The sequence below is a fragment of the Coregonus lavaretus genome, assembly GCF_964263955.1.
Source record: "Coregonus lavaretus genome assembly, chromosome: 38".
Taxonomy (NCBI): Eukaryota; Metazoa; Chordata; class Actinopteri; order Salmoniformes; family Salmonidae; genus Coregonus; species Coregonus lavaretus.
The window spans coordinates 55,751-127,839 of record NC_140025.1 but is presented as its reverse complement, the minus strand read 5'-3'; the positions used below and the strand labels follow the sequence as shown (position 1 = coordinate 127,839).

The following is a 72,089-nucleotide window of genomic DNA, read 5'->3' as shown; positions in this document are numbered from 1 at the left end:
GACTCGTTTTTTAAATCATATGCGCAAAAAATATTTCATTTTATTTGGAATGCTAAGCCAGACAAAATTAAATGTGCCTATTTATATCATGAATATGAGTTTGGGTGGCTAAAATTATTAAATATTAAAGCTTTAAACCTCTCACTAAAAGCTTCATACATAAGTTATACTTGAACCCAAAATGGTTCTCCAGTAGATTATTAAGAAAGACTCATCCTTTGTTCAGAAATTGCCTTTTTGCCTTTATACAGATTACAACATCTAATTTCCGACTAATTGAAAATGAAATGTTGTTTAAAGTATCGCCCTTTCGTAAACAAGCCATACAAAGCTGGTTACAATTTCAATTTTATCCTCCAGAAAATATAGAACAAATATTACAACAAATGTTATGGTTAAACTCAAATATACACTACCGGTCAAAAGTTTTAGAACACCAAATCATTCAATGGTTTTTCTTTATTTTTTACTATTTTCTACATTGTAGAATAATAGTGAAGACATCAAAACTATGATATAACACATATGAAATCATGTAGTAACCAAAAAAGTGTTAAACAAATCAAAATATATTTTATATTTGAAATTCTTCAAATAGCCGCCCTTTGCTTTAATGACAGCTTTGCACACTCTTGGCATTCTCTCAACCAGCTTCATGAGGTAGTCACCTGGAATGCATTTCAATTAACAGGTGTGCCTTCTTTAAAGTTAATTTGTGGAATTTTTTTCCTTTTTAATGCGTTTGAGCTAATCAGTTGTGTTGTGACAAGGTAGGGGGGGTATACAGAAGATAGCCCTATTTGGTAAAAGACCAAGTCCATATTAGGGCAAGAATAGCTCAAATACAGTGAGGGAAAAAAGTATTTGATCCCCTGCTGATTTTGTACGTTTGCCCACTGACAAAGACATGATCAGTCTATAATTTTAATGGTATGTTTATTTGAACAGTGGGAGACAGAATAAATAAAAAAATCCAGAAAAACGCATGTCAAAAATGTTATAAATTGATTTGCATTTTAATGAGGGAAATAAGTATTTGACCCCTCTGCAAAACGTTACTTAGTACTTGGTGGCAAAACCCTTGTTGGCAATCACAGAGGTCAGACGTTTCTTGTAGTTGGCCACCAGGTTTGCACACATCTCCGGAGGGATTTTGTCCCACTCCTCTTTGCAGATCTTCTCCAAGTCATTAAGGTTTCGAGGCTGACGTTTGGCAACTCGAACCTTCAGCTCCCTCCACAGATTTTCTATGGGATTAAGGTCTGGAGACTGGCTAGGCCACTCCAGGACCTTAATGTGCTTCTTCTTGAGCCACTCCTTTGTTGCCTTGGCCGTGTGTTTTGGGTCATTGTCATGCTGGAATACCCATCCACGACCCATTTTCAATGCCCTGGCTGAGGGAAGGAGGTTCTCACCCAAGAATTGACGGTACATGGCCCTGTCCATCGTCCCTTTGATGCGGTGAAGTTGTCCTGTCCCCTTAGCAGAAAAACACCCCCAAAGCATAATGTTTCCACCTCCATGTTTGACGGTGGGGATGGTGTTCTTGGGGTCATAGGCAGCATTCCTCCTCCTCCAAACACGGCGAGTTGAGTTGATGCCAAAGAGCTCAATTTTGGTCTCATCTGACCACACTTTCACCCAGTTCTCCTCTGAATCATTCAGATGTTCATTGGCAAACTTCAGACGGGCATGTATATGTGCTTTCTTGAGCAGGGGGACCTTGCGGGCGCTGCAGGATTTCAGTCCTTCACGGCGTAGTGTGTTACCAATTGTTTTCTTGGTGACTATGGTCCCAGCTGCCTTGAGATCATTGACTAGATCCTCCCATGCAGTTCTGGGCTGATTCCTCACTGTTCTCATGATCATTTGTGACGACCCTCCCACTCTGTCTACCGTATTCTCTCTCTTTACTCTTGTTTCCTTATTAGGATGCCGGTGGGCGGAGTTGGGAGGGTTGTCAGCTACATGGGAAACACCTGGGCCCGGGTGTGTCCCAGGATAAATGGACCTCTTCTACATTCATTGGGGAGACTCTCTCCATGCAGACACCTTGATTGATTTTTGTTGTGGTAGTTTTGTGGTTTTTGGTTGTTTGCTTTGGCACCTTTCAACACCTTGCATTATTACATTTATGCATGCATAACACTCACTTACACTGCTGATTACTGATTACACACACCATTGTTAAGTTTATTTAGTTTACTTTAGTTAATAAATATATATTTTGGTATTCCTTGTCTCCACGGTGTCTCCCTTTTTTTACGAACTTGAGCCGGTTCGTGACACATTGCAACTCCACAAGGTGAGATCTTGCATGGAGCCCCAGGCCGAGGGAGATTGACAGTTCTTTTGTGTTTCTTCCATTTGCGAATAATCGCACCAACTGTTGTCACCTTCTCACCAAGCTGCTTGGTGATGGTCTTGTAGCCCATTCCAGCCTTGTGTAGGTCTACTATCTTGTCCCTGACATCCTTGGAGAGCTCTTTGGTCTTGGCCATGGTGGAGAGTTTGAAATCTGATTGATTGCTTCTGTGGACAGGTGTCTTATATACAGGTAACAAGCTGAGATTAGGAGCACTCCCTTTAAGAATGTGCTCCTAATCTCAGCTCGTTACCTGTATAAAAGACATCTGGGAGCCAGAAATCTTTCTGATTGAGAGGGGGTCAAATACTTATTTCCCTCATTAAAATGCAAATCAATTATAAAATTTTTGACAGGCATCTTTCTGGATTTTTTTGTTGTTATTCTGTCTCTCACTGTTCAAATAAACATACCATTAAAATTATAGACTGATAATTTCTTTGTCAGTGGACAAACGTACAAAATCAGCAGGGGATCAAATACTTTTTTCCCCTCACTGTATGTAGCAGAAAAGCTGTAAAAAAAATAAATAAAAAGATGTGTCCTCCGAAGTGGATGGGTTAATAAAAATAAAATAATAATAATAAAGTATACTGGAGGACAATTTATTTTTAACTAAGACAAAATAATTTATAACAAATGTTCCAGTACAATATAGGTTCAGCAAATCCCCTTATTGTTTGGGATACCTTTAAATGTACCTTCAGAGGTCATTCAATTCAACATTCATCAATAATAAAAAAGCAGTTTCTGTCTAAAGAGACAAGACTAACAAGGGAAATACATGAACTAATAGTATAGATAGCAATAAAAACGATACTACAGAGATACTAAATAAGTTAGAGGAAAAACAAAAAGAACTGGACGAACTTATTCAAGAACGATCTAATGTATTCTATTACAAAAATAAAGCAAACTGGATGGAATATGGAGAAAAATGCACCAAATTCTTCTTGAATCTCCTCACCCTCTGTATGACGATTACTGTAAGGAATTCTTTCCAAATAATACAAAAAATGGAAAATTAACAAATGTACAAAAAGATCAGTGTGAAGGCCAAATTACAGAGGAATACCTTTTTGAGGATATTAAATCCTTTCAGTCTGAAGAAACCCCAGGGCTTGATGGCCTTTTTTTGATATACTCAAAGCTCCATTATTAGCTTGTTTTACCAACTCTTATAGAAATGGTAGTCTGTCAGGTACTCAGCAGGAAGATCTGATTTCACTATTATTAAAACAAGACCAAGATGGCAAATATAAAGATCCAGTCTATCTAAAGAACTGGAGGCCTCTTACACTTCAATGTTGTGATGCAAAAATACTAGTGAAATGCATAGCACTCAGAATTAAAAAGGTTTTACCAGGTATTGTTCATCCTGATCAGACAGGGTTTTTACATGGACGATACATTGGAGATAATATACTAGAAATAGACAACTACTAGAAATAATAGAACAACATGAAACATCTAAGAAGCCAGGCCTGGTATTTATAACGGATTTTGAAAAGGCCTTTGAAAAAGTAAGACTGGATTTTATTTATAAATGCCTGTTTTTTTCAATTTCGGTGATTCTCTTATAAAATGGGTAAAAGTAATGTATAGTGTCGTGACAAGACTTGCATTAATGTGATGACTGTTATTTAAATGAATCATGTAACAATTAACTCATTAGGAATTTGGGGCACCACGGAAGAAGTTGTTTAACGAGTTACCATCTCCCGAATTAAACTCTTAGAAGATGTTACAGTGGCTTGGAATTTTTCCTATTTTGTTGCCTTACAACCTGGAATTAAAATGGATTTTTGGGGGGTTTGTATCATTTGATTTACACAACATGCCTACCACTTTGAAGATGCAAAATACTTTTTTTTGTGAAACAAACAAGAAATAAGACAAAAAAAACATAAGACTTGAGTGTGCATAACTATTCACACCCCCAAAGTCAATACTTTTTAGAGCCACCTTTTGCAGCAATTACAGCTGCAAGTCTCTTGGGGTATGTCTCTATAAGCTTTCCACATCTAGCCACCGGGATTTTTGCCCATTCTTCAAGGCAAAACTGCTCCAGCTCCTTCAAGTTGGATGGGTTCCGCTGGTGTACAGCAATCTTTAAGTCATACCACAGATTCTCAATTGGATTGAGGTCTGGGCTTTGACTAGGCCATTCCAAGACATTTAAATGTTTCCCCTTAAACCACTCGAGTGTTGCTTTAGCAGTATGCTTAGGGTCATTGTCCTGCTGGAAGGTGAACCTCCGTCCCAGTCTCAAATCTCTGGAAGACTGAAACAGGTTTCCCTCAAGAATGTTCCTGTATTTAGCGCCATTCATCATTCCTTCAATTCTGACCAGTTTCCCAGTCCTTGCCGATGAAAAACATCCCCACAGCATGATGCTGCCACCACCATGCTTCACTGTGGGGATGGTGTTCTCGGGGTGATGAGAGGTGTTGGGTTTGCGCCAACATAGCGTTTTCCTTGATGGCCAAAAAGCTCAATTTTAGTCTCATCTGACCAGAGTACCTTCTTCCATATGTTTGCCTCATGCCTTTTGGCGAACACCAAATGTGTTTGCTTATTTTTTTCTTTAAGCAATGGCTTTTTTCTGGCCACTCTTCTGTAAAGCCCAGCTCTGTGGAGTGTACGGCGTAAAGTGGTCCTATGGACAGATGCGCCAATCTCCACTGTGGAGCTTTGCAGCTCCTTCAGGGTTATCTTTGGTCTCTTTGTTGCCTCTCTGATTAATGCCCTCCTTGCCTGGTCCGTGAGTTTTGGTGGGCGGCCCTCTCTTGGCAGGTTTGTTGTGGTGCCATATTCTTTCAATTTTTTTATAATGGATTTAATGGTTTCCATGTGATGTTCAAAGTTTCTGATATTTCTTTATAACCCAACCCTGATCTGTACTTCTCCACAACTTTGTCCCTGACCTGTTTGGAGAGCTCCTTGGTCTTCATGGTGCCACTTGCTTGGTGGTGCCCCTTGCTTAGTGGTGTTGCAGACTCTGGGGCCTTTCAGAACAGGTGTATATATACTGAGATCATGTGACACTTAGATTGCACACAGGTGGACTTTATTTAACTAATTATGTGACTTCTGAAGGTAATTGGTTGCACCAGATCTTATTTAGGGGCTTCATAGCAAGGGGGTGAATATATATGCATGCACCACTTTTCCATTATTAATTTTTTTGAATTTTTTTCAACAAGTTATTTTTTGAATTTCACTTCACCAATTTGGACTATTTTGTGTATGTCCATTACATGAAATCCAAATAAAAATCAATTTAAATTACAGGTTGTAATGCAACAAAATAGGAAAAACGCCAAGGGGGATGAATACTTTTGCAAGGAACTGTATATATCGATAACAGTCAAATCATTACCTCATCAGTCTCATTCTGAACGTTGCATAATCCTTGAACCTGCAAGAACCCTAACCTTATTGATGAATCAGCAATACACAAATTGGCTTAATTATTTATTTACTAACTAACTAAATAATAACACAGAATACAAACACACACACGGTATAGGTTACTGATTATTAACGTAATACAATGAAAACAGGTCCCTAGTGGACTGGACTAACAATAGCATGACTTCTTGGTTAGGGGAAGGAGGGGTCAATAGAAAGAGAGTGAATGGGAGAGACAGAGATTCAACTTATCGTTGTTACATTTGGAAACCACCACTCATTCGGATAAGAAATGCAATGCATATTTACGCGTAGCTGTCCTTGATCATTGTCTCTCTGTTGAACCACTTTCTCAAAAAGGGTTTGAGAGTCCTATCCCACTTCGGTGAGACTCGGCTTCGAATAGAGTGTGCGTTATTATAGATACTTCAGATGTACCAACGATTGTCTGAGAGGGATTGTCCTTCCCAACTCGTGTCTTTAGTGAAAGTTCTAGACAACTTTACATGTACAGCTGCAGACTGATATGATAAGGTATAGTGTGTGGTCTTCTTCTCGTGTAGAGATTGAGAGTTTAAGAGTTTCTCCATTTCAAACGTATGGACTAATGTCTCACGTTTTCTGGTCTGTAGAGTGTCAACCATTTGTAACATTCAGCTCCCGATGCACGTCGGCAGGTCTGTAGAGGTTCAACCATTTGTAACGTGAGCTCGCGCTTCACGTCGGCTGGTCTTTCTCATTCAAAGTTCTAACCATTCTAAACATGCAGTCGCCACTCTCACGTTTTCTGATCTAACCATTTTAAGCCGTGTAGCCACAGCTCCACGCTTCCTGGTCTAATGTTAAAGTTCTAACCATTCTAAACGTGCAGTCGCCACTCTCACGTTTTCTGGTCTAAAGGTTGATTTGTTTTTCAAGCCTTTATGCCCTCTTGGTAAAAGGGGCATTCCTACTTGCTGACACAATCTCTGATGGCACTTGGGGCGTGGCTAGTCACTGTGCATAGTTTATATGAAAAACTAATATCTCATTAGAAGACTAAAATCACATTCCTATCTTTACCAAAATACTCTCATACTTAATCATATATTTTATACAACATTTAGACGTAAACTTGATAGATAGAATATGTACACTTTACCATCCTTAATGACATCACAAAATAATAAACAATATGACATGATTATTCTTTAGATCCCCACTGACCATTCCAAACATTTGGAGGTCAGGAATAATGTTCCAATGTCCAATATTTTGATGTTATAGTTTTTAAGAGGCAAGAGTCTCCCTGTAATAAAGAGATTTCTTTCTTCCCATACTAGAGACCAAAAGGAGTCATTTTCTGCAAATTATTTATGACCGGCTGTTAAGTCATAAAACCGGCCCAACTCCCCCTTCTCCTCTCCTGTGGGAGAGAGGGAGGGTCTGGCTATCTGTCAGCTATTTGCCAAGCTGATCTGGCACCTTTGATCCTGACCAAGGAGAGAGTTATTACAATAGCATCCCCAGGTGTAAAATAGTAAATAGCTGCTACTTCTCAGAGAGTTTTGAATTGTCAAGAGGAGTTAAACAAGGGTGTCCGCTGTCACCATATCTATTCGTTATGGCCATCGAAATGCTAGCTATTAGAATCTGATCAAATAACAACATTAGAGGATTAGAAATCCAAGGCTTAAAAACAAAGGTGTCCATGTATGCCAATGACTCAAGTTTTATATTAAGTCCGCAAGCTAGATCCCTGTAATGTCTCTTTGAAGATGTAGATAACTTTTCTGGACTTTCTGGACTAAAACCTAATTATGATAAGTACAATTTTACATATTGGATCTTTAAAAAATTCAACTTTTACATTACCCTGCAGTTTACCTCTACAATGGTCTGACGATGAAGTAGACATACTTGGTTTTCATATCACAAAATATATAAATGAGCTCTCCACAATGAATTTCAATAGAAAACTTGTAAAGAATATACAAGATCCTGCAACCATGGAGAGGTAAATACTTGTCTATATATGGATAAATTGCCCCGATTAACTCCTTAGTCATATCTCATTTTACTAACTTACTTATGGCGATGCGTACTCCTGATGATTCGTTTTTCAAATCATATGAGCAAAAATATTTCGCTTTATCTGGGATGCTAAACCAGACAAGATAAAGCATGCCTATCTATCTATAATGAATATGAACTGGGTGAGTTGAGATTATTAAATACACTGCTCAAAAAAATTAAGGGAACACTAAAATAAATTATTAAATTATAAAAGTATTAAATACTTTCTTCTTTACATAGTTGATTGTGCTGACAACAAAATCACACAAAAATTATCAATGGAAATCAAATTTATCAACCCATGGAGGTCTGGATTTGGAGTCACCCTCAAAATTAAAGTGGAAAACTACACTACAGGCTGATCCAACTTTGATGTAATGTCCTTAAAACAAGTCAAAATGAGGCTCAGTAGTGTGTGTGGCCTCCACGTGCCTGTATGACCTCCCTACAACGCCTGGGCATGCTCCTGATGAGGTGGCGGATGGTCTCCTGAGGGATCTCCTCCCAGACCTGGACTAAAGCATCCACCAACTCCTGGACAGTCTGTGGTGCAACGTGGCATTGGTGGATGGAGCGAGACATGATGTCCCAGATGTGCTCAATTGGATTCAGGTCTGGGGAATGGGCGGGCCAGTCCATAGCATCAATGCCTTCCTCTTGCAGGAACTGCTGACACACTCCAGCCACATGAGGTCTAGCATTGTCTTGCATTAGGAGGAACCCAGGGCCAACCGCACCAACATATGGTCTCACAAGGGGTCTGAGGATCTCATCTCGGTACCTAATGGCAGTCAGGCTACCTCTGGCGAGCACATGGAGGGCTGTGCGGCCCCCCAAAGAAATGCCACCCCACACCATGACTGACCCACCGCCAAACCGGTCATGCTGGAGGATGTTGCAGGCAGCAGAACGTTCTCCATGGCGTCTCCAGACTCTGTCACGTCTGTCACATGTGCTCAGTGTGAACCTGCTTTCATCTGTGAAGAGCACAGGGCGCCAATGGCGAATTTGCCAATCTTGGGGTTCTCTGGCAAATGTCAAACGTCCTGCACGGTGTTGGGCTGTAAGCACAACCCCCACCTGTGGACGTTGGGCCCTCATACCACCCTCATGGAGTCTGTTTCTGACCGTTTGAGCAGACACATGCACATTTGTGGCCTGCTGGAGGTCATTTTGCAGGGCTCTGGCAGTGCTCCTCCTGCTCCTCCTTGCACAAAGGCGGAGGTAGCAGTCCTGCTGCTGGGTTGTTGCCCTCCTACGGCCTCCTCCACGTCTCCTGATGTACTGGCCTGTCTCCTGGTAGCGCCTCCATGCTCTGGACACTACGCTGACAGACACAGCAAACCTTCTTGCCACAGCTCGCATTGATGTGCCATCCTGGATGAGCTGCACTACCTGAGCCACTTGTGTGGGTTGTAGACTCCGTCTCATGCTACCACTAGAGTGAAAGCACCGCCAGCATTCAAAAGTGACCAAAACATCAGCCAGGAAGCATAGGAACTGAGAAGTGGTCTGTGGTCACCACCTGCAAAACCAGTCCTTTATTGGGGGTGTCTTGCTAATTGCCTATAATTTCCACCTGTTGTCTATTCCATTTGCACAACAGCATGTGACATTTATTGTCAATCAGTGTTGCTTCCTAAGTGGACAGTTTGATTTCACAGAAGTGTGATTGACTTGGAGTTACATTGTGTTGTTTAAGTGTTCCCTTTATTTTTTTGAGCAGTGTATAAAAGCACTAAACCTCTCTCTAAAAGCTTAATTTATACAAAGGTTTTACTTGAACCCTAAATGGTTTTCAAGTAGATTACTAAGAAAAGCTAATCCATTGTTTAAAAATAGCCTTTTTGCCTTTGTGCAGATTGCCATGTCTTATTTCTGATTAATTGAAAATGAAACCTTTTTCAAAGTATCTCTCTTTTTCAAACAAGCATTGCAGAGCTGGTTCCAATTACAATTTCACCCCCCTGAAAAGATAGAACAAATATTTCAACAAATATTATGGCTGACCTCAAATGTGCTGGTTGATTAAAAAACCTGTATTTTTGGAAAATATGTTTGAAAAGGGTGTTTTGTTTTTAAATGATATTGTAAATTTCGATTGTATGGGAAGATCTGCTCAATCCAAGATTACAACCAATTGATTACAGCATTGCCCCAAAAATGGAGGAGACAGGTGGCAGCGTGTCACACTCTGGCTCCGGGACTTGTATTTGAGCCAGGGTGTATTCGTTTTGTGGGGGTTTGTTTTGGTTAGGTTGGGAATAGGGTGTGTTCATTTGGGTGTGTGTGGTTTTGGTTAGTTCTTGTGTAGTCATGTGACTCCCAATCGGAGGTAACGAGTGTCAGCTGTCGGCTCGTTATCTCTGATTGGGAGCCATATTTATCTGTATGTTTTCCTTTGGGTGTTGTGGGTTTTTGTTCCGTTTCGGTCGGTGTACCGTGGACTTCATGAGTCGTCTTTTGTTTGTAGTTCGAAACTTTAATTAATAAAGTCATGTTTCTTGCACACGCTGCGCCTTGGTCTCCTTCGCTCTTAGACGACCGTGACACAGCGGGAGAAGGTAGGGAACTGGTCTGTCTGCCCAATATAAAGGATCAAAACTGCCAGAGGAATAAAAATAGCATAAATAGGAAAGTATACCAGTTTCATTTGAGGACCAGGATGTTGGCAGCTGTGCCATACAGATTGCAAAATAGTTGGGAAGAGATTTTTGATGTACTGATTCCATGGTACAGGGTGTATGAATTGATGTATAAAACGACGCAAGATTGGAATGCTGAATATTTGGGGCATACAATCATCACAGCTCTGCAGATTTTGTTGTGAGGATACAGAATCAAAAGACCATTTGTTTTGGTATTGACCTCAGGTAGCCTGCTTCTGGTCTCAGGTTCAGGAATGGCTGAAAAACCATAACATTAATCTAAAATGTACCTTAGAAATAGTATTGTTGGGAGATCTGGAGATACCTGGTCAGTCAATTACTAATAAACTAATACTAAATTATTTATCTTCGGGGCCTCCTGAGAGGCGTCACAACAGATCCGGGTTCGATCCCGTTCTGTGTCTTGCAGCCGGCCGCGAACGGGAGACCCATGAGGCGGTGCACAATTGACCCAGCGTCGTCCGGGTTAGGGGAGGGTTTGGCCGGCTGGGATGTCCTTGTCCCATCGCGCTCTAGAGACTCCTTGTGGCGGCCGGGTACATGCATGCTGACTTCTGTCGCCAGCTGTACAATGTTTCCTCTGACACATTGGTGCGGCTGGCTTCTGGGTTAAGCGAGCAGTGTGTCAAGAAGCAGTGCTGCTTGGCCAGGTCGTGTTTCGGAGGACGAATGGCTCTCAACCTTTGCCTCTCCCGAGTCCGTACGGGAGTTGTAGGGATGGGACAAGACTGTGACTACCAATTGGATATCACAAAATTCGGGAGAAAAAGGGGTATAAACTGCTGTGGGTTGCTCTGCATGGGAGTCTGTTAGATGACTGAATGTTATGTAGATGTTGAGCGGCTTCACTGGAAGTAGATTGTATGTAAAAACAATTTTTTTACCATTATTTAAAAAAACATGCAGAGCCTGAGACACCCAGCCCTGAGAGGGTGGTGAGGAGGATCTGATGGTTCACGATGTCGAAGGCAGCGGATAGATCTAGGAGGATGAGAACAGAGGAGAGAGAGTCAGCTTTGTCAGTGAAGAGAGCCTACGTGACACAGAGAAGAGCAGTCTCGGTGACCCATCTTGAAGCCTGACTGGTTAGGGTCAATATCGTTCTGAGAGAGATAGCGAGAAAGTTGATCAGAGACAGCACGCTCAATTGTTTTGGAAAGAAAAGAAAGAAGGGATACAGGTCTATAGTTTTGGCGTCAGATGAGTCGAGTGTTGGTTTCTTGCGGAGGGGAGCGATTCTGGCCATTTTGAAGTCATGGATGAGTTGATGAGGGAAGTGAGGAATGGGAGATTGTCTGAAGAAGGAAGGAGGGGATGGGGTCAAGCGGGCAGGTTGTCGGGCGGCCAGACCTCACTAGTCGCAGAATGTCATCTGGAGAGAGAGGGGAGAAAGAGGTCAAGGCGTAGGGTAGTTTTGTGTGAGTGAGACCAGTGGACTGAATAGGCTGAGTGAATGAGTAGTGGATGTCGTCAACCTTCTTTTCAAAGTGGTTGACTAAGTCGTTCACAGAGATGGAGGAGTGAGGGGAGGGGGTGGAGGATTAAGGAGAGGGGAGAAGGTAGAAGCTTGAAATTTAGAGTGGTAGAAAGTTGCTTTAGCAGCGGATACAGAGGAAGAGAAGGTAGAGAGGAGGGAGTGAAAGTTTAGTTTTCCTCCATTTTAGCTCAGCTGCCCGCAGCCCTGTTCTGTAAGCTGGCAATGAGTCACTCAGCCATGGAGCTGAGGGGTGGGCCGAGCCGGCCGGGAGGAACGGGGACAGTGCGAGTCATAGGATGCGGAAAGGGAGGAGAGTAGGGTCGAAGAGGCAGAATCAGGAGACAGGTGGGAGAAGGATTTAGCAGAAGGGAAAATGATAGGATAGAAGAGGAGTGGGGACAACACATCTGCCACGCTGATCCTCAACACGGGGGCCCTTCAGGGGTGCGTGCTTAGTCCCCTCCTGTACTCCCTGTTCACCCCCGACTGCGTGGCCAAGCACGACTCCAACACCATCATTAAGTTTGCTGATGACACAACGGTGGTAGGCCTGATCACCGACAACGATGAGACAGCCTATAGGGAGGAGGTCAGAGACCTGGCAGTGTGGTGCCAGGACAATAACCTCTCCCTCAACGTGAGAAAGACAAAGGAGATGATCGAAGACTACTGGAAAAGGAGGGCCGAACACGCCCCCATTCACATCGACGTGGCTGTAGTGGAGCGGGTTGAGAGTTTCATGTTCCTTGGTGTCCACATCACCAACAAACTATCATGGTCCAAACACACCAAGAATGTCGTGAAGTGGGCACAACAATGCCTTTTCCCCCTCAGGAGACTGAAAAGATTTGGCATGGGTCCCCAGATCCTCAAAAAGTTCTACAGCTGCAGCATCCTGACCGGTTGCATCACCGCCTGGTATGGCAACTGCTCGGCATCCGACCATAAGGCGCTACAGAGGGTGATGCGTACGGCCCGGTACATCACTGGGGCCAAGCTTCCTGCCATCCAGGACCTATATACTAGGTGGTGTCAGAGGAAGGCCCCAAAAATTGTCAAAGACTCCAGTCACCCAAGTCATAGACTGTTCTCTCTGCTACCGCACGGCAAGCGGTACCGGAGCGCTAAGTCTAGGTCCAAAAGGCTCCTTAACAGCTTCTACCCCCAAGCCATGAGACTGCTGAACAATTAATCAAATGGCCACCCGGAATATTTGCATTGACACACTGCTGCTACTCGCTGTTTATTATCTATTCATAGTCACTTTACCCCTACCTACATGTACCTCGACTAACCTGTACCCCCGCACTTTGACTCGGTACCGGTACCCCCTGTATATAGCCTCATTATTGTTATTTTATTGTGTGACTTTTTTTTATTTAATGTTTTTAACTTTAGTTTACTTAGTAAATATTTTCTTTACTCTATTTTCTTAAAACTGCATTGTTGGTAAGCATTTCAAGGTAACACCTGTTGAATTTGGCGCATTTGTGACAAATACAATTTGATTTGATTTAAGACATTGGCTCGAACGTAGGTTGTGCCTTTAGATTTCGAGAAAACTAAGGAAGAATTTTTCACTTCTCTCATTGACTTCTCAAAACCCCAAACCCCGGCCTGGACTGCTTGGTCTGTTTCACAAGCGTGCTTTTTTGTATATAATAGTAGTATAGTATAAATAGTGTTGTGTATTTCGTTAGTTGGGTAGCTACACTAAACAATAGCTAGCTAAGCTATACTGACATTCATTATTGTGTAAGTTATAACGTGTTGGATGTACGAAGGTAGCTAATGTTCAGTTGCAATATACTGCTGACTATCTACCAAGCTAGCTACTTCAGGGTAAGCGTAACATTTCTGACTTGTTATTGTTCATCAGTGTCAAACAGAGACAAGCTGAGTGGAGAAGTCAGCGTGAGGGCCTGGTGCTAAAGGTCAATGAAAAATAACGAGAAGCAACACAGTCTGAGAGTAGGGAGAAAGCTATGATATGATTGTTATAGTTTTGCAACCAGTTTAAGCAACCAGTTTAAGTTTAAATGTTGTAAATGATGGGCAATTACATGGCAGATTCAAAAGTTAGGGATGATCAGGGAGGGTAAGGGTTAGTCGTATGGTTACAAAATCTGCCTGCTGTATATCCACTGCCTAAAATGTTTGTTATGCTGTAGCTGTGCTCTTAATTCTATACTAACACACAGGCCTAAATTATCACTGTTTTTGATAATATCTGTAATCACATATTTTTTTGCTCTGGGATCTGTTTAGATTGTGCTTCGGGATTCTGACCCTGTCGTCCTCACCCATCACCATTGCACATGTGTAGCAGGCACTGCTCTCTGCAGTCAGTTGTATTGCTCTTCTAGACGGCTCAGTGTGCCAATTGTGCTTCCTGTTCACAGCTTTACAGAGGCAGAACAACGATGGCACAAACCTGGAACAACTGTAAGTGTTTTCAGTAAATTATATTGGCATTTAGAATGTCTAGATTTATCCACTGTGGCTAAATAACCTATCAGTGTTTACAAAAACACTGATCGGTTCTTCTTCTCAGAGGTTGCAAACATAGCTCTGTATTGGTCTCACAGGGTGTGAAACCTGGGCCAATCAACAAGATTGTTATATCCAAGCCTACCCCAAAAAGCATGGCAGAAGGAGGAGTGAGGTAAGTTACTTTATTTTATTGTTTAAGATTGCATAATTTCTGTCTACAAATTCACTGATTCAGTGTTTCTATCTTGTATACTATAGAAGCACACTCTATAAAGGAATGGTTGGACTGTTGCCGGATCTGTCTGTGCTGAAGGTGGAAGAGACCTACAGGGATTTCCACATGTTGGACAAACCACTGGTGACCACCATGGTCATGACTGTTGACAGGCCTCTAGTGGAATCTGCTTTCGGGTTGGTGCAGAAGGGGAGTGTCCTTTCCTACCAGCAGCCGAAGCTTGCTACTAAGCACATCAAAGTCCACAAAGATGCTCCACCAAATCCATCCCTACCTCTAGTCGACTACTAGCTTTAACCAATGCAGTGCGTGTTTGTGTGCACTGAAGAGGAGCACTACCACCTAAAGAGCCTGAACGTGACCATGGACATGGCCCACAAAATTTAAAAAGCAATGAGGGATCAGAGCGCTGTCCAGGACTGGCATCACCTCAGAAATGCAAGAATTACATCCTCACATATTCGAGAAGTCTGCCATTAAGGGGGCAGAGTTCTGCAGAGTCTCTGGCGGAGAGGATCATCAGGGACACAAAGCAGACAGCAGAGATGAAGAGAGGGTCTGAGATGGAGTTTGAAGCAGCAGGATGAAGAATGTCAACTATTCCCGCTGCGGTCTCGTCATACACCCTGATGTCCCCTGGCTTGGTGCCTCACCAGATGGATTGATCTACGATCCCATGGAGTGCCCACCTTTCGGATTGGTTGAGATAAAGTGCCCCAATGTCAAAAACGATGTTGATTGTAAATATCTGCAAATGCAACATGGCACTGCTACTTTACAGAGGAGACATGCGTACTATTGGCAGGTGCAGGGCCAACTGCTCATTACTGGGCTACAGTGGTGTGACTTTGTTGTCTGTGCCCAAGAAGATGTGCTTGTGCAGCGACTGCACCTTGACCCGGAGGTCACAGGGGTGATCAGAGAGAAGGCAGACTACTACTACTACTACGTCAACATCTACATGCAGAATTACTTGTCTCTGAAGCCACAGCACTAAATCTGATTCAACCCAACTGCAGCCCCAAAATGTGTGAAGGCCTTAGATTAAATTGAACTGATTTTGGTTTTACCTGTTGTCACGCCCTGGCTCTGGGAGGCTTGTATGTTGAGCCAGGGTGTGAGTGTTCTTTGTTTTTCTAGTTCATGTATGTCTATGTTGGCCAGAGTGGTTCTCAATCAGAGGCAACGAGTGTCAGCTGTTGCTGGTTGTCTCTGATTGGGAACCATATTTAGACAGGCTGTGTTCCCACAGTGTTTGTGGGATCTTGTTCCAATTAGGTTTGTGTTTGAACCGAGGACATCACGTTATCGTTTGTTGTTTTGTTCGTGTGATTACTCATATAATAAAAATATGTTCACCTTCCACGCTGCGCCTTGGTCCTCTGTTCCCGACGATCGTGACAGAAGATCCCACCAAGACTGGACCAAGCAGCGTGTCCAGGAGCCATCGCCAGGGAGATCTCTAGCGGATCTCCTTCGCCTCCTCGACTGGGTCAAGCCGTGTGAGGAAGAGAGAGGCTGGACCTGGAAGCAGAAGGGCGAAAGTCTGGCGAGAGACATGGAGACCTGGTCCACGGGTAGGAGAGACGCCCAGAAATTTTTTAGGGGGGGGCTCACGCCGTGGACGACGGGGCAGCAGGAGGCCGCCAGGTTACGGGAGTCACTGGTCACCAGGGGGAAAGAGGATGTAGGGGCACGGCGAGAGGTACTGGGGTGTGTTGCCAGTCCGGTCCGGCCTGTTCCTGATCCCCGCGTAGGGCCAGTGGTGTGTTCCCAGTACGGTCCGGCCCGCTCCTGCTCCCCGCACCAAGTCAGTGGTGCGTTTCGTCAGCCCGGTCCGGCCCGCTCCTGCTCCCCGCACCAAGTCAGTGGTGCGTTTCGTCAGCCCAGCTCGGCCCGCTCCTGCTCCCCGCACCAAGTCAGTGGTGCGTTTCATCAGCCCGGTCCGGCCCGCTCCTGCTCCCCGCACCAAGTCAGTGGTGCGTTTCATCAGCCCAGCTCGGCCCGCTCCTGCTCCCCGCACCAAGTCAGTGGTGCGCTTCGTCAGCCCGGCTCGGCCCGTTCCTGCTCCCCACACCAAGTCAGTGGTGCGCTTCGTCAGCCCGGTCCGGCCCGCTCCTGCTCCCCGCACCAAGTCAGTGGTGCGTTTCGTCAGCCCAGCTCGGCCCGCTCCTGCTCCCCGCACCAAGTCAGTGGTGCGCTTCGTCAGCCCGGCTCGGCCCGTTCCTGCTCCCCGCACCAAGTCAGTGGTGCGCTTCGTCAGCCCGGTCCGGCCCGCTCCTGCTCCCCGCACCAAGTCAGGGGTGCGATTCGTCAGCCCAGCTCGGCCCGTTCCTGCTCCCCACACCAAGCCAGTGGTGTGCGTCGTCAGTCCGGCACAGCCCGTGCCTGTTCCACCGGTGCCTGGTTCGGCACGGGTCAGCTGCTTCACGCCGGAGCTAGAGCAATCCGCTCCACCAGTGTGCAGTCCAGCTCCGGTCAGCAGGGCCAGACCGGACCAGGGGTACTTTGGGGGGTTAGAGAGGGAGTGGGGATCATGCCCGGAGCCGGATCCGCCGCCAAGGCGGAGTGCCCACCCGGTCCCTCCCCTGTGGTATTTGGTTGGCGCGGTCGGAGTCCGCGCCTTTGGGGGGGGGGGTACTGTCACGCCCTGGCTCTGGGGAGGCTTGTATGTTGAGCCAGGGTGTGAGTGTTCTTTGTTTTTCTAGTTCATGTATGTCTATGTTGGCCAGAGTGGTTCTCAATCAGAGGCAACGAGTGTCAGCTGTTGCTGGTTGTCTCTGATTGGGAACCATATTTAGACAGGCTGTGTTCCCACAGTGTTTGTGGGATCTTGTTCCAATTAGGTTTGTGTTTGAACCGAGGACGTCACGTTATCGTTTGTTGTTTTGTTCGTGTGATTACTCATATAATAAAAATATGTTCACCTTCCACGCTGTGCCTTGGTCCTCTGTTCCCGACGATCGTGACACCTGTTTAGAAGTTCCTTGCTAATTAGCCTGCTAATTGCAAGGTCCTGTTACACTAAGCTAGCGAATTTATTAGCCAGTTTGATACCTGAGGTAAATTGTACTTGCCACTGTGAATATATGCACATTCTGCCTTTGGTTAAATGAAGGTAATATTAAGTTATGACCTTTATCTGCACTTCTGCCTTCCGCCGTTTATGTTTAATATGTGAGCACTTTGGTAATTTATGTACAGTTGTTCTGTATCCTATTTCTGTATGTAACCTCGTCAGGGTATTGGGTTATTACAGCCTTGTTATTTGGGCCTTTTTTTGTAGAATTACAGTGCTTTATGCAACTTATTTGTCTCTTTATTGGAACTTTACATGTCGCCTGTTAATAGCTAAGATGACGGCTCCCGTCTCACACTGTCACGCCCTGGCTCTGGGGACACTTGTATGTTGAGCCAGGGTGTGCATTTCATTTGTTTATCGAGTATGTGTATTTCTATGTTGGCCTGAGTGGCTCCCAATCAGAGGCAACGAGTGTCAGCTGTCGTTGGTTGTCTCTGATTGGGAGCCATATTTAAACTGTCTGTTTCCCATTTGTGTTTGTGGGATCTTGTTTCAAGTCTGTTTATGTTAGACCGTGAACTGTCACGTATCGTTTGTTGTTTTGATCGTGTCTCTTAATAAAGAGTATGTTTGCCTGCAACGCTGTGCCTTGGTCCTCATCTGTTCTGGACGATCGTGACAGAAGATCCCACCTCGACTGGATCAAGCAGCGTGACGAGGAGGGAGGATGGACCTGGGAGGAGATGAGTGAGAGTCTGGCAAGAGGGATGGAGGCCATGAGCACGGGGGAGAGACAAGCCCATAATTTTTTTAGGGGGGGGCTAACGCCGTGGACGATGGGGCAGCAGGAGGCCGCCAGGTTACGGGAGTCACTGGTCACCAGGGGGGAGGAGGATATAGAGGCACGGCGAGAGGTACTGGCGTGTGTTGCCAGTCCGGTCCGGCCTGTTCCTGATCCCCACGTAGGGCCAGTGGTGTGTGTTCCCAGTACGATCCGGCCTGTTCCTGCCACTCGCACCAAGTCAGTGGTGCGCTTCGTCAGCCCGGCTCGGCCCGTTCCTGCTCCCCGCACCAAGTCAGTGGTGCGCTTCGTCAGCCCGGCACGGCCCGTTCCTGCTCCCCGCACCAAGTCAGTGGTGCGCTTCGTCAGCCCGGTCCGGCCCGCTCCTGCTCCCCGCACCAAGTCAGTGGTGCGTTTTGTCAGCCCGGCGCGGCCCGTTCCTGCTCCCCGCACCAAGTCAGTGGTGCGTTTCGTCAGCCCAGCTCGGCCCGTTCCTGCTCCCCGCACCAAGTCAGTGGTGTGCTTCGTCAGCCCGGCACGGCCCGTTCCTGCTCCCCGCACCAAGTCAGTGGTGCGCTTCGTCAGCCCGGTCCGGCCCGCTCCTGCTCCCCGCACCAAGCCAGTGGTGTGCGTCGTCAGTCCGGCACGGCCCGTGCCTGTTCCACCGGTGGCTGGTCCGGCACCGGTCAGATGCTTCACGCCGGAGCTAGAGCAATCCGCTCCACCAGTGTGCAGTCCAGCTCCGGCCAGCGGGGCCAGACCGGACCAGGGGTACTTTGGGGGGCTGGAGAGGGAGCGGGGATCAGGCCCGGAGCCGGATCCGCCGCCTAAGCGGAGTGCCCACCCGGTCCCTCCCCTGTGGTGTTTGGTGGGCGCGGTCGGAGTCCGCGCCTTTAGGGGGGGGTACTGTCACGCCCTGGCTCTGGGGACACTTGTATGTTGAGCCAGGGTGTGCATTTCATTTGTTTATCGAGTATGTGTATTTCTATGTTGGCCTGAGTGGCTCCCAATCAGAGGCAACGAGTGTCAGCTGTCGTTGGTTGTCTCTGATTGGGAGCCATATTTAAACTGTCTGTTTCCCATTTGTGTTTGTGGGATCTTGTTTCAAGTCTGTTTATGTTAGACCGTGAACTGTCACGTATCGTTTGTTGTTTTGATCGTGTCTCTTAATAAATAGTATGTTTGCCTGCAACGCTGCGCCTTGGTCCTCATCTGTTCTGGACGATCGTGACATACACCTTGCTGTTCTTAATTGGTACATCCAGCTTCTTTGTGGAGTTGTGCCTAGTGGTCATTTTAGGGCCTTATTATGGTTTACAAGTAATGTTGTATTCTGTATGCTTATGCCATAGCTCTTTGGTTGTATATTTAATTTATATGGCTACTATTTGTTTATGTACAGACTGTTTTCCATGTTATTTGGTTAGTTCTCTTAAAAAGCACCCTCATAGATATGCAATAGACCTTCGGGGCTTTGAATGTGTTAGTGAAGGGTGGCAGTATTGAATTATGTTATCATGGGACTGCCCATATTTCCCTCTGGCATACGCCAATTGGCGGCCAAGGGTTTGCCTTAGGATGCAAAGTTGCGTCATGAGTCAAGGAGATGGTCTGATAGTCTTAGTGACAACAGACCTACAGTGCATTCGGAAAGTATTCAGACCCCTTGACTTTTTCCACATTTTGTTACGTTACAGCCTTATTCTAAAATTGATTAAATTGTTATTTTCCCTCATCAATCTACACACAATACCCCATAATGACAAATTTATTTACATAACTATTCAGACCCTTTACTCAGTACTTTGTTGAAGCACCTTTGGCAGCGATTACAGCCTCGAGTCTTCTTGGGTATGACGCTACAAGCTTGGCACACCTGTATTTGGGGAGTTTCTCCCATTCTTCTCTGCAGATCCTCTCAAGCTCTGTCAGGTTGGATGGGGAGCATCGCTGTACAGCTATTTTCAGGTCTCTCCAGAGATGTTTGTTCGGGTTCAAGTCCGGGCTCTGGCTGGGCCACTCAAGGACATTCAGAGACTTGTCCTGAAGCCACTCATGCGTTGTCTTGGCTGTGTGCTTAGGGTTGTTGTCCTGTTGGAAGGTGAACCTTCGCCCAGTCTGAGCTCCTGAGCGCTCTGGAGCAGGTTTTCATTAAGGATCTCTCTGTACTTTGCTCCGTTCATCTTTCCCTCGATCCTGACTAGTCTCTCAGACCCTGCCGCTGAAAAACATCCCCACAGCATGACGCTGCCACCACCATGCTTCACCGTAGGGATGGTGCCAGGTTTCCTCCAGACGTGACGCTTGGCATTCAGGCCAAAGAGTTCAATCTTGGTTTCATCTACGGACAATACCTTCAACCTATTGGCTTGGTTTTTGCTCTGACATGCACTGACAACTGTGGGACCTTATATAGAGAGGTGTGTGCCTTTCCAAATCATGTCCAATCAATTGAATTTACCACAGGTGGACTCCAATCAAGTTGTAGAAACATCTCAAGGATGATCAATGGAAACAGGATGCACCTGAGCTCAAAGCAAAGGGTCTGAATACTTATGTAAATAAGGTATTTCTGTTTTTTATTTTTATTACATTTGCAAACATTTCTAAAAACCTGTTTTCGCTTTGTCATTATGGGGTACTGTGTGTAGATTGATGAGGGAAAATATTTATTTAATCAATTTTAGAATAAGGCTGCAACAAAAGAAAATGTGGAAAAAGTCAAGGGGTCTGAATACTTTCCGAATGCACTGTATATATTTATTGTAACAGTATCTACAGGGGTGTGTGTGTTTGGAATAGTAATGTCACTTACATTACATTTACATTTTAGTCATTTAGCAGACGCTCTTATCCAGAGCGACTTACAGTTAGCGAATACATATATTTTTTTTTATACTGTCCCCCCGTGGGAATCGAACCCACAACCCTGGCGTTGCAAACGCCATGCTCTATCAACTGAGCTACATCCCTGCCGGCCATTCCCTCCCCTACCCTGGACGACGCTGGGCCAATTGTGCGCCGCCCATGAGTCTCCCGGTCACGGCCGGCTGCGACAGAGCCTGGATTCGAACCAGGATCTAGTGGCACAGTTAGCACTGCGATGCAGTGCCTTAGACCACTGCGCCACTCAGGAGACACTTGAATTTCAATGTGTAGAGAACAGAAAATGTACAATTACTGAAATACTCATCCTAAACTATATGTGTAACTTGGCTCATTACACAAGAGTAAAGCAATCATGAATGAGCAGCATTAGGTTGAAATGAATGACAGAAAATATTGAACAAATGCAAGATGTTTTCAAACAGTAACAGTTATTTTTTCTCATTATTTTCTCTCAAACATTGTATTTTTCATCTTCATCGCATAATGAGGGAACTTGTCGTGACAGCCGCTTGTAGGCATGTATGATGTAGAGATGAGGTCAAGTGTTGTCAACACACAAAAAAATAAGACCGTTGTGCCCACCAATGAAGTAGTGAACAAACAAGGAACATGCAGAACAACATGTAACAAAATGACAAGGAACAGATCATTGATTAACATTCAACTGAATAGCATGTAATAAAGATGATAAGGAACCGATTAATAATGAATAATAGTGAACTACAATGAGGTGAAATACTAAATGAAGAACGATTTAAGAAATAAACAACTAGGTGATAACTGAAGAACCAATTCAAACAACAATTAGGTGATATCATATTAATTGAAATGTTTAAGAAAAATAACAAAAATGTGGTTATCAATTATTCAATAAAAAACCTAAACCAGCATATTAATTCACAACTGGGATATCAAGGATAAAAAAGACTGTCACTGTCATAGGTTGATTGTAGCAGTCATAATGATATTAAATCAGCAGAGGCAAGGCAGGTTGATGTGCTCAGATTGTAGATCTATTCACAGGTATTGGTGATCCAAACGTGGACTGATAAGAACTCAGCAAAGGCATCAATTTCATCATTAACTATCGTTATGTGTTGGTTTAAAGTAATCAATATACCTATTGTAGAATCGTATGTCCTCCTCTGATCACGCAAACCGCTGCAGACCAAAACGACTTCTGACAGTCATCTCTTCCAGCTCTCTCCTAAGCCTGGCTATCGCAGATTGCATCTCCTCCTTTTCAGACCGGGCCAAGTCAACAGCCAAGTCAACTTCTGCTGGCTCAGGTACTGCACATTAGTCGTGGTCCTGGGCAGAGTCCACAAATGGCACCATCCTCTGAATGGTCGGCGCTAAGTCTTTCTCTCCTCTCCCAAACACTCACCCGTGACTGAATAACATAATTGTTCCATTGGAACAGAAGTGGCACAGCTCCCTTCCTCAAACGACGTAGCCCTCCCGGAGTAGGCTCCACTACATCTTCAGGAAGAAAATGCCTGCCACAGACCATGGAGCTTTTGCTGATGGTGAAGTTGTCTCGTCGGATGTTGATCACCGACTTCTTTTGTAGCTCATCGGCAGGGAAAGAGTGAAATGACAGACCAGAGAATTTGGCAGAGGAGCTGCACAGCGGCAAGCAGCAATGTTCTGAGGAGCTGACCTCTCTTCTCTGAAACGTTACCCTATCTTTGTTCATGGTACACGTCTTGATCCTCTTCATGATGATGTTATTTTCCAACAGCTAACAACATTAGCTAATGTTACCGTTAGTGCCCATTGCTGTCGTTGACTAACGTTAACAGTTGAATTTGAAAATACTACATTTTAAGAAACTAAGTAACTAGCTAGATAACTAACGAAACACACAACACTACTTATCCTATATTACTTATACTACTATTATATACAACAACAAAAATAACTTCATTATATAGTTTATACCCTGAACAAAAATAGAAACGCAACATGCAACAATTTCAAAGACTTTGAGTTACAGTTCGTATAAGGAAATCAATCAATTGAAATAAATTCATTAGGCCCTAATCTATGGATTTCACGACTGGGAATACAGATATGCATCTGTTGGTAAAAAAAAGTAGTGGCTTGGATCAGAAAACCAGTCAGTATCTGGTGTGACCACCATTTACAGTGATGGAAAAAAGTAGTTGATCGCCTGCTGATTTTGTATGTTTGCCCACTGACAAAGAAATGATCAGTCTATAATTTTAATGGTAGGTTTATTTGAACAGTGAGAGACAGAATAACAACAAAAAAATCAAGAAAAACGCATGTCAAAAATGTTATAAATTGATTTGCATTTCAGCATGACAATGACCCAAAACACATGGCCAAGGCAACAAAGGAGTGGCTCAAGAAGAAGCACATTAAGGTCCTGGAGTGGCCTAGCCAGTCTCCAGACCTTAATCCCATAGAAAATCTGTGGAGGGAGCTGAAGTTTCGAGTTGCCAAATGTCAGGCTCGAAACCTTAATGACTTGGAGAAGATCTGCAAAGAGGAGTCGGACAAAATCCCTCCTGAGATGTGCGCAAACCTGGTGGCCAACTACAAGAAACGTCTGACCTCTGTGATTGCCAACAAGGGTTTTGCCACCAAGTACTAAGTCATGTTTTGCAGAGGGGTCAAATACTTATTTCCCTAATTAAAATGCAAATCAATTTATAACATTTTTGACATGCGTTTTTCTGGATTTTTTTGTTGTTATTCTGTCTCTCACTGTTCAAATAAACCTACCATTAAATTTTTGTCAGTGGGCAAACGTACAAAATCAGCAGGGGATCAAATACTTTTTTCCCTCACTGTACCTCATGCAGCACAACACATCTCCTTCTGTCAGAGCGACGTGTATGCGGTAGGCGAAGTCAAGAGCAGGACACCTAGCTACTGGCACGTACTTTACTGAACACAATGCAATACAAAGTACAGACGCCAACCTCCTTACTGAGAGGAACAAAATAACCCGCACACATAGGCAACTGCCGAAAAGACGAGAAACAATTACGCACAATACACAATGAGAGACAGAGGGTTATAAAGGGAACACAATACAACATCATTGGAAACAGGTGTAAACAATAAAGACCAAACAAGACAAACACCGAAACATAGATAGGCAGCAGCTAGTACTCTGGGGACGACGAACGCCGAAGCCTGCCCGAGCAAGGAGGAGGAGCAGCCTCGGCTGAATCCGTGACAGTACCCCCCCCTTGACGCGCGGCTCCAACCATGCGCCGACCCTGGCCTCGGGGACGGCCAGGAGGACGCGGAGCAGGGCGAGTCGGATGACTCCGGTGGAAATCACTCAACATGGAGGGATCTAGGATGTCCCTCCTAGGGACCCAGCACCGTTCCTCCGGACCGTACCCCTCCCACTCCACGAGATACTGCAGGCCCCCCATCCAACGCCTCGAATCCAAGATGGAACGGACTGAGTACGCCAGAGCCCCCTCGATGTCCAATGGGGGCAGAGGAGCCTCTCGTACCTCACTCTCCTGGAGTGGACCAGCTACTACCGGCCTGAGGAGAGACACATGGAACGAGGGGTTAATGTGGTAATTAATGGGCAGTTGTAACCTATAACATACCTCGTTCAATCTCCTCAGGACTTTAAATGGCCCCACAAACTGCCGACCCAGCTTCCGGCAGGGCAGGCGAAGGGGCAGGTTTCGGGTCGAGAGCCAGACCCGATCTCCCGGTGCATACACCGATCGGCGCTCGCCTTTTGCCGCCTGATAGCCCGCTGCAGATGGACATGCGCAGCGTTCCAGGTTTCTTCCGAGCGCCGAAACCACTCGTCCACCACAGGGGCTTCGATCTGGCTCTGATGCCAAGGTGCCAGGACCGGCTGATAACCAAGCACACACTGAAAAGGCGTAAGGATAGTTGAGGAGTGGCGGAGTGAGTTTTGGGCTATCTCTGCCCAGGGGATATATCCCTTGGGAGTCTGCCAATTGCGCACGGCTGAAACGCGGTCAATCTCCATCTCCACCCCTGACGCGGACAACCGGTGTCCCAGGAAGGAGATGGACTCCTGGAAGAACAGACATTTCTCCGCCTTCACATACAGGTCATGCTCCAACAGCCTACCAAGCACCCGACGAACCAGGGACACATGCTTGGCGCGTGTAGCGGAGTATATTAGAATGTCATCAATATACACCACTACACCCTGTCCATGGAAGTCCCGGAAAATCTCATCCACAAACGATTGGAAGACTGAAGGAGCATTCATTAAACCGTATGGCATGACGAGGTACTCATAGTGACCCGAGGTGGTACTGAATGCTGTCTTCCACTCATCTCCCTCCCTAATGCGCACCAGGTTGTACGCGCTCCTGAGATCCAATTTTGTGAAGAATCGCGCCCCGTGTAATGACTCCGTCATACTAGCAATCAGAGGGAGAGGATAGCTGTATTTGATGGTGATCTGATTGAGACCACGGTAGTCAATACACGGGCGTAAACACCCATCCTTCTTCTTCACAAAAAAGAAACTTGAGGACGCAGGGGAAGTGGACGGCCGTATGTATCCCTGTCTCAGCGATTCGGTGACATATGTCTCCATAGCTGCCGTCTCCTCCTGAGACAGAGGATACACATGACTACGGGGAAGCACAGCGCCTACTTGGAGGTTGATCGCACAATCCCCCTGTTGATGGGGTGGTAATTGAGTCGCCTTCTTTTTACAGAAGGCGAGAGCCAAATCGGCATATTCAGGTGGAATGTGCATGGTGGGAACTTGGTTCGGACTCTCCACCGTCGTGGCCCCTACGGAAACACCCACACACCTCCCGACACACTGATCAGACCATCCCTTGAGAGCCCTCTGTTGCCATGAAATGTTGGGGTCATGAGACGTTAACCAGGGAAGCCCCAACACCATGGGAAACGCAGGAGAATCAATCAAATACAACCGAATTATCTCCTCATGGCCCTCCTGCGTTTTCATCCTGAGAGGTGCTGTGACCTCCCTAATCAACCCAGACCCCAAAGGGCGGCTATCTAGGGCATGGATAGGGAAGGGCACATCCACTGGAACAATAGGAATCCCTAACTTATAAGTGAACTGGCGATCAATAAAATTCCCAGCTGCGCCTGAATCTACTAGCGCCTTATGCTGGGAATGAGGAGAAACCTCGGGGAACACAACTGTAATACACATATGCGCAACAGGGAGCTCTGGGTGAGTTGGGTGCCTACTCACCTGGAATGACTCATCAGTGCGCTGCCTACTGCCTCGATTCCGAGGAGACCCTCCCCAGCACCGACCAGCAGTGTGTCCTCTGCAGCCACAGTTGGTGCAGGGGACGGCCTCTCTCCTGGTCTCTCTCCTAGTACCAGCACCTCCGAGCTCCATAGGGGTCGGCTTGGAAGTGCTGGGGGATGGAATGGATGGCCCCGAATCCTCCCTCAGGCTACATCTGTAGTGGTCGATGAGGGCCCTCTCATTCCATCCTGCGTTGGCCGCCAGCGTCCGGAAGTCCAGTGCGAACTCCTGCACGCTCCTCTTCCCCTGTCTGAGGTGGAATAGACGCTCACCCGCCGCTTTACCCTCTGGTGGATGATCGAATACTGCCCTGAAGCGGCGGGTGAACTCTGCATAGTTGACAGTAGCGGCGTCTATTCCCCCCCACTCGGCGTTGGCCCACTCCAGCGCCTTGCCGGACAGACAGGAGATGAGGGCGGACACGCTCTCGTATCCCGAGGGCACCGGGTGGATGGTTGCCAGGTAGAGTTCCACCTGGAGCAGGAAACCCTGACACCCGGCAGCTGTGCCATCATAAGCCCTCGGGAGCGAGAGCCGAATCCCACTGGACCCCGGTGGTGAAGCGATGGGAATAGCTGATGGTGGTGGTATCGTCGGAGGAGGTGTCGGCAAACCTCCTCTTTCCCATCGCTCCATGCTGCTCACCACCCGTTCCATGGCGGTGCCGAGAGCCTGGATCATGGCCGCTTGTTGTTCTACGCGCTCCTCAATTGATCCAGCTGGCACCGCCGCTCCTGCTGACTCCATGTCTGAAGGTGCGTAATTCTGTCAGAGCGACGTGTATGCGGTAGGCGAAGTCAAGAGCAGGACACCTAGCTACTGGCACGTACTTTACTGAACACAATGCAATACAAAGTACAGACGCCAACCTCCTTACTGAGAGGAACAAAATAACCCGCACACATAGGCAACTGCAGAAAATACGAGAAACAATTACGCACAATACACAATGAGAGACAGAGGGTTATAAAGGGAACACAATACAACATCATTGGAAACAGGTGTAAACAATAAATACCAAACAAGACAAACACCGAAACATAGAATGGCAGCAACTAGTACTCCGGGGACGACGAACGCCGAAGCCTGCCCGAGCAAGGAGGAGGAGCAGCCTTGGCTGAATCCGTGACACCTTCGCATAGAGTTAATCAGGCTATTGATTGTGACCTGTGGAATGTTGTCCCACTCTTCTTCAATGGCTGTGCGAAGTTGCTGGATATTGGCATGAACTGGAACACGCTGTCATACATATCGATCCAGAGCATCTCAAACAGGCTCAATGGGTGACATGTCTGGTGAGTATGCAGGCCATGGATGAACTGGGACATTTTCATCTTCCAGGAATTGTGTACAGAGACTTGCGGCATGGGGCTGTGATTTATCATGCTGAAACATGAGGTGATGGCGTCGGATGAATGGCACGACAATGGGCCTCAGGATCTTGTCAAGGTATCCCTGTGCATTCAAATTGCCATTGATAAAATGCAATTGTGTTCGTTGTCCGTAGCTTATGCCTGCCCATACCAAAACCACACCGCCACCATGGGGCACTCTGTTCACAACGCTGACATCAGCAAACCACTCACCCACACAACGCCATACACGCTGCCTGCCATCTGTCCGGTACAGTTGAAACTGGGATTCATCCGTGATGAGCACACTTCTCCAGCATGCCAGTGGCCATCGAAGGTGAGCATTTGCCCACTGAAGTGTGTTACGATGCCGATCTGCAGTCAGGTCAAGACCCTGGAGGGACGACGAGCACACAGATGAGATTCCTTGAGACTGTTTCAGACAGTTTGTGCAGAATTTATTTTGTTATGCATAGGGATGTTACGGTGACCATATTACCGCCACACTCACGAGTCATGACCGCAGTCAAATTCCACGTGACCGTTCAGTCATGGTAACTAGGCTTCTCCAAGCTCTGATGCTGCTGATGGTCAATAGTAGCCTACCAAACTTGCTAACTGCCTGGTACTCAGCACTCTATTGTCCCTCTAATCACTCTGACATCAATGCAAATGTCATCGAAAATCAAATGAAACACTTAATGAGAGCCCATGAGCTCATGTTGTGCAACATTTCAATAGGCTAAGCAATTGCGTGAGAAAACAGAGTTTTGAGGGCCTCTATTAAAAAGAAGCGGATCCCATCTCAGTATTTTGTATTGCCGGGGTATTTTCCCCGTGTGCATGTTTGTTCCAGTGCAGGCAGCTTATGTTAGAGAAATTAACATTCAATGATGTGGCCACAGCTCTGGTGGACATTCCTGCAGTCAGCATGCCAATTGCACGCTCTCTCAAAACTTGAGACATCTGTGGCATTGTGTTGTGTGACAAAACTGGACATTTTAGAGTGGCCTTTTATTGTCCGTAGCACAAGGTGCACCTGTGTAATAATCATGCTGTTTAATCAACTTGTTGATATTCCACACCTGTCAGGTGGATTGATTATCTTGGCAAAGGAGAAATGCTCACTAACAGGGATGTAAACAAATTTGTGCACAAAATCTGAGAGAAATAAGCTTTTTGTGCTTCTGGAATATTTCTGGGATATTTTATTTCAGCTCATGTTACATGTTGCGTTTATATATTTTTTCAGTGTATATACACAATACTTCTAGCAATACTAATATATGACCAACGGCTAAAAACAGGAAGTAGTTCGCTGAAAGCAGAATGACGTGAACCTTTATAATAATAATAATAATATGCCATTTGGCAGATGCTTTTATCCAAAGCGACTTACAGTCATGTGTGCATACATTTTTACATATGGGTGGTCCTTTATTACCCGAAAATCATTTTATGACGTTGTGCAACAGATGGTTAAAAAGATCCAAGGACAGGACATACTGGTCAGCATTTGTAGTGCAGGAATGTGGGGTGGAAGTCAGGAAACGTATTACAGATCATCTGGCTGTATATACAGCGGAGCTGATGGCCATACTGTTGGCCTTGCAGTGGGTGGGAGGAAGTAAAACAAGACAGAGTAGTTATTTGCTCTGATTCATATGTAGTGTTAATGAGTCTCACGTAGCAGACAAGACCTGCTTTATGAGGTGCTACAAACCCATGGCAGGATTAAACAGATGGGTATTCAGATAAGATTTACTTGGGTCCCAGCCCATGTGGGGGTGGAGGGGAATGAGGCAGTAGATGAACAGGCTAAACAAGCACTTAGTAGTGGGGATGTTGATGTTGAAGTTTTAATGAGCAAGGCAGAGGCAAAAAGACTGATATATAGAGTGATGGTGCAGAGATGGCAGGAGCAGTGGAATAGAGATAATAAGGGAAGGCATTTATTTCAAGTACAGAGGAAAGTCGGGGAGGGGAGGACGGCAGGAAGGGACAGAAGAGAGGAGGCTATTTTTACAAGATTAAGGGTGGGACACAGCCAGTTGAATAAGACATTAAATGTGATAGGAAAGCATCCAACAGGAAATTGTGATTATTGTCAGGAAACAGAGACAGTGGAGCATGTATTGCTACAGTGTGGGCAGTATCAGAGGGAAAGAGAGAGGATGAGATCTAGTATGAGGGAGAAGGGGATACAGGAAATTAGTTTAAAGAGTATATTGAGTAGAACGTCATTAGAAATAGTCTCAAATATTTTGTTATCTTCTTTAAGAGCAACGGGGCTGGCAGGTTGGATTTAGTTTCTCCCTGTTCCTGGCCCACACTCCAGTACAGTAGGTGGCGGTAACGCACCATAACGTTGGATGCCAACCGCCGATAAACCCCACTGAAGAAGAAGAAGCTGACGTTGTTCAGGTATCCTATTGCAATAGTAGAGGGCCGCATCCGTCTAGAACTTCATGTGATTTAAATCGGAGAGGACGAAGAAAAGAAGGCGACCATGTTGAATTAGCAAGAACAAACACAATAGAGACGTTTTATTTTGAGTGAATTTAATCTAAGGTAAAATAGGTAATTGATCTGCCGCAAACATTTGTGATAAATAACATCAGAGGGAGAGAAAGGTGAGTGTTTCGGTCTGTTATATACCATTTGCATTAGCTATAAAGATTTAAAGTGACGTTCGCTAGGCAGCTAGCTAATGTACTAAGTAGCCTGTCAGACATTGAAAACGACAGCCCGCTAGCCATCAAAGTTGACGAAACTGGCTAGCTAGCTGGCTAACGGCAATTAAATATAACGTTACCCTAGCATATATATATAAATAAATAAAATAACCACTTTCATCTGTGGTGTAACGCTAGCTAACTAAATTAGTATTTACAGTACTGTTATTCAGCTAACTAGATAGCTAAGTTAACGTTAACTGGCTAACTAAATCTCTTCCTTTTTGTAGCACTAAATCAAATCGCGCTTGAGTTAGCACAATGTTAAGGTAGTTAACTACTGACTGGGAACATTAACTGGCTTCCTACCTTTATTTGGCCTAGAAGGGTACCCCCGTTGTTCGATCAGTTGTCTAGCTAGAAAATTAGCTAGCTTGCATTGAATGTCAGTGGTACGCTAGCATAACCACTAACGTTAGTTGGCCAGCTAGGTAGGTCGCATCTAACTATTAATTTAACGTATCTAACGTTATGCCAATGACTTGTTTATTAAGTTGTCCATACATTTGTAATTCACTTTAATTTAAATGCAGATGCTTCTATCTAATTTCCTCAAAGTTATTTCAAACTTTGCACGTGATTACGGCTATAAAGTTGCTATGAGTCCCACATTGTTGCCATTTATAGCCTAACGTTGCGCTCGTCTATGATCTGGTTCCATACTGTATGCGCTTGTAGTGTTGGCAACTCTTCTGTCATCTGTGGTCATGCCCTACACGAGTTGACTGGAATACACTACAGACTGATCCACCAAGCCAACATTATACATTTTTTTTTAGCCTTGTGCCTGCCAAATACATTTTTCAAATTATGTAGTTGGGGACTTGAACAGAATATGTGGGCGTCTATTCTACGTTGTATTGTTAAGTTTTAAAGCGAAGTCTAGGGCGAGGCCTATATAGTATTCATTCTGACTACTTATAAAATAAAATGTTCCTTCTTCCTGTCAGGTGACACAGGCTTGAGTTGTTGCAACGGAAAGGAGCTGAATACCACCCCACTCACACACAAAGCTACACACTTTGACAGAATACCTGTGGTGTCAAAGAGAGAGGAGGGAGACCCAGCTGAAACAAAGGGGACAGACAGAGGAGCCCAAGGGGAACTTAAAGCTGGTTTACTTTTTGGACTACAGTTACCCTTTGTTTTATTTTTAAACATCAGGAAACTACTTTTACACGTGGATGGACATTTACACACAGAGTGGAAAACAAATATTGAACAATAAGGACCATATTATTTTGGAGAAATATTTGTACAAATGTTTGAAAAACCATTTGCAAGGACATCGATGTTGCGCAATTCAAAGGGACTCGACGCAAAACAAGGAAATGTTGTTTAATTAAATAAAGCGATGTAACTTTTGAACAAAGATTATATTACAGATACTATTCCCTCTGTTCAAATCGTCTTAGCAGTTCTATTGCAGGACTTAAACTCCTTGATACTTGTTTACATCTTTTTTATATTGTGGGCAGGTATAAAAATATTTATGCATTTGAATGCACATAGCTCTTCATTTGGAAGAGCTCTTGTATAAATACAATTTTTTTTCATACGTCAGTAAACTCTGAAGGGGACTGAACTGCACGTACGTGTGTGTATATGTAAAAACTACAAATAGACTTCTGTTGTAAAAGCTTGAAAAAAAAGGAGAATAGTGTTTAATGCTTTATTAGACTCATCTACTTTCGAAGAGGCTTTTTAAGAAAAGAAAAAAACTAAGAGGGGGGGGGGGGGGGGGGGGGGATACGTACATCTTTGAGAATAAAAACAAAGGAAAGAAATGGCATCCGCAAGAATGGAGAACCTTGGCCCTGTTGTCATGGGACTGAACAAGCAGAACGGGCAGCTTAGGGGGGCGCCTAAACCGGCCTCTCCCCAATCAGGACCCCTCGTCCTGGGCTCTCTTTCAGGCAAGGCCATAGGTGCACCCCAGAAAGCAGGTGCTGCCCTGGAGGGAACTGGCATTAGGTACACATTTCTCTTACACCCCTGTTTCACCCAGTGACTAAAACAATTGTGTGCTGCTCGTATAGTATATTTTACTTTCATACCATGTTTTAGAAGTGATAACCCTGTAGATTTTGTTTTAGAAATCAGCAGTGAGTGTGTGCAGGTGTTCTCTTAATACCCTCTTAGATGTAAGGTCTCCATTTTAGGGGACCTGCATGGTTCTGGTACCGGTTCCAACCAACATTTTCGCTTATAAATTGATCTGTGGATACCATTGATCAAAATGGCTTGCATTGAGCGATAGCCTTGGTTCCTACGGACACTGTTTTTTTTCTGAGCATGTGTGATGTATATACCTGCAATCGTTACATCGTAGCGCAGCAGGAGGGAGTGGTTTCATCACGGTAGCACATTCAGAGATCGATTCTATAGACATTCATTTAAGATAATTCCGATATCAGAGCTTTGTGAGATGTTCACAGCGATGGGGGCAGACATTTTGATCAAGAGAGACCTTTAGAAAATATACACATTTTCTCCACTAAACATACAAATATGTATTTTACAGTTATAGGGAAGGTGAAATCTTATAGTTAGTAGTTTTATAATTTGATTATGCTATATTTAGAAAGCATGTCATTTCAAGCCTTATTCATACAGTTTTGTTGAATAAGAAATACATCATATAAAATATTTCATATTTGTACCGTGTACTTGAGCTTAAATCCTCAAATGACTACACCTCAGCAATTTATAAAAATGGTTTACCTGAAAGTTGAGATTGTAACCTTTGAGTATGCTGCATTACTAGTTATTGTTTATAGCCCTTTCATGATAAATAATTACTTTTGGGGATTACATTTAGTTACATATAACTGGTTAATTGCTCTCTTCTCTCATTGGTGCCCTTCATCAGGTTTGGAGATGACTGGAAAAAGAGCCTACAGCTCCCTCCCAAAGACACCAGGGTCAGAACCTCTGTAAGTTATGGTACAATGCAGCATGCTTTGTGTTTCACTAGCTCAGGATTTTCCCAGTGTAATTTTAATCAAATCTGTTACTTCTGATGTCTAACCCCTTCCTTGCTATGTCCCAGGATGTAACGTCCACTAAGGGAAATGAGTTTGAGGACTACTGTCTGAAACGGGAGCTCCTGATGGGCATCTTTGAGATGGGCTGGGAGAAGCCCTCCCCTGTCCAGGTACGACACTCACTGGGAGCTTCTCTGCCCACAGATCACCATTGAAACTGGGGGATTCCCTTGCTGTAAATTGGCTCCTGATTCTGATGCCTATAACCTATATAGCTACTTTAATGTGATGCGCCAGAACTTTTGTATAATTTCAGCCAATAGAGCCAAAACAGATCCCTGTTTTTTGTGTACTATGTCATCCAATTGTGTACTACGTCATCCATTTCATATGATATGTTGCGTCTTGCAAAAATGTGTATTAAATGTTTTGAATCCAATTCGTACAATATGTTACGAATTTGTTGAACTTAAGATCCTGTACTGCATTTTTTAGTTCTGCATACCTGAAGTCTTTGGACTTTTGTAGTTTGTCATAGTGATAATGTTACACATTTTGATAATAGCCATGTTTTGTTTGTGATGATAAACTACGTTAAACCAGAGTTTGTCACTTTCAGGAGGAGAGCATTCCCATAGCCCTGTCAGGACGAGACATCCTGGCCCGAGCCAAGAATGGAACAGGGAAGAGTGGGGCCTACCTCATCCCTATGCTGGAGAGAATAGACCTGAAGAAGGACTATATACAGGGTGAGACGAGGCGCTTCACATGATACATACTTATCTCTACTACTACTACTACTACTACTACTCAGGGCTCCAGACTAACATTTTCCTCTGATGGCACTGGTGCCTAGGGCTGTGGCGGTCACTATTTTGTCAGACGGTTATTGTAATGTAAAAGACTACCGGTCTCACGGTAATTGACTGTTAATTAATATAAACACGTTTAGCATCTCCTGGCCTCCATGCATACAAGCTGCTGATGCGTGCCTTTAGAACATTTACATTTAAAATGTATTTCAGAAGAACAGAATGAGTTGGCCTACTGTATGTTATCTGGCTATGCGCCATGCCATAGGCCAGGGATGGGCAACTGCGGCCCCCCTTTTGTAGGCCTGTGGACCAATTTCACAGAATTGCATGAAAAGTATTCTCTCTGCCCCATGGCAAAAATGTGTAGAATTGCAACAAACTTGCTTTAAAACGGCAACATTTTCTCTACACCCCATGGAAAAATGTGCAAAATTGCAGGAAATTAACTTTATGTACGGATGTGGGTACACAGACCCCCGAGCAACTGCGGCCCCTCATGAGTTCCATTTATTTTGTGACCCTCACCCCAATCAAAGTTGCCCATTCCTGCAATAGGCTTGTTCATTAACCAGACAAGATACAGTATGCTTATAAGTCCTGTGCCATTTTTATATTAAATGATTTTATAGTAAGAAGAATATAATTGAACTTAGCTGAATAAAATGGAAAGGATTTTTCCCATTCAGGAGTTATTTGGCAACTTTGATAGTGATTTTTGTGTGATAGTTTATAAAATATATAGCCTAATTGACAAGTGAACACTGAATATTTTAGCCTTTACAAATAGATAAACCTCTTAGTTAGCCATCTCGTCCACCTTAGCAATTTGATCCCTGGTTCATTTAATAAGGGAATTATTTTATAAAGACATAAAGTATTTGGTTGTAAAGTTGCAGGGTGACCAATCATCCTCCAGGAGAGCTACTGGGTGTGCAGGCCTTTGCTCCAGCCCTGCTCAAACACACCACAATGTAAAAAATGAGTTGCTCAACAGGACCTTGATAAGCTGACAGGTGTGTTTGAGCAGGGTTGGATCAAAAGACTGCACACCCAGTAGCTCTCCAGATGAAGGGTTGACGGACCACATGTGTTTTATACAGTAGCCTATCAATGCAGTGACTTGAGCTTTCGGACAAGTAAAAAATCAGGCCTACTTGTCCAAAGGACAAGTGGCTAAAAAAATGAATGTCTAGCCCTGTATATGCTATTGATGATTTGAGAAAGTCGCCAAAAAAAGCTCTTCCTTGCCTCAGGCTGCAAACACTGTTCTCCATGAAGTGATTATATTTTCACCCATCTGACTATTTTCAATTTAATCTTGTCTTTCCTAATATGTAAAATTGGTTTCGATTTAGGATGGCCCATTATCAAATGGTCAGGGGGGAAAAAATACATGTCATCCGTATGCACTCGAATAGCGAATGGAGGCCGCTTTCCCGCCAGTTTGTTTTTCAATCCTCCCGGGTAGGCTACTCCGGTTATTTCATTCCACGCATCAACCACTGTTTGAGGAGCATGCAGCCTCTCGCTGCGTGACAGGTGAGTATTCCACCCAAAGTCTGTATGCCGTGTGCTCTCCAACCCTGTTCCTGCAGCTACCCAGTGCTTAATTTGGGAAAGTAAGTGATATCTGTTTGGGAACATCGGTGGTAACAAGCTTTCACATCGAAACAACATATTTCATTAAACTGTTGACAGCCCCTCTCTCTGCACGTTCGAGAAAGGAATTAAGGAGAGCGAGGAGATGGAAATGCACAGTGGTGAGATTCTGTAGGTTAAGGTAATGTCAGCCTAAAATGCCTTATTACTAGGCTAATCAAAATCAAATACAAATTCACTATAAGTGTACGCTAACTCTGTAAGCCGCCCTGCACAATCAATGAACCAACAGCATCGCCTAGCCCTATACATTCTCTCCTAGACTCATGGATAGAAAGTTTAGAGCGTAGCATATCTAACCAGTCCATCCAGTATGCATAATAATACAGTCCTCACTCAAAAGGAGATTACTAGAATTTGTTTAATTTTGGATTATAGGCTAGACCAATTATGTACCAAAGACATCTTAAATCTGTATATATTTTTTAATGCATAATATGCGGTAGGCTATGTATTGTATAACGGCAATCATTATTTTAAATTAGGTTTTTTTCGGGCTTGGGCTAATATATAGGCCTATGCGTATCGGTGTTTTGAATTACATTTACATTTTAGTCATTTAGCAGACGCTCTTATCCAGATCGACTTACAGTTAGTGCATACATTATTTTATTGAAAAAAATATATATGTCTTTTTATTTTCATACCCCCCGTGGGAATCGAACCCACAACCCTGGCGTTGCAAAATTTTTCCCCCGCAAAATCTCTGCACTAATTTGAGATAATTTCCACACTATCACGTAGGGCTGCACTATGTGGGCAAACAATCTAGGCCTTATTTTTAAAAGAATGATGCAATTGCGATTTCACTTGTGATAAGAGCAAAACACTTGTGTGAACTGTTGGAATCATGGAAATAGCAGGATTATTCTAATTCCATAGTTAGAATATAATAGTGGGCACTTTGAATACAGTGTTTGACGTGACAATGATTGAAAATGCCAGGGGGGAGTTATTGTGACAGGGTAGGAACCAAAGTGTCTGTGTTTCCTAGGCGATGTTATAATCTTTGGGTACATTGAATGTTTTCTCTTAGCTACTTCATGTAGCTGACATATTCTTGCGTCATGTATTCCTCTTTGATTTAAAAGATACTGTTGCACAAACAACATGCTGATTTAGGTCTACACCATCACTGGTATTATCAGGCTGTATAGCTAAATACAATTGCTCTGACTCAGTACATTTATTAGCTAGCTAGCGATTTCACATTAGCGGCTAATAAGATTTAGGCCCAACTTGCTAAGAAAATACTAACTGTTTGCAGATGTAATAAACACACACTAATAGTGTAATTATAGAACGCTAAAGGATTTACATTAAGAAGCAAAGTGAAAACGGCATTGTTGTCATCAACATTGTTGCAGACTGAAAGCAAGTGTCTCGTGGTCGAGGAACAACAAATGTGCTCTTTGAGTGATGGGGCGGGGCTAAGTCTGTGTGGAAAGCGGCATGGAGAGCGAGCGCGGAGAGGGATGACTCAAGTAGCGAAGTAAACTATAAAAATGGATGTTACACACGGCGTGTCATTTAACAAACCAAACATGCAAATACCGTTATAGAAGGTAAAGTAAAAACCCAAACCGGTCCGTGCATCAATACTGGTATATCGTAAAATACGGTATACCGCCCAGCCCTACTGTACCCCTCTTCGTACATTCTCTCCCTATCTGTCAAACCTCATCGACTTGCACTTTTCATATCTATACCTCTTACACTTACCCATATCCACCTCTTCCTCTCTCCCAAGCCATTGTGATGGTGCCCACTCGTGAGCTGGCCCTGCAGGTGAGCCAGATCAGTATCCAGATCAGCAAGCACCTGGGTGGAGTGAAAGTAATGGCCACCACGGGCGGCACCAACCTGCGAGATGACATCATGCGCCTGGACGAGACTGGTAATGACCCAACAGCATCACATTGTCACTTCATACCAAGAGTGGTATCTTGCGACGTATAAATGCACAATATACAGTGGGGTCCGAAATTGACACCCTTGATAAAGTTGAGCAAAAATGACTGTATTGAGCCTATATTGTGTGCTCCAATCTTTATTTGATTTTTTTCTAAAATGTTTTACGAGTTGGAGAACACATTGGGAGGGATCTTAGACCAATCCTCCATACAGAATCCTTCAAGATCCTTTATCATTCATCTGTGCTTATGGACTGCCTCTTCAATTCAAACCACAGGTTTTTGAGTTTCAAATCCGGAGACTTGAGATGGCCATTGCAAAATGTTAACTTTGTGGCCAAAATACAATTTCTTTGTGGATTTTGATGTGTGCTTGGGGTTATTGTCTTGCTGGAAGATTGACTTGCGATCAAGTGTCAGCCTCCTAGCGGAGGCAACCAGGTTTTTGGCTAAAATGTTCTGGTACTGGGTAAAGTTTATGATGCTGTTGACCTTAACAAGGGCCCCAGGACCAGTGGAAGCAATATAGCCCCATAACATCAAAGATCCACCACAATATTGTACATACAGTACCAGTCAAAAGTTTGGAGACGCCTACTCATTCCAGGGTCTTATTTTTTAAAACTATTTTCTACATTGTAGAATAATAGTGAAGACATCAAAACTATGAATTTACACATGGAATCATGTAGTAACCAAAAAAGTGTTAAACAAATCAAAATGTATTTGAGATTCTTCAAAACAGCCACTCTGCCATGATGACAGCTTTGCACACTCTTGGCATTCTCTCAACCAGCTTCATGAGGAAGTCACATTTTTACATTTTAGTAATTTAGCAGACGCTCTTATCCAGAGCGACTTAGTAAGTGAGTGCATAATTTTTTTTTGCATACTGGCCCCCCGTGGGAATCGAACCCACAACCCTGGCGTTGCAAACGCCATGCTCTACCAACTGAGCTACACGGGACTAGTCACCTGGAATGCATTCCAATTAACAGGTGTGCCTTGTTAATTTGTGGAACTTCTTTCCTTCTTAATGCGTTTGAGCCAATCAGTTGTGTTGTGACAAGGTAGGGGTGGAATACAGAAGATAGCCCTATTTGGTAAAAGACCAAGTCCATATTATGGCAAGAACAGCTCAAATAAGCAAAGCGAAACGACAGTCCATCATTACTTTAAGACGTGAAGGTCCGTCAACACGGAACATTTCAAGAACTTTGAAAGTTTCTTCAAGTGCAGTCGCAATAACCATCAAGCGCTATGATGAAACTGGCTCTCATGAGGACCACCACAGGAAAGGAAGACCCAGCGTTACCTCTGCTGCAGAGGATACGTTCATTAGAGTTAACTGCACCTCAGATTGCAGCCCAAATAAATGCTTCAGAGTTCAAGTGACAGACACATCTCAACATCAACTGTTCAGAGGAGACTGCGTGAGTCAGGCCTTCATGGTCGAATTGCTGCAAAGAAACCACTACTAAAGGACACCAATAATAAGAAGAGACTTGCTTGGGCCAAGAAACACGAGCAATGGACATTAGACCGGTGGAAATCTGTCCTTTGGTCTGATGAGTCCAAATTGGAGATTTTTAGTTCCAACCGCCGTGTCTTTGTGAGACGCAGAGTAGGTGAACGGATGATCTCTGCATGTGTTGAAATGAGTGCATGCGCAGAGAAGAATCCCATACATACTGTAAAATATGGTGGTGGATCTTTGTTATGGGGCTATTTTTCTTTCACTAGCAAAAACCTGGTTGCCTCTGCCAGGAGGCTGACACTTGAATGTAAGTGGCTCTTCCAGCAAGACACTAACCCCAAGCACACATAAAAATTCACAAAGAAATTGTCATTTGGCCACAAAATCAACATTTTGCAATGGCCATCTCAGTCTCTGGACTTGAAACCAATCTGTGGTTTGAATTTAAGAGGGCAGTCCATAAGCACAGACAAAGGATATCAAGGATCTGGAAGGATTCTGTATGGAGGAATGGTCTAAGATTGCTCCCAATGTGTTCTTGAACTTGTAAAACATTTTACAAAAAGGCTCAGTGCCGTTATCCTTGCAAGGTTAGGTATTGAAAACAGGGGGTCAATAATTTTGACACCTACCTTTTTGAGAGACTAAAATTACTTGTTAATTACTATTACTTGTTAAACAATCTCTTTCTCTGAGCAATTGTATAATTTCCCAATTCGTTTTGAGCATACAAAATAGCACTGTATTTGAATAATTTTATACAATCATTTTTGCTAATCTTTATCAAGGATGTCAATAATTTTGGACCCCACTGTACACTACAAACAAGTCACAAAACCTCAAAGCTGTACACAAAGGCACATCTGTAATGGTGGTGTTTCTGATTCTCTCTCTCAGTGCATGTGGTCATAGCCACACCCGGCAGGATCCTGGACTTGATAAAGAAGGGCGTGGCCAAAGTGGATAGAGTCCAGATGATGGTGATGGATGAGGTGAGTGTGTGAATACGTGGTACCTGAGTCAATCAACCACTCAATATACTAAGCTACTGTAGATGACTCCAGAGAATCAGTCCTTGAGCTATTTTGTTACAAGCCACTCATCAGGGCCTATCAAATCTGTTCTGGTTTATCAACCTACCAAAGAGGTTAAAGGGGATATATGTAATGTGTTCCCCTGCAACCAGCGCCAAATGTCAATTACATACCAGTAGTAGAAAATGCATAGAAATCCACGAGAGTAAAACATACTTTTTAGAACGCTGCTAATGCTCCTCTTAATAATAATGTAATCTGTTCCTCTCAGGCAGACAAGCTGCTGTCTCAGGACTTTGTGGTGCTCATCGAGGATATCATCAGCTACCTGGCCAAGGGCCGTCAGATCCTGCTGTACTCTGCCACCTTCCCCATCAGCGTGCAGAAGTTCATGGTGAGTAGTGCTACATGGCCCTGAGTCTCACCAACAGGCCAATCTGTTTTGCTCTTCCATAAAGAGACGATATACAGTGCATTCGGAAAGTATTCAGAACCCTTGACTTATTCCACATTTTGTTATGGTACAGCCTTATTCTAAAATGGATTAATATATATATATATATATATATATATATATATCATCAATTTACACACAATACTCCATAATGACAAAGCAAAAACAGGTTTTTAGAATTTTTTGCAAATGTATTACAAATAAAAAAAAACGATACCTTATTTACATAAGTATTTAGACCCTTTGCTATGGGACTTGAAATTGACCTCAGGTGCATCCTGTTTCCATTGATCATCCTTGAGATGTTTCTACAACTTGATTGGAGTCCACCTATGGTAAATTCAATTGAATGGACATGATTTGGAAAGGCACACACCTGTCTACACAGTTGACAGTGCATGTCAGAGCAAAAACCAAGCCATGAGGTCGAAGGAATTGTCCATAGAGCGCTGAGACAGGATTGTCGAGGCACAGAGCTGGGGAAGGGTCCTAAAAAATGTCTGCAGCATTGAAGGTCCCCAAGAACACAGTGGCCTACATCATTTTTAAATGGAAGAAGTTTGTAACCACCAACTCTTCCTAGAGCTGGCTGCCCGGCTGAACTGAGCAATCGGGGGGAGAAGGACCTTGGTCAGGGAGTTGACTAAGAACCCGATGGTCACTCTGACAGAGCTCCAGAGTTCCTCTGTGGAGATGGGATAACCTTCCAGAAGGACAACCATCTCTGCAGCACTCCACCAATCAGGCATTTTATGGTAGAGTGGCCAGATGGAAGCTACTCCTCAGTAAAAGGTACATGACAGCCCGCTTGGAGTTTTCCAAAAGGCACCTAAAGGACTCTCAGACCATGAGAAACAAGATTCTCTGGTCTGATGAAACCAAGATTGAACTCTTTGGCCTGAATGCCAAGTGTCACATCTGGAGGAAACCTGGCATCATCCCTACAGTGAAGCATGGTGGTGGCAGCATCATGCTGTGGGGGTGTTTTTCAGCGGCAGGGACTGGGAGACTAGTCAGGATCGAGTGAAAGCTGAACAGAGCAAAGTACAGAGATCTTTGATGAAAACCTGCTCCAGAGCGGTCAGGACCTCAGACTGGGGCGAAGGTTCACCTTCCAACAGGACAAAGACCCTAAGCACACAGCCAAGACAATGCAGGAGTGGCTTCGGGACAAGTCTCTGAATGTGATTGAGTGGCCCAGCCAGAGCCCGGACTTGAACCCGATCGAACATCTCTGGAGAGACCTGAAAATAGCTGTGCAGCGATGCTCCCCATACAACTTGACAGAACTTGAGAGGATCTGCAGAGAAGAATGGGAGAAACTCCCCAAATACAGGTGTGCCAAGCTTGTAGCGTTAAACCCAAGAAGACTCGAGGCTGTAATTGCTGCCAAAGGCGCTTCAACAAAGTACTGAGTAAAGGGTCTGAATACTTATGTAAATGTGATATTTCAGTTTAATTTTTTTATACATTTCCAAAAGTAAAAAAAAAAAAACAGTTTTTCCTTTGTCGTTATGGGGTGTTGTGTGTAGATTGAGAGAAGATAAATAATTTATTCCATTTCAGAATAAGGCTGTACCATATCAAAATCAAGGTTGTGGGGTCTGAATACCTTCCGAATGCACTGCATTTCATTGTCCATTTACATGGAAATTAATTTGCGACGTCAGCATACAGACACAATATATTACATGCAGTACGGAAAACTGGAAAGTTAGTACACAAGTCACACATTTACATTTTAACATATTCAAGGTCTGTATGGCCTACTGTCCGACCGTGTATTGGGCCTGCATCTGTCCATGTTCAGCATCCGGATAGCTGATGGAGTGAAACTTGCCTTGCTCTTATTCTTTCTGAAAAGTGGTACCCTTGATCTCCTTTCAGAGGGCAGCAGCTCAAAACATTGGGCAAGATTGTGTGTGGCGTCGTCTGATGTGCTTTGCCTTGCCCGTTGATCATAGAGGCCCTGAAGCCCCTTGCACTGCAGCCCGCAGAGCTTGGACCCCATGTTCAGTCTGACTGATCATACCCGTATTAGCCACTACCAGCCCAGGAAGCAAAGTCGGCACACTCTATAAATGGCAGGTGTAGTTGGAGAGTATCCTGGTGTTGACATTCAGTTGTCTGAGTCTGCGCAGGAGGTATTGTCGTTGTTGGCATTTTTTATTGATGTTCTGAGTGTTTGCATTAAGAGTGTGCTGTCCATGATGGTTCCCAGGTACTTAACTCCCCACTCTACCTCGTCACCACCCAGGACGAGGTGGCTCATTGGGTCTGCCTTACGGAAATCAATGAGAAGTTATTTTGTTTTGAGTGTGAGGTAGTTATTGCACCAGTCATGAACCCTGTTTACTTCTGTTTGGAAATGCAGCGTGTCATCTGAGAGGTCGACAAACGCTGTGTCATCTGCATATTACACTGCCAAGCAGTCGCTGTCGGAGCCTCTTAGATCATTGATGTATATGTGTACACAGATGAAGGGATGTTGTTGTTGAACTTGACATACTGCCACCTGTTCAGCAGGAAGTCCAGCAGCCACAAGGTAATGCTGGTGTCCATCTGTAGGTTGTAACATAGGTGAGGCTGCATCCGTGAAAAAGATGCACACATAAGTGAGGCCTCTCCAGGTGTCATGCACTATGCAACACCGCCAGGGCTGCATCCTCCACTGATGTTCTTCCTGTATGCAAACCTTCTTAAAATAATTATATATAGCTTAGTAGAACCCCACCCCCTCTCCCAGCTTAGACTCTTATGGGGTTTAAAGAGAGCGCAGAAGATGTCTGCCAGCTCATCTGAGCATTCCTTCATTAGCTGTCCCTTGATTTTGTCTGGTCCTTGCGCTTTGTTGGATTTGACTCTCTTGAAGACCCGTCTCACCTCCTCAATGGTTTGCTCCATCCAAGGCCTGGAGCTCCAGTTGTTCCCTCAGGCTTTCTGTTACAGTGGAGAAGTCGTCATTATCAAAGTGTTGTTCATTGACAAACTGTTCCTTGTCCTTTGTTTTTCCCTTGGGTTTTCTTCTTGGCTTGCCCGGTTGGGGTTTGCAAGGCCCTGCCTGCCTGAGATTCCCTGTGTGGAACATGGTTTCTTTTTGTAGTTGTCCTTAGCTTGGGCTATTTGTTGTTTTACTGTCCTCTGCAGGGTTTTCACTTCTTGGTTGCCAGCAGAAAAGTCTGTTGTCTTAAGTTGCTACAAGGGTCTAGCCGTGTGTATGCAGGCGCCCACGCAGACACGTGTTATCCTAGCATTGATTTACTCGGGCACTTCCATAACCCTCTCCTCTCCCTTTTTTCTCTGTCCCCCTTTCTTTCCTCCCCCACTCCCTGTCCTCCCTCTCTCCTTCACAAGGCCAAGCACCTGCAGAAGCCCTATGAAATCAACCTGATGGAGGAGCTGACTCTGAAGGGCATCACCCAGTACTACGCCTACGTCACTGAGAGACAAAAAGTCCACTGTCTCAACACACTGTTCTCCAGGGTAAGCCTTGGCACTATCAAACACACACTACGTGTGAATGTACATGTAGTCTGGTATGTGGGCACAGATTAGTGTACCATAGAGCCTTTACAGGCAGCCTTTATTACCATTTGTCTAACTCATTACTACAGTCTTTTAAGGCTGTGGCTGCAGATCTGACTTTTCCCTGACCTTTTTTTCCCCGGACTAAAGGTCCTGAACAGGGTTGGAAATTAACACCTGCCAAATGCGGGTATATTTTCTCTAATTGGCGGGTAAGAATGTCTATTTCACCAGCTATGTTGGCGGGTGGTCACACAGAGCATTTGGGAATATACCGTACCAGTCAAAAGTTTGGACACCTTTACTATTTTGTACATTGTAGAATAATAGTGAAGACATAAACTATGAAATAACACATGGAATCATGTAGTAAGCAAAAAAGTGTTAAACAAATCAAAATATATTTTAGATTCTTCAAATAGCCACCCTTTGCCTTGATGACAGCTTTGCACACTCTTGGCATTCTCTCAACCAGCTTCACCTGGAATGCTTTATCAACAGTCTTGAAGGAGTTCCCACGTGCTGAGCACTTGTTGGCTGCTTTTCCTTTACTTTGCGGTCCAAATCATCTCAATTGGGTTGAGGTTGGGTGATTGTGGAGGCCAGGTCATCTGATGCAGCCACTCCATCACTCTCCTTCTTGCCTGGAGGTGTGTTGGGTCAGAAAATTGTCCTGTTGAAAAAGAAAATTATATCCCATCTGGTTTGCGCTTAGTGGGACTGGCGTATCGCTGCAGAATGCTGTGGTAGCCATGCTGGTTAAGTGTGCCTTGAATTCTAAATAAATCACTGTCAGTGTCACCAGCAAAGCACTTCCACATCATCACACCACCTCCTCCATGCTTCACGGTGGGAACCACACATGCGGATATCATCCGTTCACCTACTCTGCGTCCCTCAAAGACACTGCGGTTGGAACCAAAAATCTCCAATTTGGACTCCAGACCAAAGGACAGATTTCCACCGGTCTAATTTCCATTGCTCATGTTTCTTGGACCAAGCAAGTCTCTTCTTCTTATTGGTGTCCTTTAGTAGTGGTTTCTTTGCAGCAATTTGACCATGAAGGCCTGATTCACACAATCTCCTCTGAACTGTTGATGTTTTATTTGTCACATACACGTGTTTAGCAGATGTTATTGCGGGTGTAGCGAAATGCTTGTGCTTCTAGCTCCGACAGCGCAGTAATATTTAACAATTTCACAACATATACCCTATACACACAAATCTAGTAAGGAATGGAATTTAAGAATATATACATATATGGACAAGCAATGACAGAGCGGCATGGACTAAGATGCAGTAGAATATTATAGAATACAGTATATACATATGAGATGAGTAATGCAAGGTATGTAAACATTATTAAAGTGACTAGTGTTCCATTTCTTCGTGGCCAGTGATTTCAATAGGCAGCAGCAGCCTCTAATGTGCTAGTGATGGCTATTTAACAGTCTGATGGCCTTGAGATAGAAGCTGTTTTTCATTCTCTCGGTCACAGCTTTGATGCACCTGTACTGACATCGCCTTCTGGATGATAGCAAGGTGAACAGGCAGTGGCTCGGGTGGTTGATGTCGTTGATCTTTTTGGCCTTCCTGTGACATCGGGTGCTGTAGGTGTCCTGGAGGGCGGGTAGTTTGCCCCCGGTAATGCGTTCGGCAGATTACTATTTTTATGTGATTTTTGTCCATAAGGCCAATGTTATGTCTATTTCAGGCATATAATACTCCAAATGGGCAAAATGTCCACTTGTCTCACATGATCATAGGAAGTTCCAAACCCAAAAGTGAGTGAACCATGTCCAGATGGCCTATATAATGTCCAAATGGTATATATCAGTATGTTAAGTTCCGAATCAGCCTAGGTCTATTTGTCATGTTTGATCATAGGAAGTCAGAATTTCTTGTTGGTGTTGATTTCAGCCTGTCAATTTGGTGATGGTAAATCCCTACTTAAATATATTGCCAGTGCCAACATTTGCAGTATGAACCATTTGATCTCAAACCGTTTCATGTGGGTATACATTTAGATCAGGGGTCTCCAACAGGTCGATCACCAGCTACCAGTAACTCGCAGCCCATCTATGAGTAGCTCGCCAAACAATTCTGAAAGTACATGCATGACCAAATCTCACAAGTATCTTTCACCGCAAGCTCCCAGCTACTATATAATTAAATCAACATTGACATCCCACCTCTGGTTAGGTTTGGCTTTTTAAGCTAACACTATATCGGCCAATTAATTTCCAGCAGTATTGCCCCGGTCTGTCTGTGGTGCGCGCATTTGTCTATCACGCCGTGTGTAGCCAGTTGATGTGATAATTGTCTTGTGGGTTGACAGAAATACTTCCCCCAAAACCTTCTCAATTAAATGTTAACTGCAGAGTAGGCTTACCTGGCAGAAGTATATCATGAGTAAGTATATGATTTGTATCTATTTGTTATTTGCCAACTTTGCCATGAAATGAGCAGCAGCAGTACAGAACCATCGCTAGACCGGTACATTAGATGCCACATTCCTCACTCACTAGATGTGCAAATTAAGGTCCAGATGTGCAATTAAAGGGGAATTTCACTTAAATCCAAATGTTTAGTTTTCTTCCAGACCTAAAAACATTTGTCTTCTAATGTGATTTCAGCATTGGCATGGACTCAGAACATCCAATTTAGTTGTTTCTCTATTTTTGACTCTCAAAATAACAATTTAATACCAGGAAAAATAGAACAGAATATAATTTGGGAGAATATAAAACATAAGATTTTATAGGGCCCTCCCTTTTAGTTGTTTACTTACCATTATTTGACCAGGTATATTGGCAGAAAACAGTGCACTACTTTCTCTTGTACGCTAAGGACCTGGGGAAGACTTGTGGGGAAGCATTGCAGGGGAGAAGAGAAGAATGTGCATATTTAATGGCTAGAAATAAAGAGTAGCTCGCGACATGTTTTATTTTTTTAAAAGTAGCTCTCATGCTAGAAAAGGTTGGAGAACCCTGATTTAGATATTGAGTTATACAGTGTTGTTTCAAAGTAGTCTACAGTGTTTTGAATTATGTACAGTGAGTGAATTGTATAGCAGACGGTGTAAACAAACTGTAGCCTACCTATGTATTTTGCTTAGTCATGCGCTGAGAGAGATGCGGTGGTGTTTTTGTCTTACCGTAACGTTATACTATGCTATTATATTTGTTGCTGTTATGTGGAATACTATTTTGTGATCTTGCAGACATTTGATCTAACTTTAATAAACAAGCACCATTTGCCAGAGTAGCCTGTTCTCTACTAGCCTGGGAACCAGTCTCTTTAGCTAATCCACTCTCAGTACTCCATGTCATGTGCCAAAGAGACTGGCCTTCCTGCCATCTTCAAATATGAATATTCTATCATTAATGAGCTTGGGGAGAACAGAGGGTTTCATCCTGATTGGATCACTCTCACATCCATCCTCCAATCACAACGATTATGTAAATATTGGAACTATCACTTTTTTTTCTGCACAGAACATGTTGGTATCTGGTTGCTAAGCAACAGTTTTTGGATTGCCCAGACGAAACCAGTCAAGTTACTAGCTCATGACTAAATACAAACTGCAATTCCAACCACAAAACGTCTTAGTTTTGATTTTAAGCCTCAAAATACAAAAACTTGCTTAGCTAACAGCTAAATGTTTGTTTTTGACATTCTATTTTTGAGGCTCAACATTTTGTCAGGGAAAATATTACTCTTAATTCCAACAACCATAAATCCAGCGCATATTGGAACGTTGAGATTACCGAAAGGCCAGTCTCTTTGGCAATGTCCGGGAAAAGTCGGATCTTTTAAACCCTATCAGAAATGTTTACATTCATGTTAAACCATTGCCTAAGACCTGCCAGAACCCTGTATTTGTTTTTAAAGCTTTGAGATGCTCATTATTATGAAAAGCGCTATATAAAGTACATCTTATTATTATTATTGTTTGTTAGATTTAACATTTCCTTTCTCAGTTGCAGATCAATCAGTCCATCATCTTCTGTAACTCCACCCAGAGAGTTGAGCTGCTGGCCAAGAAGATCACCCAGCTGGGCTACTCCTGCTTCTACATCCACGCCAAGATGATGCAGGTCAGCGATTTAGAGTCACTCTTATTGTCCTACAAGAGGAAAATCTGCAGCCACTTGAAAGGAGGGGAAACATTATCAGGGGTTGGAACCAAAATTATTTTCCAATCGTTTCGTTCTGAACAGAACCATTTTTTTTTTTTTTTCGTTTCACTGTTCCGACCAGCAAAATAAAGTTCTGAAACTGTTTAAACCCCAAAAAAGTAACAGCTTATATCGTTCCTTTTTAAACCTCTGAAATCTTTTTTTATTTTTATTCATTCAATTACTTCACCAATCAGTGGAGATGGAGCAGCTTGCTATGGAGCGGGCAAGCTATTTACATGCATTGGACAGATGAGTGAAGGATGCGACTGAAATTTGCCAGGTGGGGAGAGAGAGTGTGGAGGAGGCTTTGCTCGGTGGGCATCTTGTTATGACATGCATCTGACTTAGGCCCACAGAATTATACCTACAGGGGAGCGGCTTCTATGAAGGAACTTTGAATGCCTTTGAAGTAACAAGCTTGTGTGTGCAGAGCGGCAATATAATTCAAATAAAAACGTCTTACCTTATTGTAGTTAAAAATCCAATGTGAAACGTGATCACTACAGTATCCTTAACTAGCATTGAAAAGGTTAATCCATTCTTCTCTAATTAAAAATCTCTCTTCCTAACTTCTGAATCACGCTTGTAACGTCAGTAGGCTACTAGACTATGCTTCTGAGGTGGAGAGGCAGGTTGCCTACACACACACACTGGCAAAGATTTTCTGGTAGGCAGACACTGGAATACGTTTGAGTGACAGAGTGAGGGCTTAGTTTTTTGTGGGACTGGGGAAAAAATGCCCGGAATGTAAAAAACGTTATTAACCGGTTCCCATGCTTTTAAAATAACAGTTCTGTTCCGGGAACTGTTTAGATCTCTTTCGTTAACGGTTCTGATTCTGTTACTCTAATAATTTTATGTTTTGTTCCCTGAACCGGTTCCTTCTCCTGATTTTATTATTATGGTCTACAAACCATTCCAGATTTAATGATGAACAGATTCATATTTATTGTCCTACAACAAAAAAACCTGACCAAAGAGGAGACAACCTTTTGGACAGAAATATATGGGGAATATATGAGATTGTGCTAGTCAATGTGTGGGAGCCATGAGAAAAGATGCAATTCTGAGGTTGTGTTCAGTGCTCTCATGCAGTGTTCTTTTAATCCTCACAGGAGTACAGAAACCGTGTGTTCCACGACTTCAGAAATGGACTCTGCAGAAATCTTGTCTGCACCGGTACGTGTCCACAGGGCTCTAAAGTGCAACCATTTTGGTCGCATATGCTCCTAAATATTTAGCTGTGCGACCTGGTATATTAATTTGGGAGCACCAGTGCGGGCAGAAAAAAAATCACCCAGATAATAATTGTTGCAATGATTAGGCTTCGCTCCACCGTTGTCAGTGCCCTAGAGAAAAAAGTGACGCATATTCGTTAGCATCATGGTTGTACCCAGGCGCGTTAATATTAGAGACGGGTCAATAATATACCATGATGAATTTGAGTGATTGGAAATTACTTTATAAACATAAAGCTTTAGACCTACACCACATAGTGCTACCTTATTTTATGATTGAATCCCCCTCGCCGCAAATTATGCTTTTGGTTTTGTCCGGTCCTCAGGTTTGTGAAGGGGAAATAAGTTGAGCAAGGCTGGTAAGGTGAACAGAGAAATGCACACCATCTCCTCTTTCACTCTCTCTCCTCTCTTCTTAACAAACACTAAAATATGTGGGCTAACTTGGAACAAATAAAATGGTGCAGTCAAATTTAACATGGTCAATTCATAAGCAAGAATTATATTGAAAATGTACATTTTTCAAATGGAGAAAGTTTCTATTGCGATGTGACAAGATGTGCATCTCGCATCCGAGTGCTCTTTCTCAAATGAGTGATAATTGGTAACGGTCATATAAACCTTAACATATCTGGTTTCTAGTATACAGAATTATTACAGAATTAGACATGGGCTGTTGCGCTGAACCTCAGGCAGTAGGCTGTTGATGTGCCCTTGAGCAAGGCACTTAACCCTAATTGCTCCTGTAAGTCGCTCTGAATAAGAGCGTCTGCTAAATGACTAAAAATGTAAAATGTAAATGTAGGCTTAAGCAACCCTGTTTCTCTCCCCAGTCAGAGGCAGCCTGCCTCAGACTCTGACCAGTAGCAGCAACCTATCCTCTTTATTTAGGTTAGAAAACTGATTTGAAGAGGAAGCACTAATCATGTTTAGGCAACCTAATAATCACCCTTAGAATACTTCCAGAACCAACTTCATTTTTAATTTCAAATTGAGAATCTAAAATAGATATTGGCCCACCCTAGTCTTCATTGATAGGGATGCATGTGAAATTGCACAGCGGTAAGCTGGTTTATTTCTCCTTTATTTGAATTTGTATTTCAATATGGAGGGGGAACCAGGGAGGAGTAAAAGGCTACATTTAAATTGTTATTCTTATACCATATTTGTGTGTAACAATAGTAGCAGTTTATTCAATTTGGGGAGCAGAGTGAGCATTGGGGGGGGTGTGCTACCAATGGGCGACCCGACCAAATTCAGAAATGTGACTTTTATTGAAATGTCATTGAAAGCAAATCTAAGAAGCGGTCGATCTGGTCTATGTGCGCTATTTATATGCTTCCCGTTAAGTTTTGTTTTTACTTTCGGTTTTGTACACCAACTGAAAATACAATATTTTGGGTTATTGAAAATATATTTCACAGCTGTTTAGATGGTACAATGATTCTCTACACTGCATTGCTTGTTTTGTCACAAACTGAAATTAGGTGAACTTAGGGCTGGGCGGTATACAGTATTTTACGATATACCGGTATTGATGAACGGACCGGTTTGGGTTTTTACGTTACCTTCTATAACGGTATTTGAATGTTTGGTTTGTTAAATGATACGCTGTGTGTAACGTCCAATTTTATAGTTTACTCCGCTATTTGAGTCCTCTCTCTCTCCATGCCGCTTTCCACACAGACCTAGCCCCGCCCGTCACTCAAGCGCATTTGTTGTTTCTCGACCATGAGACACTTGCGTTCAGTCTGCATGGTCAATGCAGCACATGCAACAATGTTGATGACAACGATGCTGTTTTCACTTTGCTTCTTAATATAAATCCACTACCGTTCCATAATTACACTTAGTTTGTTTCTTACATGGGCAAATGGCTAGTTTGTCTTTTCTTAGCAAGTTGGGCCTAAATCATGTTAGCCGCTTATGCTAATCGCTAGTTAGCTGGCAGAGCAAACGTAACTAGCAATACAGCCTGATAATACCAGTGATGGTGTAGACCTAAATCAGTATGTTTGTGCAACAGTACCTGCTAAATCAAAGAGGAATACGCAAAGCAATAACTCCACCTGGCATTTTCATTTGTTGTAATGTCACACAATAGTGTTCAAAGTTCCCACTATTATATTCTAACTATTTTACATTTTAGTCATTTTAGCAGAAGCTCTTATCCAGAGCAATTTACAGGAGCAATTAGGGTTAAGTGCCTTGTTCAAGGGCACATGGACAGATTTTTCACCTAGTCGGGTCGGGGATTCGAACCAGTAACCTTTCGGTTACTGGCCCAACGCTCTTAACCGCTATGCTACCTGCCGCCCTATAGAATTAGAATAATCATTATATTTCCATGATTTCAACAGTAAGGTGCTACAGAGGGTAGTGCATACGGCCCAGTACATCACTGGGGCCAAGCTTCCTGCCATCCAGGAGATATATATATATATACACACACACACAAGGCGGTGTCAGACGAAGGCTCAAAAAATTCGCAGACTCCAGTCACCCAAGTCATAGACTCTTCTCTCTGCTACCGCATGGCAAGCGGTACCGGGGCGCCAAGTCTAGGTCCAAAAGTCTCCTTAACAGCTTCTTAACCCCAAGCCATAAGACTGAACAATTAATCAAATGGCCACCCGGGCTACCTACATGTACAAATTACCTTGACTAACCTGTACCCCTGCACATTGACCCGGTACCACCTTTATATAGGCAAACTATTTAGCATTTTTGTAACAAAGAAATGGCGGAGCCATTTCTGCATATTGCACCTTTAATTTAGAGCCCTGTGTGTCCATATGAATTTTTTTCCTGTATTTTTTGTTTGGTTATATCAGATTTTACTTGGGTATGTAGTACAGTTGATTAAACTGTTTTATGGTTTACTGTTTGAAACAGATCTGTTCACCAGAGGTATTGACATCCAGGCTGTCAATGTCGTCATCAACTTCGACTTCCCCAAGAACGCCGAGACATACCTGCATCGCATCGGAAGATCAGGTATGAAAACTGTTTTGTGTGGTATAATGTCAATGCTTTTTATATTCTTGTAATATCTGAATGCTTTGTTTTGAGAACCTGGCCACATGTTCATTCCATCCCTCTGTGGTATTGTCTCAGGGAGGTTTGGACACCTGGGCTTGGCCATCAACCTGATCACCTCTGAGGACCGCTTCAATCTGAAGTCTATCGAGGACCAGCTGGTCACCGACATCAAGCCTATCCCTGGCAGCATTGACAAGAGCCTGTATGTAGCAGAGTTCCACGCCGCCAACCCCGATTGCGAGGAGGAGCTGAAGGAGACAGGCCGCCTACAGGGGGAGCCCTAGAACCCCTCAACTGGTGAGTCATTCACTCTGACATACAATATAGGCAGTCTTTTATTTATATATATATATATATATATATATATATATATATATATATATATATAAACACACACACACACACACACACACACACACACACACACACACACACACAGCTGTGGAAAAAATTAAGAGACCACTGCAAATGTTTCTTAAATCAGCATCTCTACATGTATGACAGCCATTCCATTCCAGTCTTTTTGAATTCCAACACAGGCACACCTCATTCTACTGAATTAGGTACTGATTAGGTGATCACCTGAACCAAATCTTATTTAATGAGGAAAAGTATAAAAACCACTGCTGTGGTTATCACTATCCTCTTGCAATAGGACCAGCTGGATGGCAAAAACAGTGCTAATAGTACCTCAAAAGTAATATTAATCAAAAAATAACTATTGACCATGCCAAAAGAGTTGAAAAGGAAAGTTTTGAGTGAGGAAAAGAAAGGTTCAATTCTGGCTTTACTGGCAGAGGGATACAGTGAGCGTCAGGTTGCTTCCATCCTGGTTCATAAGAACAAGGTCAAGCAGCAGACATTGGGGACAACAAAGCTACAGACAGGCAGAGGGTGAAAACGACTCTCTTCTGACCGGGATGACCGCCAACTCATTCGAATGTCACTCAACAACCATAGGATGACATCAAGTGACCTACAAAAAGAATGGCAAACGGCAGCTGGGGTGACGTGCACAGCGGGGACGGTTCGAAACAGGCTCCTAGGGGCAGGGCTGAAGTCGTGCAAAGCTAGAAAAAAGCCCTTCATCAATGAGAAGCAAAGAAGAGCCAGGCTGAGGTTTGCAAAAGATCATAAGGATTGGACCGTAGAGGAGTGGAGTAAGGTCATCTTCTCTGATGAGTCCAATTTTCAGCTTTGCCCAACACCTGGTAATCTGATGGTTAGACGGAGACATGGAGAGGCCTACAAGCCACAGTGTCTCGCACCCACTGTGAAATTTGGTGGAGGATCGGTGATGATCTGGGGGTGCTTCAGCAAGGCTGGAATCGGGCAGATTTGTCTTTGTGAAGGACGCATGAATCAAGCCACGTACAAGGTTGTCCTGGAAGAAAACTTGCTTCCTTTTGCTCTGACATTGTTCCCCAACTCTGAGGATTGGTTTTTCCAGCAGGACAATGCGCCATGCCACACAGCCAGGTCAATCAAGGTGTGGATGGAGGACCACCAGATCAAGACCCTGTCATGGCCAGCCCAATCTCCAGACCTGAACCCCATTGAAAACTTCTGGAATGTGATCAAGAGGAAGATGGATGGTCACAAGCCATCAAACAAAGCCGAGCTGCTTGAATTTTTGTGCCAGGAGTGGCATAAAGTCACCCAACATCAATGTGAAAGACTGGTGGAGAGCATGCCAAGACGCATGAAAGCTGTGATTGAAAATCAGGGTTATTCCACCAAATATTGATTTCTGAACTCTTCCTATGTTAAAATATTAGTACTGTGTTTAAAAATGAACATGAACTTATTTTCTGCATTATTCGAGGTCTGACAACACTGCATCTTTTTTGTTATTTTGACCAGTTGTCATTTTCTGCAAATAAATGCTCTAAATGACAATATTTATTTGGAATTTGGGAGAAATGTTGTCAGTAGATTATAGAATAAAACAAAAATGTAATTTTTACCCAAACACATACCTATAAATAGTAAAACCAGAGAAACTGATAATTTTGCAGTGGTCTCTTAATTTTTACCGCAGCTGTGTGTGTATATATATACACACTGCATTCGGAAAGTATTCAGACCCCTTGACTTTCTTCCATTTTGTTATGTTACAGCCTTATTCTAAAATGGATAAAAAAATTATTATAATAATATACACAGAATACCCCATAATGACAAAGCAAAAACCGGTTGAATAATTTTTTGGCAAATAAATATTATATATATCACATTTACACAAGTATTCAGAACCTTTTACACAAGTATTCAGACTTGTCCCGAAGCCACTCCTGCGTTGTCTTGGATGTGTGCTTAGGGTCATTGTCCTGTTGGAAGGTGAACCTTAGCCCCAGTCTGAGGTCTTTAGCGCTCTGGAGCAGATTTTCATCAAGGATCTCTCTGTACTTTGCTACGTTCAACTTTCCCTCAATCCTGACTAGTCTCCCTGCCGCTAAAAAACAACCTCACAAGATGATGCTGCCACCAACATGCTTGGCATTCAGGCCAAAGAGTTCAATCTTGGTTTCATCAGACCACAGAATCTTGTTTCTCATGGTCTGAGAGTCCTTTAGGTGCCTTTTGGCAAACTCCAAACGGGCTGTCGTGCATTTTTAATGAGGAGTGGCTTCCATCTGGCCACTCAACCATAAAGGCCTGATTGGTGGAGTGCTGCAGAGATGGTTGACCTTCTGGAAGGTTCTCCCATCTCCACAGAGGAACTCTGGAGCTCTGTCAGAGTGACCATAGGGTTCTTGGTCACCTCCCTGACCAAGGCCCTTCTTCCCCGATTGCTCAGTTTGGCTGGGCGGCCAGCTTTAGGAAGTGTCTTGGTGGTTCCAAACTTCTTCCATTTAGGAATGATGGAGGCCACTGTGTTCTTGGACATTCAATGCTGCCAACATTTTTTGCTACCCTTCCCCAGATCTGTGCCTCGACACAATCCTGTCTCGGAGCTCTACGGACAATTCCTTCGACCTCATGGCTTGGTTTTTGCTCTGACATGCACTGTCAGCTGTGGGACCTTTATATAGACAGGTGTGTGCCTTTCCAAATCATGTCCAATCAATTGAATTTACCACAGGTGGACTCCAATTAAGCTGTAGAAACATCTCAAGGATGATCAGTGGAAGCAGGATGCACCTGAGCTCAATTTCGTATTGTGTGTAGATTGATGAGGAAAAAAATGTATTTAATCAATTTTAGAATAAAGCTGTAACGTAACTGTGGAAAAAGTCAAGGGGTCTGAATACTTTCCGAATGCACTGCATCAGTCTGACATGCCAGTGAAAATGTCTATTTTAGGTCAACCCTAACTTAGATCTGAAAGGGTCAGGGTAAGCAATATGGCTCCATTACCATCTTGCTTATGTCTATCAAATAATTGTGGCTCTACACAAGGGGATAAGGAATATTTTGATTTGGGCACTGGTGTTGCGACGTGTGTGTGTGTGTGTGTGTGTGACCCATCTTTTTAATCCTTGCCACCCTATCTTCCATCCAGGACAACAGGATATACCCGGCTTTTGCACAACATTCAGCTCTTGCAGCTCAGACACCTCTTCAACTTATCTTTTCTCAACCTTCAGAACCTGGCAACCTGGTGATTTTTGTTTTGGCTGATTTGTATGTTATGTTCTTATTCCCCCTTTTTATTTCATTAGGAGCTGCCTGCATTTTTTGACTGAAATAGTCTTAACCATGTTATTTTGCACTAAAGGTAACTTGCCCAATGCATACTTAATGATATCAGTCCTTTTTTGGCTTAAGACATTTTAGGATTGTATCCTGGTATTGCAAGGTAATAATCAGCTGAAAAACTTGAGATAGGTGAGGAACATTGCCACACAAAAAAAGCGAAGAACCTTGCAAAATATTGATCCAATTTGTATTGTTTCCAGCTGAATACGTCATCCACTTTTATCGGCAGTAGGCTTGGGCGATATAACGTACATTGGGGTATTTCAAAATACTGACTGATTTTCAGAACTGTTTAAAAATGTATTTTTTGGGGGCACCCGGGGGCTGCGGGGGTGTGTGCTACGCCACTGCCTATAACTCTAAGATATATAAATTATATCCAGCTCAGGGCTCCAGCTTTGCATTTGGTTTGCTAACTTGCTAGGTACTTAAGTGGCTAGATGTCAAGATCAAGCTTCTTGGTTACAGCAGACCAACCTGGGTACCAGTCTCTTTAGCTAACATTCCACTCCTTGTCATTGCCAAAGAGACTGGCTTTTCTGCCATCTTCAAATATGAACATTCTATCATTAATGAGCTCGAGGAGAACATGGGACTTGATCCTAATTCGATAACCCTCACCGCTATCCTCCAATCACAACGATTGTCCAAATATTGGGGCACTACTTTTTTTTCAGACGAAATCGCTGTCAAAAGTTGCTAGCTCATGTCAAAATTTTCAAAGTAAATTCACACTGCAAATCCAACCACAAATCTTCTTTGCATTGATTTTAAGCCTCGAAGTACAACTTGCCTAGCTAACAGCTAAGTGTTTTTTTTTTTTTTACTTTGTTCTAATTCTAATACACATGTTGTCATTGAAAATGTTGTTATTTCTAACAACCAATGAGCAACTCCGCCTTAAATCCAGGTGGATTGAGACCCAGCCCATGCAACAAAACTAGCTTAAACAGACGGATTTTGATGGGGATTTTTGTATTATGTTAATTAGATTTCCTTGGGGGACAGATTGTATTCCAAGGGTTAACCTTAACAACAACCACGAAAGGGTAAAGAAAGCTTCAGAATGTTGGAAAGCCCATTCACTTCCGTGCGTTTTTGCTTGAAATTAAGATGCTATATTTGGGGGTTTAAACGTATTCACAAATGGTTGGACAATAGATCCTTTGCTACAGCACTACTAATATCCAACTTCGACTTGAATAATGTCTCATCTATACCAGAAATATCTAGCTAGCTAGCTGCCCATTGCTAGCTGGTTGCGTGCTGTGGGCAGCCAGGCAGATTGGAAACTGGACTTCTTGCTAGCATTACAGAAAAATAAACAAGCCTTAGCTGCGTAATCAAACAAATGCCTGTATTAGAACATAGCTTGGTGGCTTTACGTTGCTTTAAAGTTGTCACTTTCAAAATGATCAACAGCTAGCTAGTTCAGCAGCTTGAGTCACATACACTTTCGGCGGCCCAGTCCGTCCCAACCGTAAAACATGTTTAGGTTATTCAAACCTGATCTGTTATCGATGACAACTAGCAGGCTCAAGTCTTTGAATTGCATTTTATTTTATTTTTTATTATTCGACATGGTGGCGCTCACATACGTCAGACATCAACGCTGTTATAGATAGAAAGCCATTATTATATGACAATATTACATTTGTTGCTATTTAACACAGCACAAAAAATGTATGCATTTTGTTACGTTACAGCCTTACTCTAAAATGGATTAAATATTTTTAACACACTACCCCATAATGACGTGGGTTCGTTTCCCATGAAAGAAAACAATTAGGGGACAATTAAATACATTTTAGAATGAGGCTGCAACATAACAAAATGTGGAAAAAGGAAAGGGTTCTGAATACTTTCCGAAAGCGCTGTAGACTCTTGTAATGGCTCACTCACACCAGCCATCCTGCCCGCTTACATTCACACACCTTTTGTCACTCAAGTGCCTTAATTACTCTCCCTCATGTGCTCATTTCATCTGTCTTTCTCTCACACCACAGACAGAATACAAGCACAATTAAGCTGAATTGAAACATTGGTTTATTCCGATATCCATTATGCAAGTAGAGCGTTCGTTGTGCACTCTCCTAGGGAATCTTGTTCCTGTTTGAGATGTTGTTCAATAACCAAGGCTCAAACTCTGACTGCCATCATCTATAATGTGAGAGTACTTTTAATGTAAACATCGCAATAAAAAAGGGCAGCTTTTACTTAGACGCAACATGATTTGTTTCCTGTCACTACGAATAATCGTGTGGAGAAAATAAGATATAAATACGATATAAGACCACATAAAGAAGAGATTGGGCCCATTGTAAAAACTGTGAATGATAGCCTACAATCAAGCTACTATAGCACAGGACAATAATTCCCCTATGTATAAACAATCTCATACCAGTACAGGAGCAGTTCATGAAAACACAATTCACAGTAGCATCCAATTACTGACATTGTGCTGCATCTTACTAGTAAAACAATTTTCTGAGCTTTCATACTTATTTTGCGGTGGTGCATGATCTGGCCCCCATTATGATGTTATTGTGACTATAGGTCAAAATGGCAGCCTATTCCCTATAAAGTGCACTACTTTTGACCAGGGCCCATAAAGTAGTGCACTATATACAGAATAGGGCCATATGTCTGCAACTATGGAAAGAACTGGTGCGTCTTTCCAATTTCGGAAAGACGCACAGGTGTTGTTGGAAATTACGATCAGCATGGGCATTTTTTAAAAATCTTTATTTAAGCAGGGAGTCATGCTGAAACCATGTTCTCTATCGCAGATGAGCCCTGCATGCACACATCAGTAAACACTGTACATATCTATATATACTGAACAAAAATATAAATGCAACAATTTCAAAGATTTTACTGAGTTAGTTCATATAAGGAAATCAGTCAATTGAAATAAATTAATCAATGGATTTCACATGACTCGTAATACAGAAATGCATCTGTTGGTCACAGATACCTTTAAAAAAATGTAGAGACATGGATCAGAAAACCAGTTAGTATCTGGTGTCGCGCTGCATGAGGCAAATGGTGGTCACATCTTCTCATAGAGTTGATCAGGCTGTTGATTGTGGCCTGTGGAATGTTGTCCCACTCCTCTTCAATTGCTGTGCGAAGTTGCTGGATATTGGCGGGAACTGAAACTGTCGTACACGTCGATCCACAGCATCCCAAACATGCTCAATGGATGTCTGGAGTATGCAGGCCATGGAAGAACTGGGACAATTTCAGCTTCAAAGAATTGTGTAAAGATTCTCGCGACATAGGGCTGTGCATGATCATGCTGAAACATGAGGTGGCGGCGGATGAATGACACGACAATGGGCCTCAGGATCTTGTCATGGTATCTCTGTATTCAAATTGCTATAGATAAAATGCAATCGTGTTCGTTGTCCATAGCTTATGCCTGCCCATACCATAACCCCACCACCACTATGGGGCACTCTGTTCACAACGTTGACATCAGCAAAACGCTCGCTCACATGTCGCCATACACGTGGTCTGCGGTTGTGAGGCCGGTTGGACGTACTACCAAATTCTCTAAAATGACATTTGAGGGGGCTTATGGTAGAGAAATTAACATTGAATTATCTGGGAACAGCTCTGGCGGACATTCCTGCAGTCAGCATGCCAATTGCGCGCTCCCTCAACTTGAGACAAATGTGGCATTGTGTTTTGACAACTGCACATTTTAGTGGCCTTTTATTATCCCCAGCACAAGGTGCACCTGTGTAATGATCATGCTGTTTAATCAGCGTGATATGCCACACCTGTCAGGTGGATGGATTATTTTGGCAGAAATGCTCACTAACAGGGATGTAAACAAATTTGTGAAAGAAAATTGAGAGAAATAAGCTTTTTGTGCGTATGAAAACTTTCTGAGATGTTTTATTTCAGCTCATGAAACATGGGACCAACACTTTACATGTTGCATTTTATATTTTCAGTGTACATACAAATTACACAATACATGAAAAGCTAAACACAGTCAAATGAAACAAACTCAGTCTTCAGCAAAAAGGCCCTCCTAACATCTGCCTGAATTGTCCTAGAGGCAATCTTACGGTTTTCTTTGTGCAAAACAACATGGTTTAACATAACATATTTTTAAGATCTGCTTTTTCTTCCTCAATGTGAGGGTCCCTTAAAAGTAATGTTTTTTTTAGAGGTAGACATTTCATGTTGGTAACAATGGGCATGTCTTTAGGGTTAGGGTCTAATTAGAATCTATCTCCAAAGTGTTTTTCTTTTTCATCTCCATAATGGCAATTTAAAGTTTTGAATGTATTAATTGTCAGTATTTACTGTGCATGCCAAGGCCAACATTTTATTTAGACTAAAAACGAGGCAACAAGAAACTATGCTTTTTATTTTTTAAATCTTCAGAGCTCTTGAGTGATGTTCCTCACTCTGGCTCCAAGAGAGAAGGGAGGGTATTTTGCTATGGTACATATGAGCTGAGAACTTGGCAGAGTTTTTTATTAAATAGACATTTATTTTCGTGCAGTTTTGTTATTGTGAAGGGCTGAGGGACTATTCTCATGTAAGGTGGGTTTGCTCACATTTGCTCACATTAGAATTATATTTGAAAGCGAATTGTAGCATCTTCAAACTGGCAGCTGTGATATTTTCTTGTCCCGCAAAAATGTTTTCGATGCTGATAAAAGCAGATACATTATTTGTATTTCTTTTGCTTCTTTGAAATTATTTTTGACAATGCTTGCTAAGCAGGGAGGGGGGCAGGGCTTTGGGGCACTAGGTTTGTGTGGGTTTGCGAGCCCCATAGTCTTCAATATGGGGCGCTGAGGCATCTTGAATATTTTATTTTCTCTGGTACTTAAAGTGGAACTGAGATTTTTAGCAACATGAAGTCTTATTAATCTGTTCATATACAGCCCCAGGAAGAATATTACTTTTTAAAAATTGTATTCTGATGAGCGAGCGCTTAGATATGGTCGTTTTCATAAATTCATAGAATGTTTGGGAATGACGTATAGTAAGGCATTTGTGAAAATTCTATAGCACTATAGAGTGGTTAAGCGTCTATGCGTTTGGGCAATTGACACTGCAGTAAATAAAACCGAAAAAAAACGTAGTCGCCGGACTACGGAGTCTACGTAGACCCGTGCGCCATAGCCAATCAGATCTACAGTAGGCCTATATGTAAATAAGCCATTGCCTCATTGGCCTGCCATCATTCACTTTGAACTGGACTGTGTGTTTACAGGCAGTAGCAACACCGCGATTTTAGATTAGAACGCATTCGCCAAAAGCCACTAAATACACCTGACTGGATTTCTGCAAATATGTAAATACCAAGGGAGTCTTACATTTGGGAACACAATCCTATTGATTAAACAACCATAAAAAGGTAGGCTTTCTCCCTCAGTTGCCTATGCACATCAACAAGATCAACAACTAATGCTAGCCAGAGCGAGATGACCTAAAATCTAACTAGGGAACATTAGACAGACCCTCAAACTTTTCCAGCTAACAGTAGTTAGCCGTCAAAAATGCACAGATAAACGACGGGTAGCCTGCTCGTCCTTCTGTAGCTTGCCTGCCAATGCATGCTTGTCCGAACCCACTTTTTGACAACTGAATGGTCAACTTGCCTGCCTGCCCGCCCATTTGATCGATGCCAAATACATTTGATTGACAACTAAGATATGCTAACTGTGGATAAGTCGTTGCAGGTTAAAATGTTTTGTTAATTGTCAAGCTTTAAAAACCGAAGCCAGACAGCAACATTTTGTTAGCCTAGCTAGGACTGTGGCATGTCTGTACACTTTCCCTCGGCTGCGCGCTGTAAACGGGACACACAAAAGCAGCGAAATGTAAGTTGAATTCACCGACGCGAGTGCATGAGGCTGTAATTTCATAAAGTCTATGACTCAACTGTTGACTAATTTATACTCTCGTGTCCTATTCGGCCCGCGGTCATTTTTTGGCACGTGCACTAGCCTACGTTATTAGTGACTTGTGATCATTGCCCTTGCATGTTTGATTGTGTTGACATTCCCAGCCTTAGTTACAGTTGTCCGTTTTTGTTCAAAATATTGAGTCATTGAAACTGAAACGGTGCATCCTGAATGGGTTGTGGCAGCAAACAATGTACCAGGCCAGCTGTGATTTACAACCTGATAGCAAAAAAAATTTGGACTACTAAGAAATGTACTGGTGAATTATATTAATCATGCAGCGAACTGCATCCATCTATTCTGCCAACAATGCCTTACTGTAAGTCATGGAATTGAGGCAAATAGAACCTCTTATAAAGTTGGTTTTGAAGTATAAACTGGGAATTTAATATTTATGACTGATTTATATGATTCTATTTCATGTCCGCAAAGTAGTTAAAACGCTGTCAGTTCCACTTTAAGAACTCCAGCACAACAGTCGACCAACCAACATGGTTTGCAATAGATCTGAAACTCAACACATTTGTAATTTTCTCCAAAATTACAAAAAAAGTATATCATATTTTGATTTTTTAAATTTATTTATTTTACTGGAGAGGGCTACCCTAGCACAGTCATACTGGTTAGCTAGGTCAATCTTTTTACGAGGTGGTTGGTATCATTTTGAAGAAATTGGTTTGTAAATGATTCACAATTCACACAAGTCGTTTACAATAAAATATGAATTTGCTTCATGGTAGAGGTAGTTTTGAATATTATATATTTTCTTTTTTTTTTATACTGACTTTCAGGATTTATATTGAACCTAAACCAAAAAAGTGTAATGTCATGTTATGGCATTTTGTGTGCTTTGCGTGAGTGACTGTCAGTAAGTGTTTTATACGTGCGTGTGTGTCATAGAGAGAAGGTTGTTGTGTGAGAGACGAGGTTGGTGTGTTTGAGAGTAAGTTAGTGCCCAGTCACATTTGTTTGTTGGTATGGATGTGATTGCCTGTGTGTCTGAATATGAATTACTGTTCTGTTAGATTGTTTGGGTGGGTGTATAATTGGCTTAATGTGAATGTCTGTATGAAACTGTGTTTCTGTGAGAGTGAGAGTGACATACAAGGTCTGAATATCCTTATTGCTATTTTCCCTGGCCTGTTTTCTGATCTACTTTGTGACCCATACTGTGTAAAGACAGAATAGGTCAACACTAGCATACAGTGGGGAGAACAAGTATTTGATACACTGCCGATTTTGCAGGTTTTTCTACTTACAAAGCATGTAGAGGTCTGTAATTTTTATCATAGGTACACTTCAACTGTGAGAGACGGAATCTAAAACAAAAATCCAGAAAATCACATGATGATTTTTAAGTAATTAATTTGCATTTTATTGCATGACATAAGTATTTGATACATCAGAAAAGCAGAACTTAATATTTAGTACAGAAACCTTTGTTTGCAATTACAGAGATCATACGTTTCCTGTAGGTCTTGACCAGGTTTGCACACACTGTAGCAGGGATTTTGGCCCACTCCTCCATACAGACCTTCTCCAGATCCTTCAGGTTTCGGGGCTGTCGCTGGGCAATACGGACTTTCGGCTTCCTCCAAAGATTTTCTATTAGGTTCAGGACTGGAGACTGGCTAGGCCACTCCAGGACCTTGAGATGCTTCTTACGGAGCCACTCCTTAGTTGCCCTGGCTGTGTGTTTCGGGTCGTTGTCATGCTGGAAGACCCAGCCATGACCCATCTTCAATGCTCTTACTGAGGGAAGGAGGTTGTTGGCCAAGATCTCGCGATACATGGCCCCATCCATCCTCCCCTCAATACGGTGTAGTCGTCCTGTCCCCTTTGCAGAAAAGCATCCCCAAAGAATGATGTTTCCACCTCCATGCTCTATTTTTGTCTCATCAGACCACATGACCTTCTCCCATTCCTCCTCTGGATCATTCAGATGGTCATTGGCAAACTTCAGACGGGCCTGGACATGCGCTGGCTTGAGCAGGGGGACCTTGCGTGCGCTGCAGGATTTTAATCCATGACGGCGTAGTGTGTTACTAATGGTTTTCTTTGAGACTGTGGTCCCAGCTCTCTTCAGGTCATTGACCAGGTCCTGCCGTGTAGTTCTGGGCTGATCCCTCACCTTCCTCATGATCATTGATGTCCCACGAGGTGAGATCTTGCATGGAGCCCCAGACCGAGGGTGATTGACCGTCATTTTGAACTTCTTCCATTTTCTAATAATTGCGCCAACAGTTGTTGCCTTCTCACCAAGCTGCTTGCCTATTGTCCTGTAGCCCATCCCAGCCTTGTGCAGGTCTACAATTTTATCCCTGATGTCCTTACACAGCTCTCTGGTCTTGGCCATTGTGGAGAGGTTGGAGTCTGTTTGTTTGATTGAGTGTGTGGACAGGTGTCTTTTATACAGGTAATGAGTGGAGAACAGGAGGGCTTCTTAAAGAAAAACTAACAGGTCTGTGAGAGCCGGAATTCTTACTGGTTGGTAGGTGATCAAATACTTATGTCATGCAATAAAATACAAATTAATTACTTAATCAAACAATGTGATTTTCTGGATTTTTGTTTTAGATTCCGTCTCTCACAGTTGAAGTGTACCTATGATAAAAATGACAGACCATTACATGCATTGTAAGTAGGAAAACCTGCAAAATCGGCAGTGTATCAAATACTTGTTCTCCCCACTGTATATAGTGTAAACCCCAAACTAGCCCAAGGCAGAGTTTGCTTCAGATTCCCTTCACCTTATGTTCTTTCCGATCATTGGTCACAAAGGGGACTAGAAAACGGGCAATGTTAAGTGTTGAGACAGAGTATTTGGTCTATGTCAGTGGGTAAATGTCTATGTATGTCACTGTCTAATCCTGTGTGTGCTCTTGACCATTGAGTCAAGTTATGACTGTGTGAATGAGTACAAATGGGGGAGGGAGGGTTCACTTGTTGGTAACTTCAAGATGTTTGGAAAGTGTAATCATGTTCATACTCTTTAAGAACACGAGTAAGAACTAGCCAATATGGCCTATGGCGGGGAATGGTAAGAGGGGTTTAGGGTGTAATGCAATTATGCAAACAAAAATTATGGTATTGCAGCATTGGGTTTGGAGAAAATAAACATTAACTAGTAGAGAATTCTGAAACTAGAATATCCCTGATCCCCAAATTGCAATAGAGCTAATCGATAGTGACGCCTCATGTATCTCCAGTTGCACCCATTCTGAATTGGATGTATGACTGTGTTGTGCTTCTCTAATGCAGACTCATGTTACATGCCGAGACTCTGCATTAAATAAACTGTGAGACTCTGAATTCTGCGAAAGCTGGAATGAAAATTATTTGTATTCTGTTGCTGGAACCTGGATAGGAATGACTGGTCCTGAAATTCTAATTTGCTTGCTAAATTTCACACCCATAAATGACCCATTTTACCTGAAAAAGTACTTGTTTGGAAATTTTAAACAGCCACAGTTAAACATTTTCACATACAACATACCTTGTACGATGAGTAAAACATTTTCTGTAGACATTAAGGGGTAGAAGCCATTTCAGAATTCAGTTGTCCTGTGTTTTCTGTAGTTATTGTATGTGAGAATGTACACACCTTGGTGGCTATAACTTTTTCTTTCTCATTTGTTATTTTCAGACCTGTTCAGCCCCATGAAGAGTGAGAATTACAAAATCTGTTTGAACACTGACACTTTGACCAGGTAGTTTAAAAAGTCTTAACAAATCAGACAGCAATAGTCAGCCACTATATTGGTGCACACGTGTACGCTTGATCTCCTGATAATAGAGAGTCGATGGGTAAAGTGGCATCATTGATTTGCTTACAATATTCACATTTAAAATGCAACTATGTCAATTTGGCTTATTACCCCCCTTGGTCTCCCTAGAAACTCAAGCAAAGAAGTGTGTTTCAATTTTCTACTTCTATCACTCTGTCCTAAACTGTACTTTAATGACATTTGAATTAATGCAGGGGGTTATGAAACATAATTAAAATAAACTTGAATTCAAAGTGTGGTGTTTTTCAGTGTTACTGTCTTGATGGCTTGTGTACGTACCAGGCTGTGTGTGTTTGTGGTGGTTCTACACCTGCCTGTCAAATCCAATCACATTTGGTCACATGCTTCATAAACAATGGTGCAGACTAACAGTGAAAGGTTTACAGGCTCTTCCCAACAATGCAGAGAGAGAAAAAAGAAATAGTAGGAAAAAAATACTTTAGTCTGCACTGTCAGCTGTGCAGGACTACATTTTTACATTAAGCAGATGCTCTAATCCAAAGCAACATAAGGTTAGTGACTGCTCAGGTCCGTGTACCTGAAAGGTAAAGCTTCCATAGATGGACAGGATTGTGTCAACACAGCACATATTCCACAACACTGTTGCGTTTGTTAGTGGTTGAGAATTGTTGCAAGTTAAAAGTCCACTCAGCAGAGAACTTTACATGGTAGGGCTTGGCGGTATTTTACTATATACCGGTATTGGTGCATGGACCGTTTTGAGTATTTACTTTACCTTCTACCTGTTTGGTTTGTTAAATGTGATACTTTTTTTTTTTTATATATAGTTTACTCCGTTTGCTACTGCAGTCGTCTCTCTCCCTCCTGCTGCTGGTGCTAACCACACCAAGCACCCTGTCACTCAAGGAGAGAGCAGTTGCTCAAACACGGAGTAAAGAACACTTTCTTGCTGTTCACTCTGCATGGTCAGATTGATGCAACAAAGTTGGTGACATGCTGCTTTCCACGAGCGTTATATACACTTAGTTTGTGTATCTACTGTCTGCAAACTACAATCTGCTAGTTTGTCTTTTGTTAGCAAGTTGTTGCTAAAGTAATTTTGTTTAGCCGCTAATGCTAATCGCTAGTTAGCTGGCTAGCTAGCTTGCTAAATGTACTAAGAGTCAGAGAGAACGTAGCTAGCTAGCTAATACTACCTGGTACCAGTGCTGGTGTATGCCTAGATAAGCATGTTTGTGCAACGGTATCTTATCAGAGAGGAATAGGCTCCCCCAATAGGGTCCAGCTGCGACGTCATCGCTCAAAGCAGTCTGTCATGTAAAAAATCTTCCCACATAGGGTAAGGGGTTGTGGTGTTGTATTGTTTGTTTAATTTTACAACGACAACGAGAGTTTCTAGAATCACGTACCGGTAAGTTATTTTTCCTTTCGCTTGGTTTTTGTTCTTCGGTGGGGTTTTATGGCGGACTACAACCCCAAAAGGTGTGTTGCTGCCACCTACTGGATGCGGTGATTCCAAGTGAATACACCCTAAATGATTTTATTTGGCCCCCCCCAAGTTTTCTGAGCAAAAAAAAAAAAAAAAAAAAAAAAAAAAAATATATATATATATATATATATATATATATATATATATATATATATATATATATATATATAGTACAGGTCAAAAGTTTGGACACACCTACTCATTCCAGGGTTTTTCTTTATTTTTACAATTTTCTACATTGTAGAATAATAGTGAAGACATCAAAACGATGAAATAACACATATGGAATCATGCAGTAACCAAAAACGTGTTAAACAAATCAAAATATATTTTATATTTCCGATTCTTCAAAGTAGCCACCCTTTGCCTTGACAGCTTTGCACATTCTTGGCATTCTTTCAACCAGCTTCACCTGGAATGCTTTTCCAACAGTCTTGAAGGAGTTCCCACATATGCTGAGCACTTGTTGGCTGCTTACACAGCCTGGAGGTGTGTTGGATCATTGTCCTGTTGAAAAACAAATGATATTCCCGCTAAGCCCAAACCAGATGGAATGGCGTATCGCTGCAGAATGATGTGGTAGACATGCTGGTTGTGTGCCTTGAATTCTAAACAAATCACAGTGTCACCAGCAAAGCACCCCCACACCATAACACATCCTTCTCCATGCTTTATGGTGGGAAATACACATTCGGATATCATCCGTTCACCCACACCGCGTCTCACAAAGACATGGTGGTTGAAACCAAAAATCTCAAATTTGGACTCCAGACCAAAGGACAAATTTCCACCGGTCTAATGTCCATTGCTCGTGTTTCTTGGCCCAAGCAATTCTCATCTTCTTATTGGTGGCCTTTAGTAGTGGTTTATTTGCAGCAATTCAACCATGAAGGCCTGATTTACACAGTCTCCTCTGAACAGTTGATGTTGAGATGTGTCTGTTACTTGAACTCTATGAAGCATTTATTTGGACTGCAATTTCTGAGGATGGTAACTCTAATGAACTTATCCTCTGCAGCAGAGGTATTTCTGGGTCTTCCATTCCTGTGGCGGTCCTCATGAGAACGAGTTTCATCATAGCGCTTGATGGTTTTTGCGACTGCACTTGAAGAAACTTTCAAAGTTCTTGACATTTTCCATATTGACTGACCTTCATGTCTTAAAGTAATGGACTTTCATTTCTCTTTGTTATTTGAGCTGTTCTTGCCATAATATGGACTTGATCTTTTACCAAATAGGTCTATCTTCTGCACTTGTCACAACACAACTGATTGTCTCAAACGCATTAAGAAGTAAAGAAATTCCACAAATTAACTTTTAAGAAGGCACACCTGTTAATTGAAATGCATTCCAGTTGACTACCTCATGAAACTGGTTGAAAGAATGCCAAGAGTGTGCAAAGCTGTCATCAAGGCAAAGGGTGGCTATTTGAAGAATCTAAAATCTTAAATATATTTTGATTTGTTTAACACTTTCTTGGTTACTACATGATTCCATATGTGTTATTTCATAGTTTTGATGTCTTCACTACTATTCTACAATGTAAAAAATAGTACAAATAAAGAAAAACCCTTGAATGAATAGGTGTGTCCAAACTTTTGACTGGTAGTGTATATAGGCCTAATAGTAAATAACAATAATACATCACTAATAGTTACCTTAAAGATAATACGACCTGCAGCTCATCAGCTGTCAGTGGCTTCCTCCTCTTTAATCAAGCACACGTGTACACACACACACACACACACACACACACACACACACACACGTGTGACTCAAATAATTAGTACTGTAACCTTTCTGTGTCAACCCAGTAAACTCTGTGTGTGTTTTTCTAACCTCAATACAGATGTGTGTGTCTGGCTATCTCCTGTAGAAAATGGCCCTAATGTTGAACTCTAGGTTTCCATCCTTCTTGAACCCACCTGTTCTTAGGGTGTCATCCTCACATCAGATCACAGCATACTAACCTGGTGCTACACAACACCGATACAGACAATACAAGTAGTCTCGATTTCGATGGAAATCAAGGTTTGTACTGAATAACATCAGATGTGATCAGTCGATGCAGGTACAGCCACCATTCTGTAAGGTGGTAATGTCTGTTAATGATAATGTAATAACAATGTCCCAGTGATGTGTATATCTGTCTGTTTAGGCTGGCTGAGTCCAGAGGACGGTGGTCACTAGACTTGGGGAAGACACATTTATGATGCAGAGACATGTTGTAAGTTTTTTATGTGTAAACTTGTGTGTGACCTGACAAAAACTAAAGATGGGTTCCCGTTGAAGTCTTATAGGAATATGTCCTGTCGAGCTGGTCTGGAATCAACTCAGGTATCTGCCACTATAAAGATAAAACTCAGAGACAGACACACAACTGATAAAAGTCGGAAGTTTACATACACTTAGGTTGGAGTCATTAAAATTCGTTTTTCAACCAATCCACAAATTTCTTGTTAAAAAACGATCGTTTTGGCAAGTCGGTTAGGACATCTACTTTGTGCATGACACAAATAATTTGTCTAACAATTGTTTACAGACAGATTGTTTCACTTATAATTCACTGTATCATAATTCCAGTGGGTCAGAAGTTCACTAAGTACACTAAGTTGACTGTGCCTTTAAACAGCTTGGAAAAATCCAGAACATAATGTCATGGCTTTAGAAGCTTCTGATAGGCTAATTGACATCATTTGAGTCAATTGGAGGTGTACCTGTGGATGTATTTCAAGACCTTGTGAAGATGCTGGAGGAAACAGGTACAAAAGTATATATGTCCACAGTAAACGAGTCCTATATCGACTTAACCTGAAAGGCCGCTCAGCAAGGAAGAAGCCACTGCTCTAAAACCGCCATAAAAAAGCCAGACTACGGTTTGCCACTGCACATGGGGACAAAGATGGTACTTTTTGGAGAAATGTTCTCTGGTCTGATGAAACAAAAATATAACTGTTTGTCCATAATGACCATTGTTATGTTTGGAGGAAAAAGGGGGTCGCTTGCGAGCCGAAAAACACCATCCTAACCATGAAACACGGGGGTGGCAGCATCATGCTGTGGGGGTGCTTTGCTGCAGGAGAGACTGGTGCACTTCACAAAATAGATGGCATCATGAGGAAGGACAATTATGTGGATATATTGAAGCAACATCTCGAGACATCAGTCAGGAAGTTAAAGCTTGGTCGCAAATGGGTCTTCCAAATGGACAATGACCCCAAGCATGCTTCCCAAATTGTGGCAAAATGGCTTAAGAACAACAAAGTCAAGGTATTGGAGTGGCCATCACAAAGCCCTGACCTCAATCCTATAGAACATTTGTGGGCAGAACTGAAAAAGCGTGTGCGAGCAAGTAGGCCTACAAACCTGACTCAGTTACACCAGCTCTGTCAGGAGGAATGGGCCAAAATTCACCCAACTTATTGTGGGAAGCTTGTGGAAGGCTACCCGAAATGTTTGACCCAAGTTAAACAATTTAAAGGCAATGCTACCAAATACTAATCTGACCCACTGGGAATGGGATGAAATAAATAAAAGCTGAAATAAATAATTCTCTCTACTATTATTCTGACACTTCACATTCTTAAAATAAAGTGGTGATCCTAACTGACCTAAAACAGGGAATTTTTACTAGGATTAAATGTCAGGAATTGTGAAAAACTGAGTTTAAATGTATTTGGCTAAGGTGTATGTAAACTTCCGACTTCAACTGTATACCTCAAACGAATGTGTCATGACATCATGTGTTGCCATGCATAAATTACAGTAATGTGATAATCAGATTCCATGTGCGGCTAAGTCATTCACCAGATGCATTCTTTCTCTCCCTCTCATACTAGCTAGCTACTCCTCTTTCGCTCTCTCTCTCACACACACACACAAACACATGGATGGCTTCAATGTAACAAGCTTAGGAAACATCATTCTGTGGGTTAACATTAACCCTTATGTTAGCTATATAGCTAGCTAGCTAGCTACCTAGGTTAGCTAGAAAAGCGATGTGGCCCGTCTGGTCAACATCTAAAACAGCTAGCTAGCTAGCTAGATAAGCTAAATCAACTCAACTCCATGATTTACGATAGACTTGAGTTTAGCTTGGCTATCTAAC

The 72,089-nt window shown here is 42.9% G+C and overlaps 1 protein-coding gene across 3 annotated transcripts; it reads left to right on the top strand.

The window, feature by feature from the left end:
- The first annotated feature begins 30,451 nt into the window (after nt 1-30,451).
- On the top strand, nt 30,452-66,767 carry LOC311112020 (putative ATP-dependent RNA helicase ddx6). Of its 3 annotated transcripts, XM_084154977.1 has the most exons (14): nt 30,525-30,672; nt 31,725-32,748; nt 33,647-33,710; nt 33,827-33,931; nt 34,381-34,510; nt 37,986-38,132; nt 40,523-40,617; nt 40,931-41,053; nt 44,468-44,596; nt 48,622-48,738; nt 49,938-50,001; nt 52,956-53,057; nt 53,178-53,399; nt 56,608-57,548. In XM_084154977.1, exons 2-13 carry the CDS (start codon nt 32,561-32,563, stop codon nt 53,384-53,386), a joined length of 1,473 nt encoding a protein of 490 aa, XP_084011103.1. In that variant the 5' UTR covers nt 30,525-30,672; nt 31,725-32,560; the 3' UTR covers nt 53,387-53,399; nt 56,608-57,548. The 3 variants fall into 3 exon arrangements, with proteins under 3 accessions (XP_084011104.1, XP_084011103.1, XP_084011102.1); XM_084154978.1 differs by lacking the exon at nt 31,725-32,748 and having other exon boundaries at nt 30,452-30,672; XM_084154976.1 differs by lacking the exons at nt 30,525-30,672; nt 56,608-57,548 and adding an exon at nt 66,390-66,767 and having other exon boundaries at nt 32,533-32,748.
- The last annotated feature ends 5,322 nt before the right edge of the window (nt 66,768-72,089 follow it).

Excerpts from the sequence above, each read along its gene's own strand:
- LOC311112020 (XM_084154976.1), top strand. The coding sequence starts at position 32,561 with ATGGCATCCGCAAGAATGGAGAACCTTGGCCCTGTTGTCATGGGACTG. Across the intron at positions 40,618-40,930 it reads AGATGATGGTGATGGATGAG|GCAGACAAGCTGCTGTCTCA; the intron begins GTGAGTGTGTGA and ends TGTTCCTCTCAG. Across the intron at positions 48,739-49,937 it reads TCCACGCCAAGATGATGCAG|GAGTACAGAAACCGTGTGTT; the intron begins GTCAGCGATTTA and ends TAATCCTCACAG.